The sequence below is a fragment of the Lupinus angustifolius genome, chromosome LG02 (genome assembly GCF_001865875.1).
Source record: "Lupinus angustifolius cultivar Tanjil chromosome LG02, LupAngTanjil_v1.0, whole genome shotgun sequence".
Classification (NCBI taxonomy): domain Eukaryota; kingdom Viridiplantae; phylum Streptophyta; class Magnoliopsida; order Fabales; family Fabaceae; genus Lupinus; species Lupinus angustifolius.
The window spans coordinates 8,885,676-8,957,764 of NC_032010.1; the positions used below are offsets into that span (position 1 = coordinate 8,885,676).

At 32.7% G+C, this 72,089-nt stretch overlaps 5 protein-coding genes and 2 non-coding genes across 8 annotated transcripts; 4 read left to right on the forward strand and 3 right to left on the reverse strand.

Annotated features, from left to right (window-relative positions):
* LOC109335206 (coatomer subunit beta-1-like) lies at positions 1,663–6,862 on the reverse strand. Its single transcript, XM_019571323.1, has 4 exons — positions 4,700–6,862; positions 3,910–4,422; positions 2,680–2,765; positions 1,663–2,216 (listed from the first exon to the last, which is right to left on the reverse strand). The coding sequence occupies exons 1-4, from the start codon at positions 6,749–6,751 to the stop codon at positions 2,012–2,014; spliced, it is 2,856 nt and encodes a 951-aa protein (XP_019426868.1). The 5' UTR covers positions 6,752–6,862; the 3' UTR covers positions 1,663–2,011.
* On the forward strand, positions 16,081–20,220 carry LOC109335234. Its single transcript, XM_019571352.1, has 6 exons — positions 16,081–16,317; positions 17,148–17,286; positions 17,377–17,447; positions 18,232–18,317; positions 18,681–19,263; positions 19,643–20,220. Exons 1-6 carry the CDS (start codon positions 16,213–16,215, stop codon positions 19,922–19,924), a joined length of 1,266 nt encoding a protein of 421 aa, XP_019426897.1. The 5' UTR covers positions 16,081–16,212; the 3' UTR covers positions 19,925–20,220.
* On the forward strand, positions 21,239–21,311 carry TRNAK-UUU. Its single transcript has one exon. It is a non-coding gene; the product is annotated as a tRNA-Lys (tRNA).
* On the reverse strand, positions 22,714–31,135 carry LOC109326650 (calcium-transporting ATPase 9, plasma membrane-type-like). Its single transcript, XM_019559379.1, has 15 exons — positions 31,117–31,135; positions 30,426–30,601; positions 30,081–30,191; positions 29,574–29,741; positions 29,367–29,426; positions 28,842–29,006; positions 28,543–28,659; positions 27,788–27,886; positions 26,949–27,086; positions 26,224–26,324; positions 24,281–24,326; positions 24,046–24,177; positions 23,833–23,940; positions 23,657–23,748; positions 22,714–23,204 (listed from the first exon to the last, which is right to left on the reverse strand). The coding sequence occupies exons 1-15, from the start codon at positions 31,133–31,135 to the stop codon at positions 23,087–23,089; spliced, it is 1,650 nt and encodes a 549-aa protein (XP_019414924.1). The 3' UTR covers positions 22,714–23,086.
* Positions 32,207–32,279, forward strand: TRNAK-UUU. Its single transcript has one exon. It is a non-coding gene; the product is annotated as a tRNA-Lys (tRNA).
* Positions 33,682–51,124, reverse strand: LOC109335217 (calcium-transporting ATPase 9, plasma membrane-type-like). Of its 2 annotated transcripts, XM_019571342.1 has the most exons (35): positions 50,999–51,124; positions 50,743–50,861; positions 48,315–48,602; positions 47,563–47,679; positions 47,430–47,469; positions 46,677–46,795; positions 46,459–46,590; positions 46,280–46,369; positions 45,495–45,564; positions 45,192–45,262; positions 45,024–45,107; positions 44,869–44,946; positions 44,719–44,790; positions 44,047–44,130; positions 43,858–43,940; positions 43,658–43,766; positions 43,517–43,572; positions 43,355–43,397; positions 43,164–43,247; positions 42,712–42,849; positions 41,584–41,649; positions 41,394–41,492; positions 41,049–41,159; positions 40,542–40,709; positions 40,335–40,394; positions 39,810–39,974; positions 39,511–39,627; positions 38,756–38,854; positions 37,917–38,054; positions 37,192–37,292; positions 35,249–35,294; positions 35,014–35,145; positions 34,801–34,908; positions 34,625–34,716; positions 33,682–34,172 (listed from the first exon to the last, which is right to left on the reverse strand). In XM_019571342.1, exons 3-35 carry the CDS (start codon positions 48,534–48,536, stop codon positions 34,055–34,057), a joined length of 3,312 nt encoding a protein of 1,103 aa, XP_019426887.1. In that variant the 5' UTR covers positions 48,537–48,602; positions 50,743–50,861; positions 50,999–51,124; the 3' UTR covers positions 33,682–34,054. The 2 variants fall into 2 exon arrangements, with proteins under 2 accessions (XP_019426887.1, XP_019426879.1); XM_019571334.1 differs by lacking the exons at positions 50,743–50,861; positions 50,999–51,124 and having other exon boundaries at positions 48,315–48,695.
* LOC109335242 (60S ribosomal protein L7-2) lies at positions 68,811–71,588 on the forward strand. The gene is made up of 7 exons (XM_019571363.1): positions 68,811–68,933; positions 69,700–69,880; positions 70,130–70,227; positions 70,336–70,393; positions 70,842–70,921; positions 71,002–71,104; positions 71,198–71,588. Exons 2-7 carry the CDS (start codon positions 69,707–69,709, stop codon positions 71,411–71,413), a joined length of 729 nt encoding a protein of 242 aa, XP_019426908.1. The 5' UTR covers positions 68,811–68,933; positions 69,700–69,706; the 3' UTR covers positions 71,414–71,588.

Genomic DNA, 72,089 nt, shown 5'->3' on the forward strand with positions numbered 1-72,089 from the left:
TCTCTTAAAAAAAGAGTCACAACAGCTACCTAATAAAATTTCTAAACCTAATGTTACTCGCATACCTCATCCATAAAAAAAATTAAATTGTAGGTATTGTCCAATATTACATCGCATGTGTCATTTTCCATGTGATACTCATAATTATAAATTGTTGCTTTGATACAAGGACGATCTATTTTCTTTCCTTTGTGTTGTATTTGTCCCCTGTTTTTTATGTGTACGTTTCATTCTTTAATTCATATGATTATATAAGAATGGTCCTCATTTCATTATACTTATATAGATAACAACAATCAAATACATTATGCAATGACAACTTTATCTTCTTTAATTAAATGTAAAATATAGTAGATATTATTAGAAGCATGATTATTAAAATCGATTTGTATCCATCGATTCAATTGATAAGCGGGTGAATTGGATCCTAATCATCCTATAAAGTATAATACAAAATTATATTAATTATATAATCATAACAGTCAAAATATGTTATATCATTTGATAATTATTTAAATTGTATGGATATATATAAGTTAGAGGATGAAAGATATATATAAAAATAGGGAGACACATTTTGTACAATTTTGTATGTCAATTGTCAAAACTGCACTTTATAATTTTATATGTCACATAAGAGCAACGTATGTAATATCCACTATGGACAACATATGATACGTAAAAAACATTCTTTGGTTTTGGATGAAAAGTTAACAAAATGACTATTTATTAAATTCATCTAAGAAGGTGAAAATTGCACATAAATATAAATTGATTAAAATCATAAATTAAAAATCTTGACAAACTAAATCGCACAATTAAGAATCTTAAGAGAGTACCAGACAATCAAATAATTCTATTAAGTTTAAACTTAAAATAAGGTTATTTTCCCTATTTTTTTCACACATTTATCATATTATATAATAGTTTGCAAAATAAAAAAAATTGTGCTCATTTAGATTGCCCCTTAGCATGTTTTGTTCCTGTAAACAAAAATTATTCATATAGCCAATAAAGATAGCCTCTCTAACATAGTTTATTATATATTTAAATATAATTCATTCAAGTTTCAATTTCAATTCAACATTCGTCAACCATTAACAATGAATAACAATTTAATTTAACTTTTAAAACCTTCGGCTGGCAATGCAGGCAATGCATAACCTATGCGACGAGCACACAAATGAACCAAGTACACACCGAAAGAAGAGGAGCCGAGAGAGTGTATATGAATGAGACCTAGAGTAACCTGTTGAGAGTTTTTCAAGAGAAGCATGTGAGTGAGGGCAAAACATACTAAAAAGATTCATGTTGGTCTACAGGGACAATATTCAACCCATAGACTAGCTAGAGATGTTACAAAATGGTATCACAACAACACCTCTTCAAGTAGGGTGTGATTCAAACCCATGTTTCCCTCATCCCTAGTTTCCATTGGGTTTGGGTTAGACCTTTCATCCCTATCATCCTCAAACCTGCTCCAATTTCAGTGGTGTCAAGGCGGAGATAGACAACCTACACCCACCCTCTTGTAATCCCTAGTTGTCTACATTTCTTCCAACTTTGGAGTCCCAAAAGGAGAATGTTGAGGTAATGGTAAAATATCTAACCATCATATATAAACCAAATTCTTACTAAATAAAATAAAAAGTAAAGCCTGTGGAGATGAAAACCTTGAATATCTAATTTATTATGACCGGTGAGACACTAATCATTCACGTAATTACTACAAAAGACATACAATTAGAACTTTTAATGATTCACATATCATCAATATATGGTGTCCATCCCATGTGTAAAAACATGAAGATGAGCAAAAAAAGATCTTTCCCAAGTAATATTCCAATCCAAGGAAAGAATACAGACAAAAATTGTAACTCGAAAAGGGTAAAACTTAATACTATAGAGCCACAAGAATTTGAAGCAGGAACCAGCAAAGCTTGAAGTTTAGCTGCTACCAGAAGCTACACAAAGTTGACAGACATAGAAGCAGAGAAGAAACATCAGAGAATCAAGCCGCGCCCTTCTGTTTCAATGTTATCTTATCCCCAAGACTGAGTGCAATTCCTTGAGTTTTACTTCTGATTCTGACGTATCCGCTCAACTTACCATCTGTCTGCTTCTCTATACTTACATTTACCAATGCATCTTCTCCAAAGACACTCTTAGCATAGAGGTTTGCAGCTAGGAAACCACACTCCCCTTCCAATGCCGATCTGAATGAACAAGAGACAGTGAACACCAACGAGATACATCAAATGGTAAAATATTAATGAATCCTACAATTAGTTAGCTATTTCTTAGAATGATGGATATTATTTACCGGTAGGGATGATAAAAATATCCAACCCATGGGTATCCATAAAAATATCCGACCCATGGGTATCCATAAAAATACCTACAATAGGTACTCGAAATAATAGCTTATGAGTGGTGATGTGTATCATTATACCCGCCCTACCGGTATCCGTATATTTATAAAAAAAAATTAATCAAATATTTTGTATATATTATACTTTTTTATTATTTTAAAATTATATATTGTCTACCAAGGTAGTAGATGCTCAAGGCTGTGTACATATACATAAAATTACTGCTACAGTGTTTGCATGTTTGGGTGTGTTACAGAGAATCTATCAAGGTGTAAAATTAGCGTAAACAACAGACTAGAGAACTTACGGTGGAGTGAGACACTTCATATTGGTGGACTTTATAATGTGGTTGAGAAAGTCTCTCTCATCTTGTATTACAGTGTTCACAGCAACCTTAAAAACAGATTAATGTTAATAAAGTAAAATCACATACATCATCCAGTTATTGCAGAAGCACATTGCATGAGAATACCTATCCCTATCACATAGATGCTTATATCATAACTTGCAATGCACAGATATGCCAAATTTCATAAAATGCCCGTATCATAAGTATATCTGATAGAGAAACCTGTATGAACTAGAAAAACATGTATGACATGAAGCATCTTCCACAATCATAACATTTTTTCTTAAGTTTTTCCATATTTGCATATCACAACGATACTCATGCCTGTAACTATCCTATTTAACAAAGGTGATAATCCATACAGAAGGCATCATATGTTATATATAATAGTTGCTGTAAAAACTAAAAACCTAATAGAACATTTAGTAATTACTATATGGTACTTCACTCAAATGAAATGCAAAACCAGCAAGATACACTTCCTGATTTGAAAACAAAGAGACAGCACAGTAGGAGCAGCAACACATAAATTACTCCCTTTTTACCACTTCAGGCTAATTCAAATTGTTTGGGGAATTGATGGAAAGGTCAAGCACTCATATGGGACAGTAAGATAACAAGTGAGCACGTTTCATTTTTGGAACAATGACCGGAAGCAGGAACAAACCTAGAAACTCTTGCTGTCTTGCGAACTACCCAAATCACTCCCCACTAATCCACTCGCAGGGGTTTAAATCAATCAGAACTTTTACCTATCAGGTATAACCTTATATTAAGGTGGCAAACCAGCATACAAACATTGATATCAAATTTCAACATGATATTTACAATACTAATGATAACCAGCTAAAGTATTGATATACCAACTTCAATGCCAACATAGCAGTATCTCAACCATCAAGATGCCATTGTCAATGCATATATATCATATAGACAGAATGATGTGTAAAATACGAATTCTCAAATCAATTTTAAGAGCAAATACTAATAATAACAACAACAATGGCTCATTAAAACATGACACGTAAGATGCTAATGAATTCTGAAGTAACTATAAGCCTTTAACCCCCACAATTTTTTAAATGAAAGGGTGGGGATGCTGTTTTTTAGGCAACAAAAGGTGACACCACGAATTTCCATTTTCGTTAAAAAAATACCGAATGAGAGAATGAGGATAGAGATATACACCTTGTTTTCCCACTCAAACTCAGCCCACATAGTTCTGAAGGCCACATCAGCACAAGATGCGGGAGAGATGTAGTCCATTATGTCAATATGGATATCATTTAGTACAATCACTGTTCTCTCAAGGACGTTTGAGGATGTATCATATACAATGTTTCCAAATATAACCCCAGTCTCAGTTGAAGAAACCTTAATGTTGGCTTTAATCTGTTTGCTTGATTCTGGAGCAAGGGTATAGTTTTGTGGACGCTCAACAAGCTTAAGATCACCCATGGTTGCTAACTCCAAACACAAGTTCTGGAGAGTCTCCTTGGTTCGGTTGATGACAGTAACATCAAGGACGATGTCATAATGATGCACTGTTACATATGCTTCAGCATATACAGGATCACTGAATCCAGTGAGCTGGAGAATGCGATTAAGCTTATTTGCATCATCTGCATCCTTTGTAAACTCTCCAGTTGCCCGTTTGAGATCGTCTTGAACCTCGTCTTCCAGCTCAAGCTGACTCATACCCTGAAGAAATGAGAAGATAAGCATATGCAGATGTATGTAACAACGGAAGACATACCATGAGTGCTAGTTTATCAAGCACATAACAAATGATACCTTAGTGACACAAGAGTGAATTGAACATTATTACTTAAAGCAATGCATAAAATATCATGCTTGATATCAGTATAAATGCACCAAAAGCTTGATCCTTAGTAATGATGAAGGCATGCAAAATAAAAACATTAAGGAATAAAATCAAACAACTATACAGTTATATGGTTCTTAGTTGTTAGCATACCTTCCTGCTCTTCAGATGGTAGAAATCAATAAGATCATCAGGCTGTGCATTAGATATTTGGGACTTTGCTTTAATCTCCTCTGTCTCACGGTGCTGTTTATCAGCAAGCATTTTCACAAAACTCTGTCTGCAAGACTCCAGCCATATCTTCCTTATCTCGCCACCAGTATTGCACAGCAATCTAATGCAAAGCACAATCCTATCATGAGAATCACTATCAATTGGATGTGGAAGAACCGAAGATTGCCCCAGCTGCAAAATCGAGACCATGATCAACAATGCCTGTGCACTTGTTTTGTTAACTTCGGCTTTCGAAGTCTGAACCTCTTCCAACCTCAACACAAGTTTTGCCAGAGTACACGAGACAACTGCTGCAAGAAAGAAATCACCAGACAGAATCAATGACCTCAAGTTCCCAACGGAAGACAGCGATCCCTGTACAAGGGTAGGTGGTGACATGGCAGTTTCCAGAGCGGCACTCTGTGTGGCATAGGTCCCATCTGCGAGAATGGCGGGCCTCCTGGATGACACAGTGGCCGAGCTAACCTGCTTTGTGGCACTTTTGGATGCATCATGGCCCTCCCCTTCCTCAGCAGCTGTATAAAATGGGAGGTCACCAAGACACTGCTTAATCGACGCAATTCCACTCTCAACCTCCGAGAGTGACAGACAATACTCTCCAATTATCCACAGAGCGCACGAACACACCCTTGCCGACCTGATCTGGTAAAAAGTATCCAAAAGCCTAGTGATAATTGAAATGCGTAACTTCGGGTTTGTCTGGATGATCTCACGGACGAAAACTACCACATCCAAAGCTGAAGCCACATTACTATCTCCCAAGAAATCCATCAACAAATGCACCACAGTACTCGCCACCTCCGGGAACTTAATTGCACAGGAATGAATCGCCTGCACCAGCATCTGCCTATACTCACCATTCTTCTCATGCTCCCCGCTCTGCGTCTTCACAACCTCCTTCTTGAGCGTCATAACAACCTCATCAATATTCCTTGGAGTAATCAACTCCAATGCAATATCAATAGTCTTCCTCCTAATATCAAGATTGGGGCTCAAGAGCGCCCTAAGCACATCCATAACCATCTCAACCATAATCTCCCTATGCGAACTCTTCAACTCATTAAGCCTATCAAGCACAATCAACTTGACATTGTTATCACTCTGTGACAAGAGTAACTGACAGTAAGTGCTAGATGCAGCCCTAATGGCAGTTGGCGCAGACGAGAGCGACACAAGTGTACTAGCACATTCATAAATAACAGCAGTAGAATTTGCATTCAGCAAAGAAATAATAATCTTAATGTACTTCCCTTTCTCACCCTTATTGCTACGACAAACTTTTCGAATAAGCTCCAACACAACCATCTGAAGTTGTTCACCCCAATCAATGATCTTATCAATGTTGCTAAACAAGTAACTAACAGCGCGATCCTGCGAACACGAAAACAACATAAGGAACGCGTTGCGCTTAGCGGATGGATCCTGCTCAGTTGAGAGAAACTTCTCAACAATCTCCGGAGCAGAATCAAGCAATTGTTCACCCTGAGGTAGTTTATACACAGACATGATTGCAAGCACAGCATTTCGCCTCACGAAAGAGTTACGATGTTCGAGATTCGATAGAATTGAAGGAATAAGTGGCTCAACGATCTCTGATTCGTTTATTCGGCATAGAAATCGGAGAGTAACACCGCGAATGTACTCGTTAGGGTGTTGAAGATTGTTACGAAGGTTCTGACAAATGAGAATCATTTCGGGAAGGACTTTGCCGCGAGAATCGGTTTTGTCAATGATCTCGAGGTAGAGAAGGAGAAGCTTCTGGATTGTGTGGTCTTCTGAAGGGAGAACATAGCGGATAATAGTGATGAAGAGTTGCGGAATTGTTTCGCCATTGATGAGAAGCATTATTGCTTTCTTCAACGCTTCGATCTTCAAAGCAACGTCGTTTCCTTCGAGAGATTCCTTGATCTCGTTGGCGAGTGCTGGTGTGGCTTTATCGAAGTGGACAATGAGAGTGCATGATTTCTCCATTGCTGAATTCTGTAAGCGAGGAATTGTTGTTATTGTAAATTGTTGTTTTAGATCTATATGGAGTAGTAATGAAGAAGAAGAAGAAGGAGAAGAGTAGATTCAGATCTCACATGTGACTGACTATTCAAGAGGAAGAAGCCCGATCAAATTTATTTGGGCTTACTGGACGGGCCTCCATATGCTTTATGTCGAACAAAGAGCATCAACAAACCATTAATGGAGCGGATTGTATCGGATTTGTGATTACTCAACCTCGAATTGAAAATTTCAAACTTATCATAGTTAAAATTAATACAATTATTTCCGACCCCATCGAGAATCTAATCAAAACCTGTATTTTTCATGATACTACATATTACATTAGATAATATTCTTTCTGGTTAGACTTAGTTAGCTAAAATTACACAACCCAAAGAAATTAAATTAAGACTCAATATAGGATGTAGTTAGCAAATAATCACTCAAATTATTGTTCATCATTTCAATTATATTAAGATTTAAGCCAAAATTTAATATAATCATTAAACAAAGATTTTAAAGCAAATGAAATATGAAATATATTCATTATCACTCACCATTTCATTCAAAACAATAGCATATTCTTCTATAACACTAGAATTCATATGATACTTGAATTAATACATTAATATCTTAAAACTTTACCAATATCCTCGGCAAAGCATACCCAACTCCTAGCACACATCAACTCCTAGCTGATTCAGAAGCTAGAGTAGAAATAGGAATAACTAAAAAATTGTAATTGCTTAAGGAGTTGAATACATAACTTCATTTGTCTTGCACCAATTTAAAATGTTAAAATCTAGTGTTCTTTTTATAATATTCTCCTCCAAAATAATGATCCAACTCACCTTGAACACTTGAACTTCTAGCTTTTGTACTCCTATTGATAAACATATCATATTTCTCTAAAGGTTCATCATTAATAACAGTTCTCTTTAACAATGGAGGGATTCCACTATATTTTTTATTTTGTTGATAACCAGATATTAAATCATAACACAACTCTCAGATTTTGCTAACTTGTGTACATGCATCATGGTCATATAACTTATCTGTGAAAAAATCTTGTTCCTAACATTGACACGATTTTGATGAAGACACCAAGATTATAAAAGGAAGAAGATTATGAAGACATGGAAGATTCGAGCTTCAAGGAAATTATAGATTAAGTCTTCAATAGGTATTTCTATCCTTACGCTCAATTTATATTTAGTAGCAATGCTCAAAGAATTCAAAACTATTTTCAAAAGAATTGGATAAGTCTTGAAACAATGTCAAAATTGTTAAGTAACAAGTTACTTGACCTAAGTAATAGGTTACTAGATCCGGATAACAGGTTACCTGAATTGTTTGACAGTTGGTAATAGGTTACTAGAATTATGTAACAAGTTACCTCACTAAGAAAACAGTTACAAAGCATAACTGACACTAAGTAACCGATTAATTACTTGTATTAATCGATTACCACTTTAGACAACAAGTTTTGGTAATCGATTACAGTGTCGTGGTAATCAATTACAACTAGATTTTAAATTTGAATGAACAATTTTCATCCAAAGTGAATGAGTTTCATTCTAATTGTGTCTCATCTTCATGGAAGGTACTATGACTGATTGGAAGCCTATTTAAAGGCATTGAGACATTCAATTCAATAGACAATTGATACACAAAATTTTCAAAACTTAGTAAAACAATTTATGCACTCTTTTACAACTTTGATTCTAAACTTTTACATTTTTCTGAAGTTGGTTCAAGTGTTAACTCTAGAGTTTCTCAAACATATAAGAGCATTGTTTATTGAGTATATTTATAGCAAAAGAATTGCAAGTTATAGCAATTGTCAAATACTTGTAAATGCAATCATATCATTGATTTTATTCATCATCTTGTTGTAATACTTGTCATCACAAGGGTGTGGTGAGAAGGGGAAAGTTAACTAGGAAAAGTTGTTTTCCAAGAGTAGATATTTGTTAGTGTGTAAGGTACAAGGGTCTCGGCGAGATAAATTGTAATTGCAACTCAAAGTATCTAGTTAAGAAATATCTTGTATGGCAAGAGTACACGATGTAACGTTCGGTGGACAAGAAGGTGAATCAGTATAAAAATTCTCTATGTACTCTTCTTCTACTACTTTATTCATGTACTTTCATTTGGTTTTAACTTTGTTGATTTCTGTAATTATTTCCATTACACAAACACTTTGATATCTCAACAGCAAAAATTGGTCATTTCTCTCATCGACTAATTCAATCTCTCCTTAGTTGTCATCTAATACGTACATTATCAAAGTAGAATTCAAGTAATATTATTTATGTATTTAGGATCCAAAACTGTAGCAACTCTCATAATATCGTGAATCACACTTCAATACCTTTCAAATTTAACCATCATATTCTAGGTCATCCTTTTAATAAATTTATTATAGGAGTTCATTAATTCATTTATTACTAACTTAATCTCACAAATCTTAGGAAAATATATGTGGGCAGTTGGATATTTAGTACTAGAAATTATTTCAATTATGAATTTAAACAATTTTAGTCACTTACTATAAATTGTCATTCTGAAATATTTGACAAACAAGTGTATTGAATGTCAGAAGTTATTAAAGACATCCTTATATAATATGACAACCTCAAAAAAATTATAAGTTGAATTCTATCTAGTTGGAAAATCTAAAATTAATTTTCTAGCATAAGGAACTCACTATATTTTCATTCAGCCTTGTCTACTTTATTCACTTTAATCTTTTCAAAATGCTCTCACACCACACTTCTATGTTTCTTTGATGCATGTTGTGTTGTTGATTATGTATTATCATCTTATTTTACATGAGATGACTCAAGTGTAGGATTAGAAGTATCTTCTATATTTAGTTAATGTTAACTCCATTGTGAAGCAAGCATGTTGGGAACTATCCAATCCATATATGTTGTGTTCACTAGATTTAATCTCCCTATTTGGATGGGTAATGAGACAATTAGATAAAAATAGATTTACACATATGAAAATCACGATAAAAATAAGTTGCAGAGGCGGACCTTGGAAGGGACAGGTGGGGGCAGCTGCCCCCCTGCCCCTAGATTTTTCTTTTTATTTTTATTTATTACTTTTTGTTTATTTTTTTTTTTGGTATGGGAACATATCTATTGTCCCACAAAGTATGGTTATTCATGTGTCACTTGTTGTGTTTGGTCAGAAAAATATGTGATTATTAAACTTTTAAATTATAAAATGTGACACATAGAGTTTTACAAACTTTTTGGAGCAGATGTACTCCCTTTACCTACACATGAATAATGTCTTTAAGGATATACTAATTGGAACTCACATATTTTTTTAATTTGTTTGATAAATAAATATAATACAATTTGTGTAGTTCTTTTAAAAATTATACATATTGAATCAGATTCTCTTACACGTTTAAATGTTGATAAAAGAAATTACTTATGTATTGATATTATATATCTTAAATATACTTATAAGTAATTTAATATTGATATATATATTTTTTGTCCAAATTTTACAATGTGTTTCAATGAGCAATGAAGATTAGTTTGAGATCTCAATATTAACATTTTATTCTTGGTCTCGTTAGTCCTTCAAGTTTGAAAATTTCTACCATACGTCATTAGTCATATCTTGCATTACCAAGTAATTTATCTTATTTTAACTATTATGGTTCAACTATTATATAAATATTATTTTCGACAATGAAATCAAGTAAATAAAATTATGTAGTAATATAGAAGATAAATTTCTTGCAGATAACATAACGATTTATATTGAAAAAGAAATAGTTGAAAATTTTATCTCTAGTCTCATCATGTATGTTTCTTAATATTTTCATAATTTAATTAATTTTAATTATAAATTTTAATTAAATATTATCGCCCCTCCTAAAATTTCGATGAAGATTCGCCACTGATAAGTTGGTCTTATACATAAATGATAAAAATAAAATGAAAATCAACATCTTAATCATATATATATATATATGAATGGTATCTTGAATAGTAAATTGTCTAGAATTATAGCATGTAAATGATTGTTAAGAGTTTGACTTGATTCAAGTCCAACACTTTGAGAAAATTATCTAGTTATCCAAAACTGAAATTGACTTGATTCAAGTCCAAGTTCACTTGAAGAAGATAATGAACTTAAGAATTTAAGACAAGGTCAACCGCACAAACAATCTGGCTAGTGAAGATAAAGGCACCAACACTATGGCTAGTGAAGATAAATGCATTTTTTTTCATGAAGATAAATGCATTTTTTTTCATGAAGATGTGTTCAAAAGGTCCATTAAACCTACGATTTGGACCTTCTTATTGATATGATATGTGCTTATATTATATTGCCCAATTTTGTACACCAAGCTTCAGGGTGAGTTCCATGTACCAATAAAATTTGTTTTTAATTACATAAAACTCACCAATTTCGTTGTTTCGTTTGTTGTACATCTATTGTTGTTAAAGCACACAATCACTTGCCACCAACAGTGAGACATGAAGATAAGGCCAATGGTAGCCACATAAATAATCCAATATGTTGGAGAAGCAAGGCAATGAGATTAGAAGAAATGAAGAAAAAGTTTCCCAGAGAAAATGAAGAGGAAGTTAGAAAATTTTACTCATCAGAAAAATAAACTTAGGTAAAACCCAAATCTAGTCACAGATTCAAACTAGGTTTCCCCATTAAATTTGGACTGAGTTTAAATAGGTATCCATATGTTTGATTTTTATTGTCATCCTCATAAATCATACATAAATAAATGGATAATTTGCTACCTAGTTTTCTTATATTATGTTTGCTAATTTAATTTTGAATAGGAATAAAAATAAATAAAAGATCCTGGAGTTTAGAATCATATATCACAAATATATTAAGTCGTGGTGGCTCATGAGGGAAAGCAACAAGTATGCAACACATGACCTAAAATTAATGAGACCCAAGTATTTTTCATATACAACTAATTTTATCTTTATATGACAAATATATTATTGTTAATATTTTCAAAAAAGATTGTTGAGTTGTAAATCATTATTACTCTACCTATAAATTTGTTCAATGATTGATTAGTTGTATCGATAATTATTTTATATTATCATATATTTTATGTGTAATTCAAATCAGAGTCTCACATAGAGCAAGAAAAGTATTAGACTTTTTAACACTTATTAAGAAGATGATCCCATAAAAAAATATTAGACTTAAGTTTGAAATAAATAGCAATAATCGAGTCTAAAAAGAAAGTATATCTTACATTCTCACAATTTATATGAAATATCTTTTATACAAAATTTATTGTAAAAGTATTACTTAATGAAATTATTTGATATACAATGTATACTCATTTTTATTTTATCATCACAATTTATTTTAAGTCATTAATTTTGCTCAAACTTTCATATTCAAACTTCATACAATTAAATTAAGAGCTCGTTTTTTTTATTTCACCGGGTACAAGTGTAAAGAATGACAATGGCTGAAGTTTTCTTTTTCATTTTTTCCTCCTCCAAAACCTAATTCATAAATGAAAGATACACATAATATAATTAATCACCTTTTCAGAAACAAAAGATTATAGTTAATCATATCATTCATAATTTTTTTTACTAACCTTTGAATGTTTAAGAAGCTGAAAATGCAAAATTTATAATGAAAGGTGATATTTCGAGTATATAAAGAATAACATTTAAGTGTTCCAATATTAATTCCTAAAAGAATGTTAACAAAAACTCGTTTGTAAATAAATGAACAGTTAATAGCAATTAATAATAGATTCAGGTCAAAAGTCGTATTCCAAACCTTTCCAAGTCTTAATTTATCATTTTGATATTAAATTATTAATTAACCAATTACAATTCAACCGCAGTCCACGGCATAATCAAATTGTTCTCTGCTTTTTCAACCTTTTGTTTTTTCCTCACCAATAATAAAATAATTTATTGGTACTTGGTATTCTTTTTCACTTTTTTTTTTAAGAAATTAATCTCTTTCAATACTCCTAGAATCAAACTATTAATATTTTGGTCATCCTCAATATTTAATAACACTTTACTAGCAAAATCATACTCTATAATATCAGAAAAAATGATTCGTCCGATTTCCATTAATATTTGTTTGACTATTTTTTAATATGTCCAGTTTTCCCGCAATTAATAAAATAATTGCTATAAAGTAAGATCAGCAATTAATTCTTATATGAGTTGAATATATGTACTAATAGAGTATATATTTTTTATAATTGATTATTCATATATTAATCATAATTAAAATAAAAATAAAAATGATATGAATGAATGGTCAATAATGAAATTCATGTGTATGAAATTTTACATTAAATTATATAAATATTAAAAAAATTAATATATTATTACATTTGATTTTTTATTCCAAAAGAAATATACTAAATTATAGAAATGAATATTTTCAATTGCATTTTGTAAAGTGGTTAAAAGAACGAGAGAAATAGGCATAAAAGATTTTCTTGAGAGAGAAATGAAGTTTTTATCCTTTCGGAAGTATTTTTTCAATAAAAGTTATGAGAAAATAAATTGTGGTGTAAAGTTTTTTAATATTATGAACATATAAACAATCATTCATGTTATATGTACATACTCTTAACTAAAAAGAGAAAAAATGTAACAATGTTGTATGAGTTTCTTAGACATTAATTTCATTATTCATAATATTAGAGTATATAAAAATATATTAGAATAAATTATATTATTGAGAAAATATCAAAATAATATATAAATATAAAGATAATAATTGATATTATGATGATCATATTTTAAATTTGTTTAGAATATTATAAAATATCTCGTAAAATTAAGATTACTTTATTTTATCTTTTATGGTTTATTTTCCTATTTAATTAGAAGTGTATTAGCATAAATAATGGTTAATATACCAAGATAGCATCTAAATATCATTTACAATATTATTAAATAGAGTATTATCTTTTCTCTTTACATACATCAACCTATAATTTTGAGGGACAAAGATGTATACACTAATAGTGAATACATTTTATATATTATTATTCATCATCTATATTTAATTATTATCTTGCATAAAAAAATTATAATTTTTTACGTTCATAGTTTGCGGATATTAAAAGTAATATATAGCCTAAAAAGAAACATACACAAAGAATAATTTATATCGTAATAATAAGTTGATATAGTAAGATAGTGGATTGACATCTTTTATCTTACAAATTGTGTTATTATATGTGTCATTAATTGAGACTGATTAGAAAAATAATTATCTATTTAATTTTTAATTTAAATATATTTTTCAATCAATTATAAGCTAATGATATAATACAATTTGTGGAACAACATATGCACCAATTGCATTATTCAAATAAGTTCCAAGTTGGCAATAATGGTTTGGTATCTCCACCTTACTATATGAGAAACGGCCCCATTTGTTATTTGCATCTACCTCTTTTCTTAACCTCACATCATAGAAATATATCTTTTATTTTTTATCGAATAAAAATATAACTTTTATTTTTTATCGAATAGAAGTATATCTTTTGTTTAATTTTTTATGGAAAATAAATATATACTTGGATATGGAACATGGCCATTTTCTAGTAAATATTAAAATTAAAATAATGCCCATCCTTGTATGATGATCAAGTATTCAAGTTCATCTTGTCTACTACTTTTTGAATTGGAATTTCCCAATACTGATTTACAATACTATTTCTGCGTTTAATACATCACATTTTTCAAAATTTTAAAGAACTTTGTAAAAGTTTTGATTTAGTAACAATATATAAATATTAAATATAAGATAATAAAAAGAGCGCATTACTCTATATTAATAGGCTATAAGGTAGTAAGATTACACTAATGATAAGTTAGATTTATACTAAAACTATATGCTTCCTTCATTATTGGAGGCAATCTTATTGAACTTGGGTAGAATCATAATTAAGCAAAAGAAAAAAAAATCCATAAAAAATATATAACATAACTATATTCTTGAGATACTCAAAGATTTGGTTCACTTATTCATAAAAATGTGATGGTAAGTTTTCCATAAAAAGAACACATGGTAAGTTCACTTAGTTGGCATAACGCTATATATTAAATTGTCATTATTACTATTGGTCGTGACTGACACATCGTGATTGCTATCCCAGTTTCATATTTTTACAATATTAATTTAAAATTTATATATTTTATTTTGGAGAATTAGACTATTTTTTGTATTGAGTATATTTTATATTATATTTTTTATTGGAAATACTTTATATTATAACGGTTTGTTTTATTATAATGTTAGATAGGTGATTAATATGTAGGTAGTGGTTACCTACTTATATATAATTATATGGTTTTCTTTTGTAAAAATTAAAAAGTTTAAGGTCAAAGTAAGAAAGTGAAATTACATCATGGTAATTATTTCATGTTTTTCCTTTATATATACTAACGTGTTGACAGACACTCTCGTGTCTGTAAAACCGCTTTTCTATTGTTTGAAATGAAGTTGTTTACTTAAATAATTGAATTACTTATAGTTAGTTTTGTAGATGAAGGGTATAATTAATTATTTAAATAAACTTATCATGAAATGAAATGTTTGGTAACTTAATTCTTATTTTTTAGTAAATATTATAGAGCGTTGTTATTGAATATTGAAGTCGTGAGAATACGTTTAAGAGATAAATATCATTACAAAACATTTTTTGTTTTGTAAGTAAAGAAAAATATGTTGTGGTTACAAAATTAAGAATGAAGACACAATTAAGAAAATAATATGGGACATGTAATAGGAATATGAGCATTAGATTAAATAGGTTTTTTTTTGTAAAAAATAAAAAATAGACAAGGGCAAAATAGGAAATTATAAATTACTCTATGGTGGATAGTTACACTATGTTTTAACTTTATAATAAGTATATATATAGATATAGATAGATACTAAAATAATAAAAATAGATTTATTAAGATTTTGTTAATGGGAACTCAAATTTTGTTGCTGATATTAATTAAGAATTTGTAAGTATTTTCATTAACGATTTCTTAGTCATCTTCTAAATATTTATTTGGATGTTTAATTGTTAAAAATAATAATTTCTGGGGAAGTTAAAAACATATATTTTAAAATGAAAAATGATATATTTGATCCGTTTATGCAAACTATGATACCAATTTAATAAAAATAATTAATGAAAAATATGATTTGATTTAGAAAAAGGAATATAAAAAAGTCAAAATTCCACATAGATTTTAGGCAGCACATGATTGTGTGTTGAAGTGTCGGTGGTGTTGATAAAAACAGCTTTCAACTTGTGTTGTTGTAGTAAGTTGAGTTTTGTTGTGTGAGTGTGTATCTCCAACTTTCATGTGTGGAACTTGTAATTGTTGAAGTTTGAATCTTTACCTTCAAATCTGTTCTGTGCAGCTTCCAAAATGGGTGTGGATTTGAGGCAAGTGGTGGCTGGTATTCTCACTATAACAATGTTTGTCATGCTTATACATATGATCAAAAGGGACCATTTTGATTCTCTTGTTCAAGTAAGACTCACTATCTCTAAATCTTTCATTTCATTTTGAGAAAAAGATGTATATACTGACTCTTCAAACAAAGAAGTTTTGTACAATTTACTATCATGGTGTTGTGACTATATACTACATAGATATTGCACTTCTTTTTTTATTAAAATCAAAAGATGATAATACTTCACTGCTTGAATCTGGGTTAGTCCATTTCTATTATGATGGCTGGATACTATATGGTTTATACCAAAAAAGTCTTCACTATCTTTTACTTTGTTTACAATCTTGTATCTTTAAACTTGTCACTTTCTCCCTATTTATTTGGTCTTGTTTTGTTTGAATAAAATGCAATAGAAATAAAAATGAAATTCAAGGATGAGATGAAACCTATTTTTGAATATATATGCATCATAAAGGTTTTAGACATATAGATCCTTAGTTAATAAGCATGAAGACAATAATTGGTAATGTATAATGGAGAATCATTTTACATTAAAAGTTACTAGAAAATGCACATGGGCTATACTTGTTGGACACTGCTTATTCTTTTTGTTCTCTTCTAATTTAAGCTCTACAACCATTGTGAAATTATTGATAAGTTAAGCAAAATTTGATGCTTCAATGTCTAAACATGTTGCATAAAGCAGTCACCGAGATTCGATAAAGTTTTATTATTTTCACAAGGGGAGACTTATTTCCAATTCCAAGTGCTTTTCTAGTGCTGATTTACCATTTTGACAATACTCTTGTAATTTTTCAAACTGCCAATGATTTGGTCATAGTTATGAATTATGATTAACAATTTAACATAATTGACTTAATTTTCTTATACTTTCTTGCATTATAAGGATAAATTTCCGGGAGAAACAGATGATGCCGACTTTGAAAATACAAAGTTTGAAGGTACTAATGTGAGAAAGAATATAGGGCTTTGGAAGGGAAATGCTACTGAGAAGATAAAACCGTGTTGGGCCAAGCCATCCGGAGGTAGAATTTGGTTTTAAAGAGTTCCAAATTGTGGAAAGAGTATAACTTTTTTGTCGTTATTAATTCATATATTTTCGCAATGGTTTGCAGACGATGTGCAGCAGACCGAGGGGTTTGTTAGTTTTTCTTTAACCAATGGCCCAGAGTACCACATGTCTCAGGTAATTGATTCCACCATTATGCTTAAGTTAGTGAGAAGTTGCTTGTGCATCAGTTTTGAATAAATACTTGCAGCTATCTATCAAACATCAGCAATACTTTCACTTTGATAGTGTCCTCTCTCCCTCACTGAAATAAATGCTGCTATTTTGCGTATAATCTCAGCAAGAAAGGGAGAAAACATTTCATGACATTCTAGTTACCATATGGTATTGATGACAATTTATGGCGTGTTCGGGTAATGACATAATGAAGTGCATATTCAATAAGCTTTTTGTGATATAAGATAAAAATATCTTATTTTCATAATCTTCTCTAACAAGCTTATAGCACATAAGTTGCAATCATTAGCCCAAATAAGTTCTTACAAACGGGGATAAGATTTATACATTTTGCTACTTATTTATGTCGGATGTGCTCCTTGATCAAAAACATCATTGTGAATTTTGAAGACATTATACATTATTTTATTCTCGATCTTTTTGTCTCTACTTGCTTGAGGAGGTTTCCGTATCCTCCCAATCTGTTTTCCTTTGGCTCAATTTTCTTTCATCACCACTATAATTCTTTTCACTACTCATCTCTTGGCTAACTTTGATATGTTCCAAGTGGTTCTTTACTTCTTTTCATCACCACTATACTTGTTTTCACTAATATTGAGTTGAGCACTTGATTTTGCTTTTTCCTTTTCTTTGTTCCCTTTCCCTCATGCCTGCTGCTGTTTTCACTAATGTTACCTGTTAGTTCTTTATCCCTTGTCTCATAACCTTAGATGCATTGTTTCAGATAGCAGATGCGGTGATTGTTGCTAGAAGTCTTGGGGCAACACTTGTGATCCCTGATATCAGAGGAACCCAACCGGGTGACAAGAGGTTAGTGCTGACTTTCACTCTATAAGATTCAGTGTTTCTTGTTTTGCTTTTTTGTTGTGATCAGCAACCAAGATATATTAGCTACTGATGTAAACATAACTTGTTGCATTGTTAGCTGTAGTTTTCAACTACTAAAGAAAAATAAAATTTCCCTCCCTCTTAGTATTATTGGCAGTTTATTCTAAATCATTTTTCTCTAGATATCTACCATTGCATAAGACGTAGGCCCGTGGTTTCAGTTTCATCCGCGTTGCAAGTTTTCTTCAAAGATAGTTTAGTTTGAAAATGCTTTATTGTAAAGACATTGTTGAGTGGCTGAAAGAGGAGAGCACTTGTGTTTAACTAATATAGTTTATTTCTCAGAAACTTCGAGGATATTTACGATGTTGAAGTGTTCACCAAAAGCATGGAAGGAGTAATCAGAGTGGTAAAGGATCTTCCAGATCACATATCAAAAAAGAATATTGCAGCGGTGAAGGTCCCTAATCGTGTTACCGAAGACTACATAGCTACACATGTTGAGCCGATTTATAAATCAAAGGGAAATGTAAGGCTTGCAACTTACTTTCCTTCAGTAAACATGAGAAAAGCTGGGAAAAATGGTGACACTGATTCTATTGCTTGCTTAGCAATGTATGGAAGTTTAGAGTTGCAGCCGGAAATTAAAGACCTCGTGGACTCGATGGTTGAAAGACTTAGAACTTTAAGCCGAAAGTCAGATGGCCAATTTATTGCAGTGGATTTGAGGGTTGAGATGTTGGATAAAAAGGGTTGCCAAGGAAGTGACGACCGAGAGAAAGATAAGAGCTGCTATAATGCACAAGAGATTGCAAAGTTTTTGAGGAAGATTGGTTTTCAAAAGGATACCACAATTTATGTGACTGAATCAAGGTGGGATGACAGCTTGGATTCTCTCAAGGATTTGTTTCCCAAAACTTATATTAAGGTGAGATATTTGTTCTCGTGTAATCTTCTCTCATTAACACACGCGCATGAACGCCACACTTTTTTTGGAATACTCCTATGAAGCATCGGCACTTCATCCAATACGTATTGTATTGGATACTAATACGTATTGGATACTTTATACCTTTTAGATACTTTTCATTCATATCCCTTTCAATTATTTAGTGATTTTTCCGCATAATACATGTATTGAGTCTTATCAGTATCCTGTATTTGTGCTTCGTAGCTTCTTAGTTTGGACTTTTCCGTATATTTTTTCAATCGCCACATCCGCTCCAATACCTATATAAGAAAATTATGTTATCTTCATATTTTCTTTAAAGTATAAAATCTCTCATTGGCTGTGGAAACTGTTACAGGAATCTATCATACCAGCTGATAAGAAGAAAAAGTTGCAAGATTCGGAAGATTCGGAATTGGAGAAAGTGATAGACTTCTACATAAGTTCTGAAAGTGATGTCTTTGTGCCAGCAATTTCAGGTCTATTGTATGCAAATGTAGCAGGTAAAAGAATTGGTAATGGTAAAACTCAGATATTGGTTCCAGCTGATATTATTCAAGATTCATCTGCTTCTGCCTCCAATTTCCTTTCCTCTTATATCTCCAAAAAAAACCATTTTGCCTATTCTTGTTACTGTTAGTTTTGCAGTGAAGAAATTTTAAGAATTTAATAGCAAATGTTATTTTATGTGCTAAAGAAAAAGCCTTTCAAGAAGGTTTTGCTACCCCTTTTGGGAGTTCAAGACTTTCAGTGTTTAAGGGCCTAAGGCTTTTTTAGTTTTGTATTTATTTTATCTTGGATGAATGGTTCAACAAAAAAGATTTGAGGTTAGTGTTTTGTGGAGTGAATTTAATGTACACAGACATTGCTTTCTGTTCAACATTTTAGTTTGTAAAAGTATGGTTGCAACATAGTTATTCTTCATATTTGGTGAAACAATTGATAATGTACTCATTGGATATTTTAGAGCACGTGCTAAATTTCATTTATGTTGAAGTTTATTCTTTCTTTTTCTTTGGGTGAATTATTGAAGTATACTTTTTATCTGCTCATTTTCAACTTATATCCCGGTGTATACTTTCTTATTTTTTATTATCCCTAATGTGGAGACCTATATATATTATCATTTCTACTTTAGATCTATACTTGACAAAATTCAAGAATAAATGACAATGGGTAAAAAAAATATACATACAGAGAGGGACTGAATTGGAATTTTTTAACATCAGGAGCCGATTTAAAAATAAATGTACCATATAGAAACAAAATATATAAATTAACTCTTTATTTGTTTATTAATTTATCATCTTGATGGTATGTAGTATTAAGGGGGCAAAAATTAAAAAAAATTCAAATGATTTCATCTTATTTTATATCAATATACAATTTTGTAGAATAGTATATTCTAAGCATTGAACATTGTCTAATATTTTGTTTGAAAGGCTTATGTAATATAATTGAAAGCATTAAAGTTTTGTTGTTTTAATCATGTATCTATTTTCTTCATATTCAGGCAGCTGCTTAGTCTCAATTTCTGTATTTGAAGACCAAGTATACGTAAATGTGGATATAAGCAAATAAGCAATCCTGGACCAATTAACTATATTTACAAAACAATACTTTCTGTTGTTTCATATATGCACTAACATTACAAAAGTTTTATACATTGTTAGCACAACATTTGTTATATATATTTAATTTAATGCAAATAAATTATAGATGATACAATGATAATGTATAAATCTTTATACTGACAATACATATATATTATACTATTTTTTTTTATTTTGTCATTATACTTTTTACTTTTGTTAACCCTAACATTATTTTATGCCTAGGGCAGATTAAGTCAATCATTTGCATTTTTCACTCCAGAGAGCATGGAAAGCTGAAGTTGAAGCTCAAATCGTTAACTATAGTTAGTATATATTTATTCTAATAATACCAATGTATTGCCGTCTTAGCTCAGCTGGTAGAGCGCACGGCTTTTAACCGTGTGGTCGTGGGTTCGATTCCCACAGACGGCGTTTTTTGCACATTTGCTATTTTCAAACTCCTGCTATATTAAATTGGAAGCTTTTTCTTCACTTATATTTGTTATTTGCTTCAAATATTTGTTTTCCAACTTCATTAAAATGCTACTACTGGTAAGTAATAAACAAATTTTACTTAGGAATGACAACAAATATTCGTTAACTATAGGTTTATACTTACCCAAACCCAAACTCTGTGGGTTTGAAAATAATAGTACCATTTCCAAACTCGTCTAGTTTCCGGAAAACCTGACCAAAACATTTACTAATTCCAACACTATATCCTTCTAAAAAAAGATGAAAACAAAGATCTTGCAATTCATAAAAATACGTTATCAATTCAAATTCTTAACACAAATGTTATTAGCTAGTCAGAAACAGTGAACAATAACACACCGAACAAAGCTCCTCTAATGCAAAATGCCTATATAGCCTACCAAATTCCAAAGAAGAAGAAGGTGGTATATTGGTTGGAAAATCTAGTAGGGTATGTAGGGTGCTTTTGTAATGCCTATTACATCTCATGCAAGTTGTGACAGTAAGTGATTATATCACAGCTATGTACCTTGGTTGTCTTAAGTCTTAACAAAGCATCCGTTAAAAAGATTATCTCAACTATTATCTCGTGTAAAAAAAATGAAAAATATGTACTTATGTGAAGAATGCTTGATAACTATATATATTTAATGGGTTCGGGGCGGGTTCGGGGTAGGGTAGCAACCATACCAAACCCGAACCCGAAAGTTGAACCCAGATAAAATTCGAACTCAAACTCAGTAGCATCGTGTTTTCCCCATTAAATTTGGGTTGTGTATAGATAAGTACCCATAGGTTCGGTTTTCATTATCATCCCTAATTTTATTTATTTGAGTATAAGAAGCCACTTTAAACCACAACCATAGTTTGTCTAATAAATTTATGATTTCAATTATCTACATTGAACTTTAGGAAATAAGAAGGTAGTGTTTAGATTGTGGAAATTGTCTAATAGTTAAACTTTTTTGTTCCTAATCCACAAATGAAACCATCCTATTTATTGGGCATCACACAAAATTCATTCAAAAGCAAACAAGTGGTAGTAGCATGGCTTGCTATAAATAAACATCTTAAGTTGGTTGATTGAGCTACACTTTGTTGTTGCCATAAGAGTAAAATATATATACACTATCAGTGTAAAAAGATTTATACACAGTCAATGCATTATTCATCATTCATTTATATAACTTTTTTAAGAGTCAATAATAATTAAAAGTAAACGGTGGATAATGCAATGACAATGTATAAAACTCATACATTTTCTGCATACATTTTTTCCCTCTTTTGTAAACAGTTTCAGTGATATATGAAATATGAATGGTCAACCATTGCAATGTTTTCCTTTTCGTTTCGTAATTTAGGAGAAATGGACCTTGTCAAAGCTAGAAAGTCAGTTTGATAGCATTTATAGAGCAGTAACTCTAACAATCTCAAGAAATGCTACAATGTACACTTGACCCAAAAATGTTAACAAAGGAAAACGAGATAGAGGCATATCAAATAATGAATGCTTTTATGTTTAAATCCCATGGGGATATCTCATAATGATAACATTGCTATATATGATGAATATACATTTTATATTCAAATTCTAAAATGAAGGATTCAGCAAGATGGACTAGCAATATGTAATGCTGTTACTTGTGGTCAAAGGCGTTGTTAGCTTAATATGAAGCATCTTTGTACCATTGCTATAAGGTTTTGATCCACTTCTTCTTGCTGGTCTTGTTGACCTATTGTTGTGCTGCGGCAGCCCGAGACCTCCTCAATCGCCGAAGTGGCCTCAAGACAAATCGGGACAATGGTGTTTTCGGAACCGGAATGAATTTTCCAGCTATAGCAAGAGGCCAACTGAAAGGTAATGGCAAAAGCACTTGATCATGACTTGGGATCAAAATGTGTAAGCTCCAATACATTTAGAGCAATGTGCAAGCAGAAATGTGAGGTTACAGTATACTTTTGGTCTAGACCCTAAATTTTAACTTGGTCATTTCAATCTCTACATGTACATTTGTTTTCAATTTGGTCCTTGTCGCCCACTTCTTCATAATATTGGTTGTTGGAATTAAAGTCCAGGGACCAAATTGAAAACAACCGAAGTTAAACTTTTTTGTCTCTATGTGGTAATCATTCTCTGTATATGTGAGACTCATTTTCAACTTCATTATACTTTGAGAACAAAAGACTTGAGGTCTAGAACTCTATGGACACTGGATAATAAATAATCAAAAGCATGAATGCAAAATCCATTGAAGCACCCAGAACTGTCATAATCAAACGCTAATGTAGTTGAGCAAACTAACCTGAAAACGCCCATGATAAGAGAAGCAAGCCAAAGCTTCCAATCAAGCCTCACTGTTGAGGTGAACTTTCCAAGGAACTCAATGATGATTATCTAACATTTAAGAGTAGAGTGAGAAAATGTGCAAATCTTAATAATAATTAAGAAAACATCAAAAGTGGTTGCTAATATATTCACCTGAAGTATAAAGGTCACTCCAACAATTCCCACAAAGAGTTTGTTCTTAGTTACTCCCCGGAAGACATTCATTTCTTCTGGTTTCCGAGCATTGAACTCATTGAATATCTGTAAGTTGAAAACATGTAAAAATGTATAATAAGAATTGGACGAATTAGAAAATTAACAAATTCTTTCAATTGTATTCTATGGGGGAGGTTAACATCTACTTACTTGGCACATGACAAATGCATTGAAAATTAAAGTATTCTTCATTTGAATATCATGAGCTCTAGTATCTTGTTTAGGTAGAATACTTTCACCTCTAAACTTAAGAACTAGAAGAATCGCAACTTGGTAGACAGCCTGCGATGTCAAATAATATCATTAGATGATGGGACCTAAACCTAAGGACCCTCATTCCTAATTTCATGATGACCTTAACAAGTCTATCTAAAAACTAATTTACCTGTACAAGCAAGTTTCTCCACATGATATTCGTAATAAGAGGTTCCCTGAAAGCCAAATATAAGATCATAGTGAAAGTAAGTATTTTAATTCAAAACCCAAATCAACCATAAACAGCACATGGGTTCCTGCAATGCAAAGGTATAGAGAACATATGACCACTTCAAATTCAGTTGAGCAAACTTTTGTTTTAGCAAAAGTAATAAAACAACAACAGGCTTAGCTACATGCATCGAACAACGTCATAATGTTATATCATAAATCATATTGATTAACGAATCATTCATCTGTAAATTTTTCTTAATCATTATTTAACCTATAGTTTTCCTCGCCGCCCACCCCCCTCCTCTATAAAATGGACTAACATCCATTTGACCTACTCTCCTTAGTGAGGCTTATAACATTCTACTCCACTCATGTTCAAATCATCTTAGGCACAACTTTGCTATCTTTTCTACAATAAGAGCTATTCCAAATTTCTCCCTAAAGCACTCATTTCTACTCCTATCTTGTTTAGTGTGTCCACTCATTCATCAAAATATTGTCATCTCTGCTAGGTGAAGTTTATTCTTTTGTTGGATATATTTCCGCCCAACATTACTCTCATAACATTCTGAGTCTTAGAGTTGCATAGTACAACTTCTCATGCTTGGCGGAACCTTTCTATCACATATGACACATTTTCATCAATCGTCGTAGCAAGTATATAGACTCCATGGTCGACCTTCCACTTTAAAACCAAATTTATTTCCACTAGTATGCGTCTCTTGTCTCAACTACCATTCAAATATCCTCCCCCATAACTTCATAGTATGACTCATGAGCTTAATCACCCTATAGTTTGACAATTTTGTATATCACTCTTGTTCTTATATAGAGGGACTAAAATGCTTCTACAACTATGTGTTTGATGCTATAAATAGCCGGTCTTAAGTAGTCGAAAGTCAACATAAAACTTCATCGAACCTCTAAGATATGGATCTATGAAGTAATCATGTATAATGAAAAAACATAATTATGAAGACTTGATGGACTTCTATCCAGAATGTGGTGGACTTGCTTGAATTGCTCATGTTGCTTAAGTTGATTACAAATGCACCAGTACATAGGTATTCATAGGTGCTTTAGATGTCATATGATGTATGTGACACAATGAACCTAATCACATGCATTAAAACTACAACTTCTATAAATTATAAGTTAATGAATGTATAGATGTATGCTTCGGAAAAATATCATGAACTTAGAAAATACATAACATTAATTAATAAAGTGTATGAATGTAATTTATAATTCCAACACTTTGTCTCGGATGTTTACAACACACTGCACAGTGCACAAACAGTCTAGTTTGGGATGCTTTTGAAAGGAAAAGAATGTGAGGCTTCAAGGAATAAAACATTTTAGGGTTTGGTTACTTGGTTGGGTAGAATGCATGATTTCCCTCGTTTCTTCAATGTCACAACCTTTATGGGATAGGATTAATTCATTGCCTTTCCTGTGGGTTAAAACAAATTTCTAATCTGCTATATGAAGGGATAATGCATCTCTTTGAAGGTAGTCTATCCTATCCTCTTCAAATGTTTGTATTTCATTTCTGCCTTTTCTTCCATTGAATTATGGCAAATATAAAGAAGTATGACTTAAATTATGTTGAAAATGGAAGTATGACTTAAATCATGTTGAAAATGGAAGTATGACATAAAAAGCAACCACATATTGCACCTCCTCAATTGAGATACACATAAGAAAATCAAAGACATTTTGTGCCATTTAACGTTGTAAGCTGCAAGTGGAAGACATATCACACATGTAATCAAAATCAAGTATAAGCCACATGCACATGTGTGTATGTATAAATGTGCCAGCACGGTGTAGCTTTAAGAGTACTTTAAATGTTAATAAATATTAAACAGCTAAGTGAGAAAGCTAATCAATCTATACCTTCGGCCAACTGGCGATCTGTTCATTAGCTGGTCTGTTGGTGGTTCAGTGGCGAGTGCAAGGGCCCCAAGTGTGTCCATGATAAGGTTGACCCACAAAAGCTGTACCCAAGAGCATGTACATCAAAAACATTATATACTTTTTAATTGTTTGTGATTTTAATCATCCCTTCCACAGTAATATACCAGACTTAGTTCTTACAGAATAGTAACTATATCTAAACTACAATAATAATAAAAACACTCACATTGAATTCTATTATGGAAATATATTAATGCATACATAAACTCAACAACTTTTATCCATATCCCTATAGAAAATTTATCAGCAAAGAACAAACTGAACTCCAATCCTAACTCTTACCCCATTAGCAGCCTATCTATAACAAAACCTTTGAAACAATCAACCGGCACAAGTAGCACACCTTACATTTGTTATTTCTATATACATCAAGGCACAACAATCAGGAAGTGCGACCAATTTTGGAGTTGGCAATGGATGTTTAGTACATTTTTCTATTCAGACCAACACCACATAAATAAGTTAAAAAGAAAATCATGAAAACTTGATTAGAATTAATGAAAAATAGAAGGGAAAAATGCCCAGAATTCTATGGCCAACAAAATCCGACACGGTCCAATTCTCTGCTTATTTTTTACCCTGTCATCTACTTTATCAGGTTTTAAAGTGTAAAGGAATTTGTCACTCAAAATAAAGAGGGGTACCTGTACTGCATTTAAAGGAACATCACCAGAACTTATTGCTGCGACAACATTTATTACAAGAGCAGCAACGTTAACAGTAAGCTGGAACTGGATAAATTTCTGAATGTTTGCATATACAGATCGGCCCCAGCGGACAACCTACACAAAGTGAAATAAAACGAACACTCAGACAAATTACAGATTGGACCAATCCATTTCATGCCTGTGTCTCAGTGAAATACACCAGTACACCTAGAAAATTGGCTAAGTTTATAGTCAATCGTTGATATACAGGAAGGATGAAAAGGAAGTAACAACAAGAATAACCAAACTTTAGTCCCACTAGGTGTGGTCGACTACATGAATCGAATGACCCCATAATACTATCATAAATCATGTCCTTATTGGGACTAAACTCCATTGTCAAAGCATTAATCTCTAAACTTTCCCTAACCATTTTTCCTGTGGTTTTCCTGGCCTCCTTCTACATCTAGAAATGGGACTAACCTTCATTTGATCTACTCTCCTTACTAGGACTTTTTAATGGTCTCCTATACACATGCACAAGTCACCTAAATCAGATTCTATTATATTTTCTACAATAGGAGCTATCCAATTTTCTTCCTAATGCATTCATTCTTAATCCTTTCTTATTTAGTGTGTCCACTCATCCAACACAACATTCTTATCAATACTACATCTACTTTAGTTTATTGCAAAAGGAAGTGAGTATTACTTAATATTAAAGGTAGAGAAAATAACAACAAAGTAAAAGTTTTATTTTTGGGAACAAGTATATTGCTTTTTATGTAACTATATTAATCGTATTATATTCCTAAGCCAATAAATATAACGCTTACCTTTACTACTGATGCAAAGTTGTCATCCAAGATTATAATATCCGAGCTTTCTTTGGCAACTTCAGTTCCTGCAATGCCCATAGCAAGACCAATATCTGCCTAAAATACAAAATAGTAAAACATGAGATCAACTCTAACGGGAGACAGGAAGATTCAACACTACCAACTACCCAAGGCACCTCTATGTTAATTGCAAGAATCTGTGTGAAATGCATAAACTTTAAGGGCTATAAAGGGCAGCCTAGAATATTAGTCTCCAGTTAGTAAGGTCTGAGGAGGGTAGATGTACAAAGCCTTACCCTCCAAAGTGGAGAGCCGGAGAGGTAGTTCCTAGTAATTGAACTCATGACCTCCACATTACAAGGCAAACAACCTTACCACTACGCCAAGGTTCACCCTCCACTTTAAGGGCCATAAAATAAAAGGAAAATGCATTAAAATTACTACCACGTGTTGTGTGGAAGAAAAGAACTTTGCTGACAAATAATATGCTTTGAAAAGAAAGAGAACACAGACAGATTGCCTTAAGTCCAGTCTCTCTCTCTCTCTCTTCTTCCCTTTCCACCATTTCAAATTGTTGGCCATGTTAATTAATTATGGAAACTTCGAAGTGAAATTATACTGACTAAAGGTGTGCATCAATAAATATACATGCTTGCATGTTCATTCTTGCCGAAGTATTTTAGAATTAAAAAAATCTTCATAGTAATTTTGATTCTCAATAATCAAGGTTTCATCCAAAGAATATAACAGACCTCATGAAGTGCAGGAGCATCATTGGTTCCATCTCCAGTCACAGCAACAACTTCACCTCCTTTACGTAGTGCTTGCACAAGCAAAAGCTTGTCATTAGGAGAAGACCTCCCCATCACCTATATATATTATGCAAACAACAATTAGAAAAAATACACAAAACTCGGATGTATCATGTCTGGGGTTATTGACATGAAGAGCATTCCCTGGAATAATATTATGAATGGATAAATAAAATTCCTTTTTCCAATATTTGTAGTTAATGCATATAACACAACAAAACACAATCGAAGAAGCATACCGTTATTTTCTTAGCAACCTGTTCCCTTTCTTTTTCAGGTAGTTCACGGAAACTCTTTCCTTCAATTATATTTGGCTCAACAGCATCTTCAATTGAAGCCAGTATCCCACACTCCAGAGCTATTGCCTTTGCTGTCTGAAGGTTGTCTCCGGTAACCATGCGTACCTATGAGTTGATAAATGAATAATGAGTTGGGTTCCCTTGATTACATTTTGAATAATAAGTGTGCTACAATAAAGTTAAAACCACGTTTGAACACTGTCATTAACTGGTTTCACGGGAAACTGTGATCTAAATATGAAGATATATTTGTGAAATGGAAACACAGTGCACGAGGCTCCCACCTAATGAGGTCTAGGAAGGATAGATGTACGCAACATTATCCCTCACAAGCGAACAGATTGTTTCTAGGATTTGAACTCATGACCTCCAGATAGGGGTGGAAACAGGTCAGGCCGTCTATCAGGGGCCTATCACAACCAGGTCACAAAACTATTCTCGTCAATCATAAAAAAAATATATTACCTTAACACCAGCATCAGTGCATATTCTCACAGCCTCTTTGACTCCAGGGCGACAAGGATCCTAAAGAAAGAGATTAGTTTTAGCATAGATGAAGGACTCCAGATTAACTTGAAAGCATGACGACCAAATAAGATCCATAGCAGCTCAATTCCATATTCAACAATAAAGGATTTTCATATACCAAGAAAATCTACTCTTGCATTTTACCTTTATTCCAACAATAGTAAGCAAAACAAGCTCTTCTTCTGGTAAGGACCACTGGTCCAATTCCTCCTCATTAGATGGAACTTTATCTAATTCATATGATCTGTATGCAATGGCAACACAACGCAAGCTGCGAGCAGCCATATCATCAATCGCCTCCCTGAAAAATGCCTGCAAAAGAGTTTCAGATAACATTCTATCCAACTAACTTGGAGATGCTAAAAAAATTAAATGCTCTTGTTGCCATATTCTTTGAAGAATGATCAGTTGCTATATTACCGGGTATGCACCAGAGTAACTTGAAACAACACTATAATCACATTGATAAGAATTAAGCAATTTGGTGTAACCTTATGAAGAGTACTTTTATTAATTTTTGAGAGCTATCAATCAGAAGAAAAATATTTTATCTCCAATTTTCAATTCAATGCTTTTTCTTTCACTCGAAACTTTTTTTTGGGTAAACTTCCATCAGGAAATTTTCTAGGTCTTGAAACTGATTTTCCTAACCTTCTCTTTTTCAATCGATTGCAAGTCACCATTTGAATCAAGATACTGAGTACACGCTCCTAGAACAATCTCTGCAGCTCCTTTCCAATGAATATGTACTCCAGAGTCCACCTGCCAGAAAATTGCAATTGGTATATCAGATTAGCACAGAAAAGATGGTGGAAAGTTGATTCCATAAATCAATAAAAGGCTTATATATCCTATGGATGTAAAAATGATACCATAGCAAAAAAAGTAACATTCACTATAACTTAATTTAGTTCTCAAGTGAAAAAATTAATAATTGAAAGAGATGAATACCTATGCCTGATATTAATTTATGAAGTATAAATGAAAGGTAATTACCAGCTTCAGGGCAACACCACCTCGCTTTTTCTCAGAATTGAAGGGGAAGACATGGAGAATTGTTGTATTTGATCTGATAAGATCAAAATTCATACCCAACTGCCATATGTGCTCAATAAATGAGTTCAGGTTCAAAATCAACAGATTAAAAACATGTGTGTGTGTGTGGGAGGGGGCTCATACAGGAATCTATCATACCAGCTGATAAGAAGAAAAAGTTGCAAGATTCGGAAGATTCGGAATTGGAGAAAGTGATAGACTTCTACATAAGTTCTGAAAGTGATGTCTTTGTGCCAGCAATTTCAGGTCTATTGTATGCAAATGTAGCAGGTAAAAGAATTGGTAATGGTAAAACTCAGATATTGGTTCCAGCTGATATTATTCAAGATTCATCTGCTTCTGCCTCCAATTTCCTTTCCTCTTATATCTCCAAAAAAAACCATTTTGCCTATTCTTGTTACTGTTAGTTTTGCAGTGAAGAAATTTTAAGAATTTAATAGCAAATGTTATTTTATGTGCTAAAGAAAAAGCCTTTCAAGAAGGTTTTGCTACCCCTTTTGGGAGTTCAAGACTTTCAGTGTTTAAGGGCCTAAGGCTTTTTTAGTTTTGTATTTATTTTATCTTGGATGAATGGTTCAACAAAAAAGATTTGAGGTTAGTGTTTTGTGGAGTGAATTTAATGTACACAGACATTGCTTTCTGTTCAACATTTTAGTTTGTAAAAGTATGGTTGCAACATAGTTATTCTTCATATTTGGTGAAACAATTGATAATGTACTCATTGGATATTTTAGAGCACGTGCTAAATTTCATTTATGTTGAAGTTTATTCTTTCTTTTTCTTTGGGTGAATTATTGAAGTATACTTTTTATCTGCTCATTTTCAACTTATATCCCGGTGTATACTTTCTTATTTTTTATTATCCCTAATGTGGAGACCTATATATATTATCATTTCTACTTTAGATCTATACTTGACAAAATTCAAGAATAAATGACAATGGGTAAAAAAAATATACATACAGAGAGGGACTGAATTGGAATTTTTTAACATCAGGAGCCGATTTAAAAATAAATGTACCATATAGAAACAAAATATATAAATTAACTCTTTATTTGTTTATTAATTTATCATCTTGATGGTATGTAGTATTAAGGGGGCAAAAATTAAAAAAAATTCAAATGATTTCATCTTATTTTATATCAATATACAATTTTGTAGAATAGTATATTCTAAGCATTGAACATTGTCTAATATTTTGTTTGAAAGGCTTATGTAATATAATTGAAAGCATTAAAGTTTTGTTGTTTTAATCATGTATCTATTTTCTTCATATTCAGGCAGCTGCTTAGTCTCAATTTCTGTATTTGAAGACCAAGTATACGTAAATGTGGATATAAGCAAATAAGCAATCCTGGACCAATTAACTATATTTACAAAACAATACTTTCTGTTGTTTCATATATGCACTAACATTACAAAAGTTTTATACATTGTTAGCACAACATTTGTTATATATATTTAATTTAATGCAAATAAATTATAGATGATACAATGATAATGTATAAATCTTTATACTGACAATACATATATATTATACTATTTTTTTTTATTTTGTCATTATACTTTTTACTTTTGTTAACCCTAACATTATTTTATGCCTAGGGCAGATTAAGTCAATCATTTGCATTTTTCACTCCAGAGAGCATGGAAAGCTGAAGTTGAAGCTCAAATCGTTAACTATAGTTAGTATATATTTATTCTAATAATACCAATGTATTGCCGTCTTAGCTCAGCTGGTAGAGCGCACGGCTTTTAACCGTGTGGTCGTGGGTTCGATTCCCACAGACGGCGTTTTTTGCACATTTGCTATTTTCAAACTCCTGCTATATTAAATTGGAAGCTTTTTCTTCACTTATATTTGTTATTTGCTTCAAATATTTGTTTTCCAACTTCATTAAAATGCTACTACTGGTAAGTAATAAACAAATTTTACTTAGGAATGACAACAAATATTCGTTAACTATAGGTTTATACTTACCCAAACCCAAACTCTGTGGGTTTGAAAATAATAGTACCATTTCCAAACTCGTCTAGTTTCCGGAAAACCTGACCAAAACATTTACTAATTCCAACACTATATCCTTCTAAAAAAAGATGAAAACAAAGATCTTGCAATTCATAAAAATACGTTATCAATTCAAATTCTTAACACAAATGTTATTAGCTAGTCAGAAACAGTGAACAATAACACACCGAACAAAGCTCCTCTAATGCAAAATGCCTATATAGCCTACCAAATTCCAAAGAAGAAGAAGGTGGTATATTGGTTGGAAAATCTAGTAGGGTATGTAGGGTGCTTTTGTAATGCCTATTACATCTCATGCAAGTTGTGACAGTAAGTGATTATATCACAGCTATGTACCTTGGTTGTCTTAAGTCTTAACAAAGCATCCGTTAAAAAGATTATCTCAACTATTATCTCGTGTAAAAAAAATGAAAAATATGTACTTATGTGAAGAATGCTTGATAACTATATATATTTAATGGGTTCGGGGCGGGTTCGGGGTAGGGTAGCAACCATACCAAACCCGAACCCGAAAGTTGAACCCAGATAAAATTCGAACTCAAACTCAGTAGCATCGTGTTTTCCCCATTAAATTTGGGTTGTGTATAGATAAGTACCCATAGGTTCGGTTTTCATTATCATCCCTAATTTTATTTATTTGAGTATAAGAAGCCACTTTAAACCACAACCATAGTTTGTCTAATAAATTTATGATTTCAATTATCTACATTGAACTTTAGGAAATAAGAAGGTAGTGTTTAGATTGTGGAAATTGTCTAATAGTTAAACTTTTTTGTTCCTAATCCACAAATGAAACCATCCTATTTATTGGGCATCACACAAAATTCATTCAAAAGCAAACAAGTGGTAGTAGCATGGCTTGCTATAAATAAACATCTTAAGTTGGTTGATTGAGCTACACTTTGTTGTTGCCATAAGAGTAAAATATATATACACTATCAGTGTAAAAAGATTTATACACAGTCAATGCATTATTCATCATTCATTTATATAACTTTTTTAAGAGTCAATAATAATTAAAAGTAAACGGTGGATAATGCAATGACAATGTATAAAACTCATACATTTTCTGCATACATTTTTTCCCTCTTTTGTAAACAGTTTCAGTGATATATGAAATATGAATGGTCAACCATTGCAATGTTTTCCTTTTCGTTTCGTAATTTAGGAGAAATGGACCTTGTCAAAGCTAGAAAGTCAGTTTGATAGCATTTATAGAGCAGTAACTCTAACAATCTCAAGAAATGCTACAATGTACACTTGACCCAAAAATGTTAACAAAGGAAAACGAGATAGAGGCATATCAAATAATGAATGCTTTTATGTTTAAATCCCATGGGGATATCTCATAATGATAACATTGCTATATATGATGAATATACATTTTATATTCAAATTCTAAAATGAAGGATTCAGCAAGATGGACTAGCAATATGTAATGCTGTTACTTGTGGTCAAAGGCGTTGTTAGCTTAATATGAAGCATCTTTGTACCATTGCTATAAGGTTTTGATCCACTTCTTCTTGCTGGTCTTGTTGACCTATTGTTGTGCTGCGGCAGCCCGAGACCTCCTCAATCGCCGAAGTGGCCTCAAGACAAATCGGGACAATGGTGTTTTCGGAACCGGAATGAATTTTCCAGCTATAGCAAGAGGCCAACTGAAAGGTAATGGCAAAAGCACTTGATCATGACTTGGGATCAAAATGTGTAAGCTCCAATACATTTAGAGCAATGTGCAAGCAGAAATGTGAGGTTACAGTATACTTTTGGTCTAGACCCTAAATTTTAACTTGGTCATTTCAATCTCTACATGTACATTTGTTTTCAATTTGGTCCTTGTCGCCCACTTCTTCATAATATTGGTTGTTGGAATTAAAGTCCAGGGACCAAATTGAAAACAACCGAAGTTAAACTTTTTTGTCTCTATGTGGTAATCATTCTCTGTATATGTGAGACTCATTTTCAACTTCATTATACTTTGAGAACAAAAGACTTGAGGTCTAGAACTCTATGGACACTGGATAATAAATAATCAAAAGCATGAATGCAAAATCCATTGAAGCACCCAGAACTGTCATAATCAAACGCTAATGTAGTTGAGCAAACTAACCTGAAAACGCCCATGATAAGAGAAGCAAGCCAAAGCTTCCAATCAAGCCTCACTGTTGAGGTGAACTTTCCAAGGAACTCAATGATGATTATCTAACATTTAAGAGTAGAGTGAGAAAATGTGCAAATCTTAATAATAATTAAGAAAACATCAAAAGTGGTTGCTAATATATTCACCTGAAGTATAAAGGTCACTCCAACAATTCCCACAAAGAGTTTGTTCTTAGTTACTCCCCGGAAGACATTCATTTCTTCTGGTTTCCGAGCATTGAACTCATTGAATATCTGTAAGTTGAAAACATGTAAAAATGTATAATAAGAATTGGACGAATTAGAAAATTAACAAATTCTTTCAATTGTATTCTATGGGGGAGGTTAACATCTACTTACTTGGCACATGACAAATGCATTGAAAATTAAAGTATTCTTCATTTGAATATCATGAGCTCTAGTATCTTGTTTAGGTAGAATACTTTCACCTCTAAACTTAAGAACTAGAAGAATCGCAACTTGGTAGACAGCCTGCGATGTCAAATAATATCATTAGATGATGGGACCTAAACCTAAGGACCCTCATTCCTAATTTCATGATGACCTTAACAAGTCTATCTAAAAACTAATTTACCTGTACAAGCAAGTTTCTCCACATGATATTCGTAATAAGAGGTTCCCTGAAAGCCAAATATAAGATCATAGTGAAAGTAAGTATTTTAATTCAAAACCCAAATCAACCATAAACAGCACATGGGTTCCTGCAATGCAAAGGTATAGAGAACATATGACCACTTCAAATTCAGTTGAGCAAACTTTTGTTTTAGCAAAAGTAATAAAACAACAACAGGCTTAGCTACATGCATCGAACAACGTCATAATGTTATATCATAAATCATATTGATTAACGAATCATTCATCTGTAAATTTTTCTTAATCATTATTTAACCTATAGTTTTCCTCGCCGCCCACCCCCCTCCTCTATAAAATGGACTAACATCCATTTGACCTACTCTCCTTAGTGAGGCTTATAACATTCTACTCCACTCATGTTCAAATCATCTTAGGCACAACTTTGCTATCTTTTCTACAATAAGAGCTATTCCAAATTTCTCCCTAAAGCACTCATTTCTACTCCTATCTTGTTTAGTGTGTCCACTCATTCATCAAAATATTGTCATCTCTGCTAGGTGAAGTTTATTCTTTTGTTGGATATATTTCCGCCCAACATTACTCTCATAACATTCTGAGTCTTAGAGTTGCATAGTACAACTTCTCATGCTTGGCGGAACCTTTCTATCACATATGACACATTTTCATCAATCGTCGTAGCAAGTATATAGACTCCATGGTCGACCTTCCACTTTAAAACCAAATTTATTTCCACTAGTATGCGTCTCTTGTCTCAACTACCATTCAAATATCCTCCCCCATAACTTCATAGTATGACTCATGAGCTTAATCACCCTATAGTTTGACAATTTTGTATATCACTCTTGTTCTTATATAGAGGGACTAAAATGCTTCTACAACTATGTGTTTGATGCTATAAATAGCCGGTCTTAAGTAGTCGAAAGTCAACATAAAACTTCATCGAACCTCTAAGATATGGATCTATGAAGTAATCATGTATAATGAAAAAACATAATTATGAAGACTTGATGGACTTCTATCCAGAATGTGGTGGACTTGCTTGAATTGCTCATGTTGCTTAAGTTGATTACAAATGCACCAGTACATAGGTATTCATAGGTGCTTTAGATGTCATATGATGTATGTGACACAATGAACCTAATCACATGCATTAAAACTACAACTTCTATAAATTATAAGTTAATGAATGTATAGATGTATGCTTCGGAAAAATATCATGAACTTAGAAAATACATAACATTAATTAATAAAGTGTATGAATGTAATTTATAATTCCAACACTTTGTCTCGGATGTTTACAACACACTGCACAGTGCACAAACAGTCTAGTTTGGGATGCTTTTGAAAGGAAAAGAATGTGAGGCTTCAAGGAATAAAACATTTTAGGGTTTGGTTACTTGGTTGGGTAGAATGCATGATTTCCCTCGTTTCTTCAATGTCACAACCTTTATGGGATAGGATTAATTCATTGCCTTTCCTGTGGGTTAAAACAAATTTCTAATCTGCTATATGAAGGGATAATGCATCTCTTTGAAGGTAGTCTATCCTATCCTCTTCAAATGTTTGTATTTCATTTCTGCCTTTTCTTCCATTGAATTATGGCAAATATAAAGAAGTATGACTTAAATTATGTTGAAAATGGAAGTATGACTTAAATCATGTTGAAAATGGAAGTATGACATAAAAAGCAACCACATATTGCACCTCCTCAATTGAGATACACATAAGAAAATCAAAGACATTTTGTGCCATTTAACGTTGTAAGCTGCAAGTGGAAGACATATCACACATGTAATCAAAATCAAGTATAAGCCACATGCACATGTGTGTATGTATAAATGTGCCAGCACGGTGTAGCTTTAAGAGTACTTTAAATGTTAATAAATATTAAACAGCTAAGTGAGAAAGCTAATCAATCTATACCTTCGGCCAACTGGCGATCTGTTCATTAGCTGGTCTGTTGGTGGTTCAGTGGCGAGTGCAAGGGCCCCAAGTGTGTCCATGATAAGGTTGACCCACAAAAGCTGTACCCAAGAGCATGTACATCAAAAACATTATATACTTTTTAATTGTTTGTGATTTTAATCATCCCTTCCACAGTAATATACCAGACTTAGTTCTTACAGAATAGTAACTATATCTAAACTACAATAATAATAAAAACACTCACATTGAATTCTATTATGGAAATATATTAATGCATACATAAACTCAACAACTTTTATCCATATCCCTATAGAAAATTTATCAGCAAAGAACAAACTGAACTCCAATCCTAACTCTTACCCCATTAGCAGCCTATCTATAACAAAACCTTTGAAACAATCAACCGGCACAAGTAGCACACCTTACATTTGTTATTTCTATATACATCAAGGCACAACAATCAGGAAGTGCGACCAATTTTGGAGTTGGCAATGGATGTTTAGTACATTTTTCTATTCAGACCAACACCACATAAATAAGTTAAAAAGAAAATCATGAAAACTTGATTAGAATTAATGAAAAATAGAAGGGAAAAATGCCCAGAATTCTATGGCCAACAAAATCCGACACGGTCCAATTCTCTGCTTATTTTTTACCCTGTCATCTACTTTATCAGGTTTTAAAGTGTAAAGGAATTTGTCACTCAAAATAAAGAGGGGTACCTGTACTGCATTTAAAGGAACATCACCAGAACTTATTGCTGCGACAACATTTATTACAAGAGCAGCAACGTTAACAGTAAGCTGGAACTGGATAAATTTCTGAATGTTTGCATATACAGATCGGCCCCAGCGGACAACCTACACAAAGTGAAATAAAACGAACACTCAGACAAATTACAGATTGGACCAATCCATTTCATGCCTGTGTCTCAGTGAAATACACCAGTACACCTAGAAAATTGGCTAAGTTTATAGTCAATCGTTGATATACAGGAAGGATGAAAAGGAAGTAACAACAAGAATAACCAAACTTTAGTCCCACTAGGTGTGGTCGACTACATGAATCGAATGACCCCATAATACTATCATAAATCATGTCCTTATTGGGACTAAACTCCATTGTCAAAGCATTAATCTCTAAACTTTCCCTAACCATTTTTCCTGTGGTTTTCCTGGCCTCCTTCTACATCTAGAAATGGGACTAACCTTCATTTGATCTACTCTCCTTACTAGGACTTTTTAATGGTCTCCTATACACATGCACAAGTCACCTAAATCAGATTCTATTATATTTTCTACAATAGGAGCTATCCAATTTTCTTCCTAATGCATTCATTCTTAATCCTTTCTTATTTAGTGTGTCCACTCATCCAACACAACATTCTTATCAATACTACATCTACTTTAGTTTATTGCAAAAGGAAGTGAGTATTACTTAATATTAAAGGTAGAGAAAATAACAACAAAGTAAAAGTTTTATTTTTGGGAACAAGTATATTGCTTTTTATGTAACTATATTAATCGTATTATATTCCTAAGCCAATAAATATAACGCTTACCTTTACTACTGATGCAAAGTTGTCATCCAAGATTATAATATCCGAGCTTTCTTTGGCAACTTCAGTTCCTGCAATGCCCATAGCAAGACCAATATCTGCCTAAAATACAAAATAGTAAAACATGAGATCAACTCTAACGGGAGACAGGAAGATTCAACACTACCAACTACCCAAGGCACCTCTATGTTAATTGCAAGAATCTGTGTGAAATGCATAAACTTTAAGGGCTATAAAGGGCAGCCTAGAATATTAGTCTCCAGTTAGTAAGGTCTGAGGAGGGTAGATGTACAAAGCCTTACCCTCCAAAGTGGAGAGCCGGAGAGGTAGTTCCTAGTAATTGAACTCATGACCTCCACATTACAAGGCAAACAACCTTACCACTACGCCAAGGTTCACCCTCCACTTTAAGGGCCATAAAATAAAAGGAAAATGCATTAAAATTACTACCACGTGTTGTGTGGAAGAAAAGAACTTTGCTGACAAATAATATGCTTTGAAAAGAAAGAGAACACAGACAGATTGCCTTAAGTCCAGTCTCTCTCTCTCTCTCTTCTTCCCTTTCCACCATTTCAAATTGTTGGCCATGTTAATTAATTATGGAAACTTCGAAGTGAAATTATACTGACTAAAGGTGTGCATCAATAAATATACATGCTTGCATGTTCATTCTTGCCGAAGTATTTTAGAATTAAAAAAATCTTCATAGTAATTTTGATTCTCAATAATCAAGGTTTCATCCAAAGAATATAACAGACCTCATGAAGTGCAGGAGCATCATTGGTTCCATCTCCAGTCACAGCAACAACTTCACCTCCTTTACGTAGTGCTTGCACAAGCAAAAGCTTGTCATTAGGAGAAGACCTCCCCATCACCTATATATATTATGCAAACAACAATTAGAAAAAATACACAAAACTCGGATGTATCATGTCTGGGGTTATTGACATGAAGAGCATTCCCTGGAATAATATTATGAATGGATAAATAAAATTCCTTTTTCCAATATTTGTAGTTAATGCATATAACACAACAAAACACAATCGAAGAAGCATACCGTTATTTTCTTAGCAACCTGTTCCCTTTCTTTTTCAGGTAGTTCACGGAAACTCTTTCCTTCAATTATATTTGGCTCAACAGCATCTTCAATTGAAGCCAGTATCCCACACTCCAGAGCTATTGCCTTTGCTGTCTGAAGGTTGTCTCCGGTAACCATGCGTACCTATGAGTTGATAAATGAATAATGAGTTGGGTTCCCTTGATTACATTTTGAATAATAAGTGTGCTACAATAAAGTTAAAACCACGTTTGAACACTGTCATTAACTGGTTTCACGGGAAACTGTGATCTAAATATGAAGATATATTTGTGAAATGGAAACACAGTGCACGAGGCTCCCACCTAATGAGGTCTAGGAAGGATAGATGTACGCAACATTATCCCTCACAAGCGAACAGATTGTTTCTAGGATTTGAACTCATGACCTCCAGATAGGGGTGGAAACAGGTCAGGCCGTCTATCAGGGGCCTATCACAACCAGGTCACAAAACTATTCTCGTCAATCATAAAAAAAATATATTACCTTAACACCAGCATCAGTGCATATTCTCACAGCCTCTTTGACTCCAGGGCGACAAGGATCCTAAAGAAAGAGATTAGTTTTAGCATAGATGAAGGACTCCAGATTAACTTGAAAGCATGACGACCAAATAAGATCCATAGCAGCTCAATTCCATATTCAACAATAAAGGATTTTCATATACCAAGAAAATCTACTCTTGCATTTTACCTTTATTCCAACAATAGTAAGCAAAACAAGCTCTTCTTCTGGTAAGGACCACTGGTCCAATTCCTCCTCATTAGATGGAACTTTATCTAATTCATATGATCTGTATGCAATGGCAACACAACGCAAGCTGCGAGCAGCCATATCATCAATCGCCTCCCTGAAAAATGCCTGCAAAAGAGTTTCAGATAACATTCTATCCAACTAACTTGGAGATGCTAAAAAAATTAAATGCTCTTGTTGCCATATTCTTTGAAGAATGATCAGTTGCTATATTACCGGGTATGCACCAGAGTAACTTGAAACAACACTATAATCACATTGATAAGAATTAAGCAATTTGGTGTAACCTTATGAAGAGTACTTTTATTAATTTTTGAGAGCTATCAATCAGAAGAAAAATATTTTATCTCCAATTTTCAATTCAATGCTTTTTCTTTCACTCGAAACTTTTTTTTGGGTAAACTTCCATCAGGAAATTTTCTAGGTCTTGAAACTGATTTTCCTAACCTTCTCTTTTTCAATCGATTGCAAGTCACCATTTGAATCAAGATACTGAGTACACGCTCCTAGAACAATCTCTGCAGCTCCTTTCCAATGAATATGTACTCCAGAGTCCACCTGCCAGAAAATTGCAATTGGTATATCAGATTAGCACAGAAAAGATGGTGGAAAGTTGATTCCATAAATCAATAAAAGGCTTATATATCCTATGGATGTAAAAATGATACCATAGCAAAAAAAGTAACATTCACTATAACTTAATTTAGTTCTCAAGTGAAAAAATTAATAATTGAAAGAGATGAATACCTATGCCTGATATTAATTTATGAAGTATAAATGAAAGGTAATTACCAGCTTCAGGGCAACACCACCTCGCTTTTTCTCAGAATTGAAGGGGAAGACATGGAGAATTGTTGTATTTGATCTGATAAGATCAAAATTCATACCCAACTGCCATATGTGCTCAATAAATGAGTTCAGGTTCAAAATCAACAGATTAAAAACATGTGTGTGTGTGTGGGAGGGGGCTCAACAAGGGTACCTTGACTGCCCATGAAAGAATTGCCTTCTCTGTAGGAGATCCTGTCACCTCTGTCTCTCCACCATCCTATCAAACCAAATTCAGTCACAGATGTAGTGCTTACTGGAGATTTGCTCTAATTCAAAATATTTGTAAAAAAATCACTGTAGTGACAAACTGACAATTAAAGAGGACAAGAACAAGTAGATAAAGAGATTTATATCATATCTTTACTAACATTCACAACAAGGTATTCTATTCGTTCATATTGGCCAGTACAAAGCAAACTAGCCAAGGCACACAAGATGGCTCAGATGCCAAATATAAGGATAAGAGCTTCCAAACTTCTATATATGTGAGTAACTTAATATCGGATATATGTTGACACCAGGCAATATGCCAAAGGCACAAGAGATATACTTGGAGGTTGCAACTGAGTTCATTTTATTAATGGTTGTTTCTAAATCAATTTCTAGGTATTAAAATCCTGATATAAATATAAACACTATTTGCTTCAAGAGTAGATAGAGAAACTAATTTATTTATCAGCTAAGAAATGTCACAACCAATCATTTGACACTCAGCTGCTTATGCATTTTTATTAATCAATTCTATAGATAATTTGTTACAACCAGTTGTCAGCAGAAATCTCTGAATTATTATGAATACTGTTCCACAAAGTATAAGGAATTAGATGGAGGCGTATGAAAGGTTTTATATCTCTCACAACTCTCCTCCTCAGAGTCTTTTGGGCTTGAAGCATGGACAATGCACTGACCCACTCTACCTTGTGCTGATACCATACGTCCATACCGAATGACAAACTCTCCTAAAAGCTTAAGATGAATGTTCTTTGGGCATATTGCATTTGACAATGCACGGGACCATTTTACTCTGATGAAATTCAACTTACTTATAAAAAATGGGGATAGCAAGGTCAAACTATTGACCCTTTGGTCATAGTCATTGATCAACTCTCCTCAAGGCTTACACTGTTGTTAGGTGGAGTCTCGTGAATGGTTTTATATCTCATACACATACAAACAAAAACTTCAAGTAAACCATGAAGAGATAAGTTAGTTTAGCATCAAATAAGACAACATAAAGGGTAATCCAAGTTACAGATGTTAAAATCACATAGAAGCAAACCTTGGGTACAAAAACATTTCCAGTTGAATTCTGTGAAATGCCCTCATTTAACAGAGATAAAACTTCTGGATGCAACTTTGATGAGTCATCCACTGGGTTTAACTTCTTCCTCCCAGCATATGCCTCGACTACAGTCATCTATAATGCCATTAAATCAGTTAATATTAAATCTTAATAATTTAATGATTTTAATTAAAATGAAGAAAATATGTCCCGGGAGTCGGGCAAAATGGACTAACAGCATATTTAAAAATTGTAAAAACTTATTAGATAGATTATGCCTATTACATATATAGCCATCTAAAGTTGAAAACAAAGAGGTCTATCAAACACAGAAATCATCCATTGAACGACTAATCTGGCTGTAAGTTCCTCCTCTCTATTCCTCCATTTATGTAAATTATAGTCATACGTCCTTTTAATGTACCCAATCCTTTGACTATGGAACTCACCTGATTTAAGGTCAATGTTCCTGTCTTATCACTGCATATTGTTGTAGCAGAGCCCATAGTTTCGCAGGCTGACAGTCGTCGTACCTACACATCTTTGGTTGTTAGAAAAGATGTTTTAAAATGAAAATTACATAAAAATATTTGCAAAACTGAGATGTGGTGGTGATTGTTGGAGATTCTATGATACTTACCAAAGCTTTGTCTGCCATCATTTTCCGCATTGAATATGCCAGGCTATCACAAAATCAACAGAGGAAGAGAATTACACAGGTTACAAGAAAACAACAATAGTGGGGACCTAATTTTGGCACGTGTATATTGTACAATGAGATAATCTAGCAACTTGGACATACGTTAAGGTAACAGCCAAAGGTAGACCTTCAGGCACTGCAACAACCACAATTGTGACCTGCATGACTCTATACTTCGTTAAAAGCTATTAAGAAATAGAAGAAGAAAACAAAGACATAAAACAGTTTATAACTCGCACTTACAGCCATGGTAAAAATTTTGATGACCCCATCTACTGCATCACTAATACTAGTCTTCCCAGCGGTGAATTGTGTCTTTCCCTCCAAATCTTGTGTGTTGCCAGAAAAGAATCTATAATTTCAAAGTCATAATATTGAAAGTCAAAGATAGAATAGAACCTGTTTAATGAGTTATAACTTGCAAAAGAAAAAATTAAGAATACCTGCCCAAGAGGACGGCAAGCACTAAAACTGCAACACTAAGCCCAACTACTCCAATAAAAGTTGCCACTCCATTCAAACGTACCTATTGCATTGCACCAAAAATAAGTTTAGTTTTAGCATGTAAATTTTGTTTAAGGTACTACTAAAACAACGGGCATTCTTAAGGTTTTGTATGGAGCATGGGGAACCTGCAACGGAGTCTCTTCTCCAGTATCCTCTGAGATACTTGCCATCAACAATCCCCACTCAGTATTTATACCAACGCTGGTTACCTACAGATAGCAGTATAAAATGTTACACAAAGTGGTGGCACGCTAGAAATTTGTTTCAAATGCTTAAACATTGGAGCAAGATTCTACACACTCGCAGGCTAGAATACTGAATTGATGAGCATAAAGAATAAAATGATAATAAAAATTCAATAAAATAATAATTGCAACTGAAAGTGTTGAAGTGCTAGTTAGATACAGCAAACTATTCGAATAACTTACAGCTAAAAACTAAAAATTCCGAGCAGACAATGGAAAACACATGAAAGAAAAAATTCATTTGACTTAGGAAAAAAAATAATTTTTAGGTTATACAATTCAAATAATATTAATTGACTGAAATAACTAACAATAGAACACAATCAGGCATCTCATTTGGCACTAAATTAAAGAAAATATGAAAATCAAAATTGAAGAGGAGAGAAAATGTTAGCATGCATGTTACATAAGAGCAGAATGGAACAACAAACTTCATAAGCCAGAAACTTTTTTCCCTAAACTAATTCAAAACTCCACAACCAATTATTTATTATATCAACAGTAGCCATCACTCATCAATTATTTATAATAGGATATAACATCATATTATACCAGCATAACGCCAACTCCATCTGCTACTTTGCAACCGGACATCAAAAAGGGTGATTTGTGATCCTTGTGAACCTGCAGAACACTGTTGGCTTAAAAGTCATAAGAATTAAAAATCAATAATTTGGTCAATCGAAGGAATAAGAAACATACAATCTTGCTTTCACCAGTCATACTGGATTCATCAATAGCAAGTGAATGGCCAGTGATTAACACTCCATCAGCAGGAACCTGTATACCAACAGAGTGATTAATGTAGAAAGAAAGCAATTAAGTTTCAAACAAACTCAAATACCATGAAAACTAACCTGATCTCCTATTTTAAGGGGTATAACATCACCAACAACAATATCAAATATTGAAATTTTAATTGTTCTGCCACCTCTAATGACCTGTAACAAGTTCAATAGCATGTGATCTCAGCTTACTTTCCCATTTCCCAGTAATAAGTTATGTTGTAAAAATATGTTACACACCTCCAATTGTATATTTTGTTTTTCTGCATTCAAATTCTTAAATTGCAGAGATTGCCGATAATCACTGACAGCTGAGGTGATAGTAACAGCATAAAGTCAGACTAAGAAACAAAATGACACTAATTGTATTAGGATCACTAATAAACAAAATTCCAAAACGAAAAAAAATAGTTAAAGGCAAAAAAAAGTGTATCCAAATCTCAGTATGGCCCTCGTTTTTTTCTTAAAACAACAATATGGCCGTCTTATACACATCTATAATGTATTTTGTAGTATTGAACAAATTATTTATTTATGCAATACCTGTAACTACAATGACAAGAATAACTGCAAAAGCAATGCTTCCCCCATCATACCATCCTTCTTCCAAACCCTAGTAATTACAAATGAAGAAAGTGATAAATCTTTGAGAATGACAATTGCTTCAACAGAAAGGAAGAAACAATATATTCCAACTACATGGACAAGAATAATTAGAAAATTCAGAAGCAGTCAACATGCAAAAACAGGCATATAAAAAGGAAAGAACGGTCCTAAAATAAACACATAAAACATGTAAAATAAAACAATTCAAAGAGTTAATATCTAATGTATATGGACTGTGATGAATTATTCAATTTATTTTATCACGTAAGCATTGATAACAAACTTTAACTATGCAGGGCAGCAATATTTCCAAAACGTATATTTCAAGAACCACGAAGGACAAACTAGCATCACATTTTGTTGATAATCCTACTGTTTCATCACAGCCAACAATAAAGATTTGGAAGAAACATTTTCTTTATGTGAAGGGTATTTGGAATGCTTAAAAATACCTTGATCAAAGAACACCTGCTGTTCTTTGACAAAAAGGCTCAGCTTCAATGGATCTGTGCAATTTGTTGCCTCATAATTGTATTATATGAGTAATTTTTAATTCACATACATTAATTTTAGTTTCTTACTGCACACTATTTCTCACTGTTTTTTATTTTATATAATAATTTCCCACATGAAAGAAATCCCACAAAACTAGGGATCCACTTACAATGCTCAATTTACTATAGTGAATGATGAAGATTAGCAAATATGAGATTTAACAATACCTCTGTTTTTATCCCAAGTACTAGTGACACTATAGCTGCTATAATCAATATTATAAGAGTCAGATCTTGCCAGGCTTCCCATAAAAACCTCTGTAAAACAATCACAAATTATTAAGGCCAATGTTGCAAATAATTCGTCAAATCTAATTAGAAAAAAGGATGATCAATAATGAATATACCCAGAAACTTCTTCCTTTTTTCCGAGGATATGTATTAGTTCCAAATGCATTTTTCCTTTTTGATAGATCAGCATCATCTCCACTGATTCCTTTCTCCGGATTTGATTTTAGTAAATTTGATAAGCCTTTAACCTGAACAAGATATGACTAGATTAATTACCGGAGCAAATCACTTCAATGTGTATATAAGCAACCAAATTTGGACTTTTTAGACTTGCCCCTCCATATTGTTGTAAAGTAGAAACATTCTGATCCTTAGACATTGAAGTAAGTTGCTCAAGCCCAACCGCATAGTCACCACCAACTGGAGTTGGAGGCGTCACTGCTGTATTTATCACTGGATGATTTGAAATATAAATTGAAAGATCATAGTAAGTAACTCAAAAATGCTGATAACATTTCAAAATGCATAAGATTTAACCACATGTAGTATATAAATTTAATGTCACAACAGTAGAACGAAAACCTAAATTTGTCCTTGGAAAAAACAGATAAAATAACTGAAGGCTACAACCAAGATTTCTGCAACTAAATACAGATTGATTTACATATAGTAAATGGCAAGTAGGAAAAATTACAGTAGTTCTATATGGGTGCGTGACTTTCACCAGTGAATATTTCTAAATGCATATCCACCTAAGGATATCAAATACGTTAGAGCTTCTATAACAGGTATAGAAAACAAGATAATTTGTTTATTTTCTTAACCATTATTAATAGACTGCTAGTAGACGTAGCTTCAACAGTGGTACCTTAAATAAAAATGAAAACCATCAATGCTGAACTGTTATTTTGGATTTTATGACATAGTTGAGGACATTGGTTCATCCCTGTTAACTTCCAGTATATTTACACTAAAAATTTACCATTTCAACCACTAAGTTCTTGGTAGACAACATCACAACAATGACAAGAAACAACGAAAGATGAGGACAAAATGGAAGCTGTACTTTACAAGAAAGGAAGTCTACCTAGTTCCCGTTCACCAGCCAATCTGAAAAGCAGTGCTGCCTAATATAGCAATTAATTACCGGTTAGAAAATTAACAAATGGACAGAAAAAGAAACAAATCGGGAAACATAGTGTGGCACTCTGAAACATTACTCTGATGACTTGTGCATGGGCTCTAATCAATCTAATCTTTTTCTCTTTCTCCTCTTCCTTTTTCAAGTCCAGTGTGTATCTAAAACGCCTGGACGCATTGAGCACGAGTGCTGCTTGCTGCACATGAATGAAACTTTAGTTTAGATGCGTCGATTGAAAAAGCATCCTACTAGTTCCAGACTAATGTACCTTACCAAAATCAGAAAATTAAATACAATCCAATGATTAATATAATGCTAAAACTGGTACCGGGTTAGTCAATTAAATCAAGGTTATCATCAAGACTAATTCATTTAGAATAGGTTCCATTTAGCTGTTGTTCTACTTGTATTGAATACATTTGTAGGTTGTTAATGGTTGCAACCTAAGAAGCATGGATATGACATGATAACACGCAGATAAGATATATAAATAATAAATTAGAGTCATAATGTTTTAAAAAGAGTTAGCAGGAATCATTAGAAACATGATAAAATGTTAATGTTTATCCAATCGTTGTAGAACACAAAAAGTAGGCATTTTAATCTATAAACGCATTAGAAATTGAAAAAGTAAATGTAAAATAGAATTGAGAAGGTTCAAAAAGTGTGGACGAAATGAATAATGAAACTGTTAGTGGTTGAGATATTGCGAAACAAATTTGTGATAAGGTGAATAAGGTAAAGCATGCATTCAAAACAAGAATTCAACTACAGATAAAGCAATTATAATATAAATTAAAATATAATAATCTTAGAGAGAGGAGAGCTCACTCTCCAACGTCGAAGAGTTTCTATAGGAGCATTCTTAGTTTGAGGAATATGAAAAGGATCATTCTCATCATCATCATCGTCGTCATCATCATGATCTTCTTGATGATTGTTGATGGTGTGAGAGTGCCTTGCGGAGTTGATAGTGACGGTGAAGTGCGGATCATGAACGGCGGCGGTGTTGTTATTATCAACATCATCGGCGGTGGTGGTTGCAGTAGTCATGGCGAAGAATTCGAATTCAAAATGAAAATGAAACACACACAAACACAGTCACACAACAACAACACACTAATGTATGTGGATGTATGTGGATGTGTATGTATGGATGTATTATTTCACAAGAGAGAAGATGAAGATGGAGAATAAACACCACATCCACATAGAAACATAGAAACACAATTCAAAATATAATAAATATCATATTTTTCAAAAACTGATTTGCCTCCATATACGGGGCCCCACTTTCTTCGTTTCTATTTCCAACACTAACCACTCAAATTATTCTTTCAAAAAATGAATTAAATTCATTGGTAATGCTACACTCACGCTTTTATTAACTATTTCTCTCCCTCGTGTTTCTTTCTAACTATAGAAGAAGGGACTAGTTACAACTCACATACACATTACATGTCTTTATTTAATACCATATAAGATATATATTTTTGGTTATTGCCCCTATCCACCTCTATGGGTAAATACATTTATAACTGTACTAGCACATTTTTTGGTCGAATCATACACCTCTCTATTATTGGACATATAATTTGTTGAACTTGTACTTAATTTTAAGAAGAGAAATATCATTATTATATTTTAAGGGATAAAAATATTATATTATATCGTTTTATCATTTACTTTTGATGTACTTTTCTCACCAATCTAACCATTTTTGGTCTAGTAAGGTAAGGGACTCCTAGATATCAGAATGATTAAAAAAACGTAAAGAGTTCAACTCATGTGAGCAATAGATGTTAAGAAAATTATATATATCCCAAAAGAGATTAGTTTTTTAGATCATAGAATGATAGATATTCTTAATACCAAAAAGTAAAATTCAAATTCCTACACCTAGTCCGAAGAAACTCTAGAAAGTGTGACATATTTGTCATGAAATCTTCCACGTGTTTCTCTAAATGTGGACAGATGAAAGTTGTTTCATTTTTTTTTGGATAATTTGAAACCATTAATTGTTTTATAAAACATATATTATTGTGTGTACACACTTTTTCACTATTTAAATAAAATCTCAAAATTTGAATTCACACGTTTCTCCGACCTCCACGTTTTTTAACACCCTGTGCAAATCTTCTTTGGTAGGGTTCTGAGTGTGTTTAGATTAATATTTGGGTACATTCGAGTTTTTCTTCATCAAGATTTTTCGGCACATTCGTTGCATTTAGATGTTTGACTATGCACCGACCTCACCTTTAACCTATAGTCAAATACTATGGCCGAACGGGCCCAATCATTTCAGAGTTCTCTCAAGAAAAATGTACACTATTTGCAATTTGTTAAAAAATAAATAAATTAAAAGTTTAATAATTAATTTTTTTTTTATTAATCATAGGTATAATATATTTTTTAGACAAAAAATAAAGTGTCATTTTTTTATTTTTTTAATATCTGTCAAATTTATCCTTCTATCACAAATGTGTTAGATTTTTATTGCAATATATCAAATCGTTGGTGGAAATCATATAGAAAGCTGAGTTTTACACATTAAAAAATATATTTTCTGCAAATGTACTCTTTTTCTCTAGTCTTTCCTCTATTATCTTCTTCATCATTTCTCCATTTTTATTTTCACATTATTGCTCTAAATTCTAATGAAAAACAAGATATTAGTAACTATGAAAGGATCTCTAAGGATCATTTAGTAAGCTTAGATGAAAATTTAATCTTGTTATAATGTTGGGTAGAATTAATATCAAGTTTCAGCTAGATAATGTGTCTACCCTTTTCACATATCCCCTTTCCACTCTTTCCCTTATTATACTAACACCAAAATAAACAAATAAGTACCTAATGGTGTAAGGTCCACTCCAAGATGACAAAATGTTAAGAATTCGATTAATGAAAACAATACTTATTAGAAAGGATAGTCATGAATGCCAAAATGTATTAATTCTTTAATCATAGGGTAAGGAGATACTTTTGATGCTACTAAAAAAATAAATAAGTGAAATGGTAATATGATAATAACAGCACTTGTCTATTTGTCCAAATACTATAACAATTAATTAACCTCTTCAACCTAATTAATCCGAATTACTTTTTTTACCCTACATTCCTACAACATGTTTGAGTTTCATCATAATCCCTTGCTTCCAAATTACATCATATATTGGACCACATACTATATATATTTATATCATTCAACAAATCATACATAAACTGATATAAATAATAACAACTAATTAACCATTACCTGGAGAGAGAGAGAGAGAGATGAGTAGTTAATATATATTTCTGGAATGAAGTTTCCTAATTCAACATCACCATAGAGAAGGATGAGCTTAATTACTTTGGAGATGGGAATGCACGATTCTGAAGTGATGCAATAAATTACATGAACATGAACATGAACAAAAACTATACATTATATATATAGGGGAAGAATAATAAAGTATTAAGTATAGATAGAAAATGATGATATTGTTTGATAAAAGTATAGATAGATATACCATAAGAAGATGTATGGTTGTGCATAAGGTTGGTGATATAGAAATGGAAGAAGAGATTCAGATTCCATTATTAGTGATATGATATGAGTATGGATCAATAGTATGATGAGAAAGAAGGGAAGGGAATTGACTGAATAAGGAGACTTTGTGATGAGTGGAAAAATAAGGTTAGATTGAAACTTCCTCGAAGCTTCCTCAACCCATCATGTTACCCACCAAATATACTATTATTCTTATTTACTCTTTCTTTTCTGCCAATGTCATGCATGCAACAACAACAAACAATACCTCATCAACTCTTTTTTTTTTATATTAAATATTCATTTTAGTTTGTAATGTTTTTCTATTTTGTTATTGTAAGTTCAATCATTTTTTTTAGGGCTGAAAACGAGTTGAACCAAAGATGAGTTCGGTTCAGCTCGATAAGAATTTGCTCAGCTCAAAACTCGACTTGAGTTCGATACAAATTATTTTTTTATCTCGAGTTCGGCTCGGTTAAAGTTCACGAACTATTCGGTTCAGTTTGAATTCGTTCATTTAGACAACTCAAATAATTAATACATATTTCAAAAAATACAAAAAAAGTTTATTATTTTATTTATAAGTCTAAGAGATAGATATTTTAAAATTGAGCATACAAAATGATTTCAAAATTTTAATATATTCATCACATTTTAGAGAAAAAAACATTCAAACAACAATAAATAAATAAATATATCTTTTATAAATATTCAAAAAATATCCAAATTTCAAATCCATACATTTAAACATAACTATTACAAAAACTAATTATATTTCAGCATCTACTAAAGAAATATTTTTAGTTATTAAATATTATCATTCTCCATGCTATCCAAAACTTGGAATGATCCACCTGAAACAATTAAAAGCAAACAAAGATTGCATTAGCTAACAACAATAATTCAGATTGCATTAGCTAACAACAATAATTCCATAATGAAATTGGACATGGCAAAGTGTAATCCCTCATTTTTAGGAGATATGCATCTCTTCACTGTATCAAATCAATGCCCCGAGGTTATGCATCAAAGGATTCAACAGACACAATCACATGATAACAAAGTCCCCAAACTTCCACATGGAACTTCTAATATGAGAAACATCACCCGATACACTTATTAACCCATTTAACTAAAATACATCAACACTTATTAACTCAATTAACTAAAATACATCTAGAACTGACTTAATAGCAATACGCCTTCATCATCAGAGTAGCATCACTAGAAAACTAATAACAATAATAATAAGAACCCTTGGTAATTTAAAAAAAATAGCATACCTAGTTATCATGAAGATAAAAAATTATAAGAGTAGTGGAATCACTATAGGAACATGCTCCACCTAAAAAACAATAATCTTAATGTCAAATTATCATTAATAATATATTTTAAATATGAAGAATATTAATTCAAAAAATAAAATGTTACCTTAGGCTTATTTCTAATCCCATGCAATATTCGAAGCCAATCACCACCACAAATCAAAGCTTCCACCGTATTTGGATGCAAAGAAGCTCGATATGAGTCAATGACTCTCCCACCAGCACTAAAGGTGGACTCTGAAGCCACAGTAGATATTGGAATGGCAAGAATATGTACTGCCATACGAGATAGAACTCGATATTTTCCACTATTCAACTTCCACCATTCCAAAGCACAAAAGGTCATATGTCCATTATCTTTAGGCTTGTGTGTTGGCTCATTTAAATACTCTTCAACCTCTGATTTTATAGAAGGGACAACCTGTTATTCTTGAACATAATCCATTAACAATGACCAACCTGAAGAGATTGATGACCCCAAAGGAAAGCCAGTTTGACTAGCATTGGTTTTAGTGGAGTGTTCCCTATCATTCTCACTAAATAGAGCACTATACTCAACGTACATGTCATTTAGAGCGTTGTATACTTTTTCAATATTTATTTGAACTTCATCTTTCGGGTAAATTAATTGAAAACACATTTTAACACCCATCATCTTAATTCTAGGGTCCAAAATACTTGCAAGAGACATAACAAGATTACATTCACTCCAATACTTATCAAATTTATCCTTCATTGCACAAGCCATGTCTCGCATAAAATCAAACTCATCATGAACAACATTATGTAAAATTTTCTTAATCCTATATACCTCAGCAAGATATAAATTAGCAGTTGGATATTCACTACCAGAAACAATATTTGAAGCAATATTAAATACCTCTAGTAGCTTAGCCATTTTCTCCACCTTTTCTCATTCATCTGCTTCTGGAAGAGAAGTATAACTTGGTTCTCAGTCTTGGAATCGTGGAAACACTTCCTTGAACTGTATTGCAATTGAAAGCATATCGTAGGTGGAGTTCCAACGTGTAGGACAATCAAGGACTAATTTTTTACCACCAAGTTTTAGTTGTTGAACTACTTGGGAGAATGCGTGCAATCTGCTTCAGAATAGTTGATGAACTTCACACTTTCATGGATTTTTTCAATTATTGTTACTACTCTTGCTTCAGAACAATAATTGCTTCATAACACTGCCATCTTGAACAAGCAAGTTCAATATATGTGCACAACAACACACATGGAACAACTTCTCATCCAAAACTAGTTTCACATGTCTTGAAAGCAAAACTTTTAATTCCTTCAAGCACCTATCATTATAAGCTGCATTGTCCACTGACACACTAAATACTTTACTTTATATGCCCCAATCTTTGAGACATTTGAAAATCGCATCAGCAATATCAACACCACGTCGAGGTGGAGGAACATGCACAAAGCTAAGAATGCGCTTTTGTAAAATCCAATCAGCATCAATAAAATGACCAGTCAGCACTATGTATTCTATCTTTTGATTTTGTGATTTCCACAAATCTGTGGTCAAACAAATTTTGCTTACATCTCTCAAGGTTGACTTCAACTTCTTTTTTTCACTCTTATAAATTGTAACACAATCATTCTTCATTGTTTATCGACTGATTTTCTCATATGAGATGTTGCAACATTTCATCATAAATATGAAACCCTCCTCCTCCACAATGTTAAATGGATGTTCATGCATCATGACCCAGTGAGCAATTGCTTCTCTCTGTCTTGCATGATTATATTTAACATTAGGATTCACCAATGGTGGCCCAGAAAGCTTTGCATCAACCATGGATTTTGCTGGCTGCAAGTTTAGTTTTTTTTGGCTTGCTATAAGCTTCTTGTAAATAAGACAATCACCTAAGTGCCTTATCAAATGGCTGGTGGATCTACTACTAAACATAGCATAATTTTTGTGACAATGTAGGCACTCTCATCTCTTGGTTCCATTCTTCAAATTAACTTCTTTGAAGTGCTCCCAAACTGAAGAAGTCTTCTTCCTCTTTGCCTTTTGAATAACATATTCATCTCTTGGTGCCCCTTCATTTTCACATGGTGCTCCTTCATTTGTAGGAGCATCTAGATTAACTTTTGCATGAGTTGACGAGCTAGTAGACATATTTCTACAATAAAAAAAGTATTAGTAAACAGAGAAAACTAGTGACAATTGGAATAGTTAATAGATAAAAATAGAACGATCAAAATAAAAAATATTATGAAAGGAGACTCATGCCTTTGTTAGAATGATGAGATGTTTGTGACTTCTTACATAATTAATTATACTAAGAAAATTATTTGAAAGAAAAAATATAGCAAGTTAAGAATAAAGAGTGATTCTTAAAAGAAAATTCAAAGATGAAATAAGTTTGTTATAGAAACTATGACTATATAGATATGTAAATTCACATGCAGTATCTAATTATAATGATAACTAAATGGTGGAAGGTTAAAATGTAATATTTCATTCTATGCATAACCACATTAAATCTTGAATGACCAAAGTAGTGCCTCTTGAAACTATCTCTCATTAACAAAAATATATGAATGATTTATTACATTACTTAATTGAATTAAAAATGTATTAATAACAAAAAAGGAAGAAAAAATAATGTATATGGAATCAAACAAAAAACATGAAGGTTTGTAAAAATATGTAAAAAAATCAATGAAATCCTAAATAAGTAGACAAATCAATAACCAAAATTACATAGATAAATAAAAATAGAATAAAGGATATTGGTTCTAGTTCCTTAATTACCTTTGTGCTTAGATTTGTCTATTTTGAACTATGTTATCCACTGTTGTTTCTTTGTGAGATGTGCTTGAGAGTTGAGAGTAATTGTTTTTCTATTCTTTATTAATAAAAAATGAGTAGATTAAAGGTTGATATTTTGCTCTCCTTTCTCATATTATCTCTTCATCTTCTTTCCCTGTCTCTGCATCTTCTTCTTTATTGTTGTCAATTGGGTTTTCTTTTTGCTTACAATGAAAATTTCATACCGCATATTTTCTTTTAGTTTTAGACTTATATGGACATTTTCATTTTTAAACATAAAGCCCATTTGTTACAACTTACAAGGCTAGTAGTATATGAGGCTTGAGAATAAACATAAAGATTAATTAGTTTATATATATATATATTATCGAGTTATCTCATGAACCTAACGAGTCGAACTTTATCCAACTCAAGTTTGGCTCGTTTATTTAACGAGCTCAATTTCTAACTCAAGTTCGACTCAATTGGTTCATGAACCAAATTTGTCAAACTAAATAACGAATCGAATTTCAAACGAATACCGAATTGGTTGGGTTCATTGCCAGCCCTAATTTCTTTCTATATGATTTACTCACCAATATCACTACAAATTTTCATTGCAAATTTTCTCAATTGGTATTACTGAAGGACTAGTGTTGCAATGACACTCCAACTATTTTCCAATTCACTAATAGTCATATAAATAAAAGTTATATAGTCATGAAATATTAAAAATAAAATATGTTAAATAAGATAGGGTATAAGATATAAATATAAATTCCTAATAACACGAGACAAAATTATACCATCTAAATATCAGTTCCCTTTATAATAGTTATTAATAATTTTATAGATAGTGACTTTACTAATAAGGTGTTGGTCTAGTGATATAAGGTCTCCTAGATTCGAGAATGACCAAAATGTTAATAGTTCGATTCATGTGAGCGACATTTGTTGGGAAGAGTAGACGCGCACCTCGAAAGAGATTAGTTTCTTACCTAAAAAGATGAGAGAATACTCTTGGTAGTACCCAAAAAATAGATAATCAACAAGACGTTAATCTAGTGGTGTAAAGTCTCATTGGATCCAAAGTCGAAAGTTTGATTCATATGAGGAACATTTGTTAGGAGGGGCAGTTACAAACCACAAGTTGAGTTATAATTGATTCTAGTAAAATTAGAGTGAAGTTTCAATAGTGAGTGTTACAAAATTCAAGTTAAGTTTTTAATTGGTTCGGGTAAAAGTAGATTTGGCTTGACTCAACTCAGTTTCATCCCTAAAAGCTAAAACTCTCCATAGTTTAACATTTTTGCATTCTTAAATGAATTTATATACAAACCATATTCTAACCAAGAATATGTTTCACCTATCAACCTTATAATCAATCATTTATATATTAGTAGTGGACAGTGACTGATTTAGAACCTCAAGGCAAGATTGCAATATATATTAAAATTAGAATAATAACTATCATCAACTATATAAATATCAAAATATTAATGTAAAAATCACAAAATTTAAATAAATTTAATCAAATAAATTACACATTTCATAATTAACCTATATGTAATTTTACATTTTGAAATATTTGAATGATCAAATTGTTGCTAATGTTGTTGAATACTTCTCTCTAAATATAAGTCACTATATATTCATTCACACATCTCACGTTTGATTACACAAACTATTTTCCATAATTTTCACAGTTGAAAACACTCTTTCTAGAGTTGTAATGCTAACTTCAAAAGAATATAAACCATGGTAAACATTATCTAATTTCAACCAATTTATCTTAAAGAATATAGATTATTTTCAAGGAAGCAATTTCAAAATTGTTATACATATCAATGATGTAAGTCTCAAGTTGATAGCAAATTCAAAATTGTTATACATATCAATGATGTAAGTCTCAAGTTGATTACCAAACATCATCAAATCAGTTGAACAAAGATCATGTGGATAAAACATTAATTACAAATTCAATCAATTTTGTCATATCAATATTAGATAAGAAATTGGCTAGACAAAAGAAGCAACTGAACATTTGTCTCAGAGAAACAATCATAAAGTTCTTTAAGTTACATATTCATAATATAATAAAATAATTCAAAACAATAACGATTATTTTTTTTTCACGAATTATGTCTTATCATTTACAGAAAAAAATTGAACTTATAAAATTATAAGTAGTTTATATTATTCTTTTCAAAAAAATCTAGAGTGTGCAATTTGCACACCCTGAATTATATATAGCATCTTCATAGAATCTTATATTTGAACTAAAATAATTTTGAGTCATTTTTTAACTAGGAAAATTTTAAGAATTTCTTTATAATATTTTATCTTCCATTTATAAAACTCACTATCTAAAAAATGTAAATTAACTTAATTGTAATATGATGGATGAAATAACTTATTTTTAAATTAAAACAAAATTATAAACTATATATTTATACCATGCTAGAATTTGTATTTAATAATGCACATTTAATAGTGTTGGTGTGTAGGATGTTGATAAATGATAGATGAAAGAAAATTAATAATGTACAGTAAAGCAAACATTATTCAATGTGATAGGCAGATAAATATACACTCAACAATGCTTGCTTATTGAGCATTGTTAAATGAATGACTCAAAGATTCAACATCACTCACTGAAGCGAGTAGTGTTGTTTCTTACACATTCAACAAAGCTCGCTTCGATGAACTTGTTAAATATGTGAAGTCACAACGCTCGCCTCATTAAGAGATGTTGAATCTTTGATAAAGATTTAAAAATAAAACCTCACACACTACCTGCTGATTTAGATGCTAAAACTCATAAAACCTTCCTACAACTCAGAAAACCTTCTTAGGTTAAAACTCACGACACTCACTTTGCCACAACACTCATTCATTCAACTCATCTTCCCACAACATTCATTCATTGAAGATACTGAAAGTGAGTTATTATTTTTTACCTATTTGTAACATCCATGTGTTTTTCCTTTTTTGTATATCGTATTGTTGCTCACTAGATGATTTGGATTATGATTAATGGTCACTATAATTTTTTGTCAATTCGTTTTTAGACAGCGTATTCCTAATAAGCTTAGTAAGTTAGCTATTATTGCTCTTGTTCTTATGGATAAAAATGAAGCTTTTTTTTATATCGAAAATGGAAGAATGTTAATCAATTGACAAAGGAATATGAGGATGGAGTGAAATTATTTATTTGGTTCGCCACTAAGCATGTCATGTTGGAAAAATTCCTTCTCCATCCGAAATCCATAGAGTGAATGCGGAAGTCCTTATGACCATGGCTTTGTTCCCACAACCTAATGTGTATGCCCATACATACACCCGAATGGAACATCCATGGTCCAGACCGAAGAAACCCCAAATGAGTTCATGGTGAAGAAGAAGAACATACCTTGTTGAGCCATTTCCGGAATCTCGAAGGTATGAGGGTGAGATGATCTTCCAGATGATAGAGCGCCGAATGGTTTTCCTTTAGTTCTCTCTAGAGGGGAATGAGAGAATACCTTAGTTTCTGAAAAGTGTTGCTTTGAGGTTAGTTGGAGGAGGCTTATCCTTATGCCTTATAAGCCCTTATGGATGAGTGGATAGTGTTATCCTATCCTGGATAACACTATTCTCATCCTACCTTATTCTCCTCCACCTTTACACTTGAAAACCTGTTGCTCTACAAATGGGGACCATAACCCATAAAAGTAACCCCGTAGTGGTTACTACTTTAGTTGCAATAATTCTGATTCAGTCCCTTCATCAAATCAGAAATTGCCTGAAGGTATCTACACTTATTATTATTTCATGACACATATGCCCTTAGCCACCAAATTAATTACTTAAGATCATTTTATATTTTGGCTAATTACATAATGGCCATAACACAATTATAGAATTATATTTGTGACCCATAAATTGTCAGAAATTCCAACAATCTCCCACTGGTCACACATATGATTCTCCGTACGTGTTATCCTTATTGCGCGCTTAATTGCCATTATGACTTAGGCATATCCAAATTATCTCGTCCATTAGTCCTGTCTCTATATCGAATCACAGTGAACTTCGCCATATCAATCATGGCTAATTCAACAATGATCACCAATATTGACACAACTAAATGACATAGATACATCATGAAATGTGTAGCATGAAAATTACATGAATATGATCTGTACATGTCAATTTTCAACTGGTCCTACTTAACTTTAGTGAGATCCTTAACTATAACATAAAACCTTATTGTACAAAGTATAATGACAGAATACCAAACTGAATGATTAATCAACTGAAGTTTGAATACAAAGTATTCATACAAAATACTGAAATCACATAGAGCATAACAAAATGTGTGCACTTTCTAACTCTCACTAAACCAAAATATCCTCACACTGTAGAACACCCATGTGAGCAGCATGCTCATGAAAGACCTTGGGTGTGATAGCTTTTGTGAGAGGATCCGCAATCGTGGAGTTAGTGCCTAAGTGTTCTATGGAAAGTTGTCCACTCTATACCTTCTCCTTAACAACTAGGAACTTAATGTCGATGTGTTTCGACTTTGCCGAACTCCTATTGTTGTTGGAGAACAAAACGATTGATTTATTGTCACAATATAACTTTAGTGGTCTTTCAATCCTTTCCACAATCCCCAGCCCAGTGACAAAATTTCTCAACCATGATGAATGAAGTGATGCCTCATAACATGATATATACTCTGTTGCCATGGTGGATGAAGCTACAAGGTTTTGCTTGGCAGAACGCCAAGAAACCGCACCACCAGCTAAAAGAAAAACATAGCCCAAAGTAGATCATCTACTATCTTGGCATCCCGCAAAATCGGAGTCAGAATACCCAATGATCTCTAATTGGTCTGATCTCCTATATGTGAGCATATAGTCTTTTGTTCTCTTTAAGTACCTCATGACCCCTTTGGCTGCTTTCCAATGGTCCATTCCTGGATTACTCATATATCTGCCTAAAACCCCAACTATGAACGCTATATCCGGACGCGTACATACTTGAGCATACATAAGACTCCCTACAGCTGATGCATAAGGGATCTTTTTCATTTCCTGAATTTCCAGATTTCCTTTAGGGCACTGATTGAGACTAAATTTGTCTCCCTTAGCAACTGGAGTATCCATTACTTTACAGTCCTGCATGCCATACCTTTTGAGCACCTTTTCTATATAGCTCTTTTGTGATAATCCAAGAATACCCCGAGATCTGTCTCGGTGTATCTGGATTCCTAATACAAATGAAGCTTCACCAAGATCCTTCATTTCAAAATTACTGGATAGAAATGTCTTGGTTTCTAACAAGGTACCCACATCATTAGTGGCAAGCAGTATGTCATCCACATACAAGAGCAAGAAAATATACTTGCTCCCACTGAACTTGTGATACACACAATCTTCAACTGAATTCATCTCAAAACCAAAAGAGAGAATCACCTCATGAAATTTGTGGTACCATTGACGAGACGCCTGTTTTAGCCCATAGATGGATTTTGTCAATTTGCAAACCATATTCTTTCGGTCTCCCGTTACAAAGTGTTCTGGTTGCACCATATAAATCTTTTCATTAATGTTTCCATTTAGAAAAGCTGTTTTGACATCCATCTGATGAAGCTCCAAATCATAATGTGCTACAAGAGCCATGATTGTCCTAAGAGAGTCTTTCGATGAAACCGGAGAGAAAGTCTCTTTATAGTCAATCCCTTCCTTCTGAGTAAAACCCTTAGCTACAAGACGTGCCTTATACCTCTCCACATTACCATTAGAATCCCGCTTGGTCTTAAAAATCCATTTGCAACCAATGGGTTTCTTACCTTCTGGTAATGGGACAAGTTCCCAAACTTTATTGTCTTGCATGGATTTATACTCCTCTTTCATTGCTTCAATCCACTTTTCCGAATTGGAACTTTGGATGGCTTCACGAACGTTTAATGGATCATTGTCCATTAAGCCATCACCCTCATGTTCCAAAAGAAAGCAAATGTAATCATCCGAAATTGCATTTCTCCTTTCTCTAGTGGATCTACGCAAAGCTATAGGCTCTTGCACCTCTTGTCCATGTTCCTGAGGGTTTTGAGTTTGTCCTTCATGAATTACTAACTCACCTTGAGCAGGGAAGGTTTCATCAACTATGTCCTGAGGAGGTTCCAAATTTGCTTCTTCAAAAGCAACCATATGAATCGCATCTGGAATAGATACAGATTCTTCCTCTAAGACAAAGTTTCTAACCTTATCTTCCCCCTCAAACTCAACATCCTCAAAGAACGTGGCTGTACCCGTCTCAAATATGGATTTCATACTTGGATCATAAAATTTATAGCCCCTTGATTTTTCAGAGTAACCAATAAAGTAACTACTCACTGTACGGGAGTCCAATTTCTTTTCATGAGGCCTATAAGGCCTTGCCTCAGCTGGACATCCCCACACATGAAAATGCTTCAGACTTGGCTTTCGCCCAGTCCAATGCTCATAAGGTGTTTTAGCAGTTGCCTTAGTTGGTACCCTATTAAGAATATAAGCTGCTGTCTTAAGTGCCTCTCCCCAGAGTGACTCTGGTAAGGTAGAGTGACAAATCATACTCCTTACCATGTCCTTAAGAGTCCGGTTTCGTCTTTCAGACACACCATTCATGCTAGGCGATCCTGGCATGGTGTACTGTGGGACTATACCACATTCCTCTAGGTATTTGGCAAAAGGCCCTGGACGTTGTTCACCTGAACCGTCATATCTACCGTAGTATTCACCACCACGGTCAGATCTGACGCACTTAATCCTTTTGCCGAGTTGATTTTCAACCTCAGCCTTAAAAGTTTTGAACACGTCCACCGATTGGGACTTTTCATGAATTAGAAAAATGTATGCATAACGAGAATAATCGTCTATGAATGATATGAAATATCGTTGACCATTCCAGGAAGCCGTAGGGAATGGCCCACAGATATCCGTATGTATCAATTCTAAGACGTCCGAAGCTCTATATGCACCATATTTCGATTGTTTGGTTTGTTTTCCTTTTATGCATTTAACACAAACATTAAGGTTTGTGAAGTCAATGGAATCCAAAATCCCATCTGACACAAGACGCTCAATTCTCTTTTGAGAAATGTGACCTAGGCGCTTGTGCCATAATGCACCTGAATTATTATTTTCAATCTTACGCTTAGTACCACGTGATTCCACATTCAGGGTTTCGCTATAATCAGTTATGATATTCAGCATATAAAGGTTGTCATTCAACATAAGTGAACCAGTTCCAATAACATTTGAATTTAAAGACAATTGAACCGAATTGTTTCCAAATGAACAACAATAACCAAATTTGTCCAAATATGAAACAGAAATCAAATTCCGTCTAAAAGACGGTACAACAAAAGTGTCTTTCAAATCCAAATAGAAACCAGTACATAATAACAACCTAAAATGCCCTATAGCTTCCACTTCTACCGATTTCCCATCGCCAACATATATGTATCTTTCAACATGATTAGGCTTTCGGTAGCTCAGGCAACCCTGCATTGAAACACTGATGTTAGAAGTTGAACCGGAGTCTAACCACCAGGTGTTTCCAGGTACTGAAGTTAAATTGACCTCAGAACAAACCAAAGCAAGAAATGTACCTTTCTTAGCACGCCAGGCGTGATACTTTACACATTTCTTCTTTTGATGTCCAGTTGCTTTGCAAAAGAAACAGACATCATCCTGCTTCTGTTTCTTTTGCACTGAACCCTTAGCAGCTTCATTCTTGGGCTCTGAAGTGATTTTCCTTTTGCCCTTGTCTTTAGAGGTAGTAACATAATGGGCACTTTCAGTCCTCTCTCGCTTCAATCTTTCCTCTTCTTGCACACAAAATGAAATGAGCTCATTAAGAGTCCATTTCTCCCTTTGACAGTTATAAGAAATCTTAAACTGACTGAATTGTGCAGGAAGAGACAGTAAGACCAAATGAATGAGCAAGTCTTCCGACATGTCAAGCTTAAGGGCCTTAAGTTTTGAAACGATGTTGGACATTCCCATAATGTATTCCCTTATGTTTCCCTTGCCTTGATACCTCATGGAAATCAAGTTCTGTAACAGAGTACTTGTTTCCGCCTTATCGCTCTTTGCAAAGCGCTTTTCAATCTCAGCAAGGAAATCTTTGGCACTATTTATCTCATCCGAGATAGTACCCCTAAAGACTTCTGGAATGCCACGCTTAATGATCATCAGACTCATGCGATTAGAGCGATCCCACTTCTCATAATCCTTCCTCTCTTCAGAGGAACTAGATTCCAAAGGAGAAGGAGGTTGCTCTACCCTTAGTGCATAGTCCAGATCCATGCAGCCAAGAACAATTTCCATGTTCTCTTTCCAATCCTTAAAATTTTCACCATTAAGGACCGGAACCGAATTCAAATTTGCAGATATAGAAGCAATTGATGTAGCTGATTGAAACAAAAGACAAAATATTAAAATATGCTCACAACCCAAAATTATCATTGTGCTCAAAACAATGGTATGTCCAAATCAAGATACCTAGTGCACCATCAATATCAAGTCTTTGGACAGTGATATCAACTGCAAGTGATACTCTTGTTGTAATGATCAAACATTCATAATAAGACATGTCAACTGACGAATCCCTCTTTGGATTGATTCATCAGTCACACGTATAAAACTTTAGAATTATGACATGTTTATCATCACAGGTGTATATGGTATTCGGCCAAATATTGAAATAACAGACAGCCTTAATGGACATACAAATAACAATTAAAATCAATGCACAAAGATACTGAAGTCCCAAAAATAATTTAAAAAAAAAAAAATTTCGCTCGGGCGAGCCGAATCTCGCTCGGACGAATAAAATCTCACTCGGGCGAGCCAAATCTCGCTTGAGCCCTATTTAAGGCGATTTGCCTCTGTTATCCTCTCGCTTGAGCGAGCCACTCTCGCTTGAGCGAGAGCACTGCAGCAGAACATGAAAAATGCGATTTCTGCATCGCGATTCTTCGAAAATCATCCAAAATTTTCAACAACAAACAGCAGAAAACAACATTCAATCATTTCAAATCATTTTGTTTCACATTGAAAAGCATAAGTATTTTCATAATCGATTCATAACAGAAACAAAACACCAAAACCCTAAATCAAACCAGATTTGGGGAAGAACATGAAAACCTAATTTCACCCATGAATCAATTTGGGGTTGCTCTGATACCACTTGTTGGAGAAATTCCTTCTCCATCCAAAATCCGTAGAGTGAATGTGGAAGTCCTTATGACCATGGCTTTGTTCCCACAACCGAATGTGTATGCCCATACATACACCCAAATGGAACATCCATGGTCCAGACCGAAGAAACGCCAAATGAGTTCATGGTGAAGAAGAAGAACATACCTTGTTGAGCCATTTCCGGAATCTCGAAGGTATGAGGGTGAGATGATCTTCCAGATGATAGAGCGCCTTACGGTTTTCCTTTAGTTCTCTCTAGAGGGGAATGAGAGAATACCTTAGTTTCTGAAAAGTGTTGTGTTGAGGTTAGTTGGAGGAGGCTTATCCTTATGCCTTATAAGCCCTTATGGATGAGTGGATAGTGTTATCCTATCCTGGATAACACTATTCTCATCATACCTTATTCTCCTTAACCTTAACACCTGAAAACCTGTTGCTCTACAAATGGGGACCATAACCCATAAAAGTAACCCGTAGTGGTTACTACTTTAGTTGCAATAATTCTGATTCAGTCCCTTCATCAAATCAGAAATTGCCTGAATGTATCTACACTTATTATTATTTCATGACACATATGCCCTTAGCCACCAAATTAATTACTTAAGATCATTTTATATTTTGGCTAATAACATAATAGCCATAACACAATTATAGAATTATATTTGTGACCCATAAATTGTCAGAAATTCCAACATGTCAGATATCCTAATAAATTTGTATACCCTTATTTAAAATGTTATTATACACAACGAGTTAGTCAAATTGAGTTAAAAGTTCATTTAGTGTGATATGAAATCGATCAAAGTTACACATGTTAGACAAGACATGATGAGCCAAGAGACGCGAAGACAAAAGATGTTACACTAATAAGATGCTTACAAATGATGTCAACATAGATGTATTTGAGGGCGACCATTTCAAAAAAAATAACTAATGTGATAAAAGAGATCTTTCAGATTGTCTTGAGAAGTTTGAGTGGTTGATAAGTGATATTGAGAAACTCTTATATGACGGTTGCGCTAAATTCACGAGATCAACAACATTGTCAAGGTTGTATAAATTGAAATCTATTAATAGATACACTAATAAGAAATTTACGAAGTTACTTATACTTTTGAAAGATATGTTGCAGGAGGATAATGTGTTCACTTCTCGAACTTATGATGCTAAATAAATGTTATGCTTTATTGACATGGACTACAAGAGGATACATGCATGCGAAAATATTGCATTTTATTTTTTTAAATGAAAATGCTTTATTAAAGTTGTGTTTTAAATATAATGTCTCGTGATATAAGATGGAAGACTTAACTATAATAAATGTTGTATGATATTTCCCATCAAATCAATATTTAAGCACAATACAGAAGACAAAAACATTTCATGTGACATGATGATGAAATGATTAAAGATGATAAGTTTTGACAATTTGTAGCAAAATGATTGACACTGAGGAATTATCTACATTACAAAGAGAAATTATTGCAACTTTGTATGAACTTAAGATGTATTTCTCACCTTCTTTCTTTGTCATAATGGTTCATCTAAGCATACATCTTGTTCGATAACACAACTACATGAGCCTTCATATATGAGATGGATGTACCCGTTTGATCGTTATATTAAGATATTAAAAGGGTATGTGAAGAATTGATCAAGGCTAAATGATTATATTGTTGAGCGATATATTGTTGACGAAACTGATCTAAGCATACATCTTATTCGATAGACACAATTACATGGGCCTTCATATATGAGATGGATGTACCCGTTTGAGCGTTATATTAAGATATTAAAATTGTATGTGAAAAACCAATCAAGACTAGATGATTATATTGTTGAACGATATATTGTTGATGAAACTCTTGAAATTTGTACTGAATATCTTTTTTATTTTGATTTCATAGGCATTCCAAAGCCTCGTTATATAGAAAGAGTATTTGGTGAAGAGATTAGTGGAAAACAAATATTGTTTATATCAAAGACAAAATTGAAGCAAACACACTTATATGTTTTACACAATGTCGATGAGGTTGAAGTTGAACAATATGTTGAGAGACATAATGAGATATTAAGGAGTTCTAAACCAAGTTAGAACGAAAAATTGTATTTTGAAATAACATAATCGATGTTTTATAAAATGACTAAGAAATTACGTTGTTGAGAATTTGAATAAAAACACACATTCTATTTCTAAAAGATTGAGATGGTTATTGAATTTTATTTTTCCGTTAGAAGGGGCTCACACATGTTCTACAGTACCTCCTGTAAATACTCCACCGGTATGAGAAGTTCTTAATGTTAATTGAGTACTTGGTTCTCCAATAGATTGACCCGCAATAATACCGACAGCTTCTTCCAATTCTGCCAGGTCTCCATGAGTGGGGCTCCGGCCATAACACAACCGGTATATCCAAGATGTATTGCTACAAGTAAATGGAGTTTTTAGCCACTAGTCCAAGTATCCATGTCTTATCTTATATTGATTACCTTATTAATATGTTCACATTCTAAACAAAAAAAGATGATCAAAATGCAATGCAAAATAGTGGTGTGTCTATTGTTGCTCAAACTATACATATGTTAAGTGTCTAAGATAGAAACATCATAAATATGAATATGTCATACTTTGGTTCATCGAACATATATGAGAATTAGATTACACAATATTTTGGGTGCCAATATTTGGTTGTATGTGGGTTGATAACAATAATGACTTTCGAGTTTATGAGTTTGACTTTGTGGAGGTGGATCTTAATAGGTCATGATATAAAGATGAACATTTTATTCTGACATCACAAACTCAACGAGTATTCTATGTCGATGACTCAACTCATATGAAGTGATCCATTATTCTCATCACTAACAAAATAATCGTCAATAATGTTGATGATCAAACAACAATGATATTAATGCTAAAAATGATATTTTCTTTGAGAAATCACAATTGCGTGAGAGTGATCCAACTACACATAACAATTATATAGAAAAGTTGATCATGACGATGAGATTTGGGTGAATCCATATTTTCTTCCGAGAAAGGATAACTCAAGTGTGAGTCATTCAAAGAAAAAGAAAAAAAAAGCTTAAATACGTTATGTTGGATGTTTATATAACTTTATTTTAATTTTGTTTTTGTTTTTAATTGCAGTATCAATACCAAAACATTAGATTGTAAATAAACAATGTACTTAATATTATTACATTGATATATAATTAATATAATAATTTTGGGTATAAATGTGTTGTTGAATGTATTTCATTTAAATACATGTATGTAGATATTATTGGTGATATAACAATTTATGCATTAAAAATACTGTTATATCAAACTGTAACAATTATTAGAGCAATCATTAAAGAAAATGTTAGATTTTACAGCAATCGCTTGAGTTAATATATAATTTCTACAATATTTTTGAAATCCAAAAGCCCTCTTAAATGATAAATTTAAGCACTCATCATCTAAAGAATAACATTTAGTTTTAGCTAAATCTACAAAACTAAATAATTTTTTCCACTCACATGAAAATGCATGTCTTACAACACTGAGAAAAATACGTATGTACTGATAATATAAGAGTTTGATACATTGTGAATATATCAACTATCATTAGGTTTCAATTATTATTGATTCTTCAAAAAAATAATATAAATGAATAATAAATATTTTACTAATTATATATAAATCTTTATACTAATAATACATGAATATCTATTTGTATATGATAGGAAATGGGTGACATTGTTTTCATTGTATATGGAGTGAGATAATGGAGGAGAGAAGTTTTATTATGTTGGACCTTAGTATATTCAGGGTATACATCTGTTGTCCTACAAGTTGTGCCACTGCATGTGACATCAACTGTGATTGGTCTAGAAAATAATTAATTATTAATTTTTTAACTTAAATATATTTTTTCAACCAATGACAGACTAGTGGCACAACTTATGGGACAGCAGATATGCTCCCGTATATTCATACATACGGGGACTTAGTATAACTACCCTTATAGATGCAATGTAATAACGGGGATCGTAAATTTTAAAAGAATGAAGTCTAATATGACGAAGGTAGGGAATACAATAAGAGAAAAAAAAATATAAGAGTTTTATACATTATTATTATATTATATATTATTTATATTTAATTATTATTAACTCTTTAAAGAAAAAATGTAACATGTAGTAGATGATATATAATTCTTTTATCCTAAAAATGCATAAATATTATAAGTAAGAAGGAAGGGAAATGACATTTAGGATCTTTAGAAAAAAGCTTGGTGCCCAAAATTTGAAAAGGCGAGCCACTCTCCATTGAGATTCATTCACATAATTCAGTAATAGGCCTAATTGAAGCCCACAAGTAAATTAACGAGGTTGGGCTTTTTGTGAATCTGAAACACGAAATAGATAGATCAACGGTCAGAATGAATCTAAAAATCAGAAGCGTTGAATAGCTGAAAGCCCATGACTACAAATTATAAAACCCTAACTAATCTGAATCCTCTCTTGTTCAGGAGGCCGCAGAGAAAACCCTAATTGCTTGTGTGTGTGGTCTTCAACTTGCACTTGGTATGTTCCACTTTCATATCCCACCACTTCTATTTTCAATTTCATCTTCCATACATGATGAGTAATATCTGAATCTGTATTCTGGATCTATTATATCTCACTTTGTTCAGTGTGTTAGATACATTGTCATGGTTTTATGTTATTAGAACATGTTTTAGTCCTTTTTCAATTGAATAATCACTTTTTTTCTTTTATACTGTTTCTTTTGGTATTTGTTAAATTTCAGTTTTTTGAAAAATATTCTGAAATTCGGCTTTGAGATCCACTTTTATTAAGCCTAAACACTAGTTACACTGGTTATAATCTCAGTGTTACACAAGCCTGTTTGGTTATAATTTTATTTATTTTAAAAAGTATTTTTTTTACAATAATAATTTCTATCAGTGATATATGGCTTGGTAGGGCTTTTCTTCAAAATTTTCCTTTTTGTAAAAAATAATGTTGAAATTAGGCGAAGCTGATGTTTTCGTTGTTAGAAAAAGTCTGTCGTAAATCAGTTTGAGAATCTAATGGTTTTTATTCACATTTCCATAATGTTGTTTGTTCGTTTAGATTATTGTCCTTCACTCTTATGAGCTTCACTAATTACAAACAAAAGTTTCAGTAATTGCAATGACAAGATTTAATGCACTTTATCTAATGATTTATATTCATATATTCTTTATTCTATTTGATTATTTAGATAGATTATTATCCTTAACTGTTATAAGCTTCACTAGTTATAAACTTGTTATAATCATAATTTTTATTTTTAAATTTTTTGAAGGACGGAAATGGGTGAAGTGAAGGCAGTCGTCCCAGAGTCAGTGCTGAAGAAGCAGAAGAGGGAGGAGGAATGGGCTTTGGCCAAACAGACTGAGTCTGAAGTTGCCAAGAAGAAGAGAGCTGAGAACCGTAAGCTTATCTTCAACCGTGCCAAGCAGTATGCTAAGGAATACAGTGATCAGGTATATCACTTTGGCTACCAGAATGAACAATTTCTTTAACTGGTTTGATTTATATATTATGTATTCTTCTTTATGGAAATACAATGTCGCCACTGTAGTCATGTTTATTATGTATTATTACCCTGTCAGTATACTCAAATAATAATAAAAATAACACATCACTTGCCACCTAACATTTATTTTCTTGTTATCCTATTATGAAACAGCTATTTTTTTGTTTTCCTGCTGCTTATTGTGGTTTTTTTATAGGAGAAGGAATTGATCAGGTTGAAGCGTGAGGCAAAGCTGAAGGGTGGATTTTATGTTGACCCAGAGGCTAAGCTACTGTTCATTATTCGCATCCGTGGGTAAGTTTTTTCTTTCTGTTATGTTCATTTATAATGTACCCTGAGTCTGAACATATTGTTGTTGCCTTTACACTTGAAACAATTAACTACAATCTTATTTTTTTCCAGTATTAATGGCATGGACCCCAAGACAAGGAAGATCCTTCAGCTGCTGCGTTTGAGACAGGTACTGCTTAAAGTCTTGGACTGTTGAGCAAAAGTTTGTTGTTTTGGTTAATGATGTTTTACTTCCCATTGCTTTATATAGTTTTAAGTTGAAACAGGTTGCATAAAAAAAGTCAAATAAAATGGGAGTTATGGAATTTAGTCACATGTTGTGTTGTGTGGTCCTCTCATTTTCTCTCCTTAGGTTTCTGCAATTGTTGCTATTGTTTGATTTGATCACTTCTTGTGAGTGTGGTGTGTGGGGTGTGGATTGTGTATGATATATCGTACTTATTTGTTAATGTTGTGAGGCTTAAAGTCATTGAAATTCTTAAAAAGATGTTTGCCATGAAGTTATGTATTGCAATTAATATCTTGCCATTCAGAGTCTTAGACTCGTTTTGGTGCATTAAACGAACTGTATTATTATATTAAAGCATTATACCTATTCTTATTTTGTTCTGTATCAGGTTTTCAATGGTGTATTCCTTAAAGTGAACAAGGCCACAGTGAACATGTTGCGCAGAGTTGAGCCTTATGTTACTTATGGGTATGTTAACTGTCCTGTTCTAATCCGTGTATTTATTTTTTTTATTTTTTACCCTTCTAAGAACTTCTTAACTTTTCTAGATACCCGAATCTGAAAAGTGTTAGAGAACTCGTTTACAAGAGGGGCTATGGTAAGCTAAACAAGCAGAGAATTGCTCTCACTGACAACTCCATCATTGAGCAGGTGCATTACTTTATACTTTTATTACTGTATAACAATCACAATTTGATTTCATAAATAAAATGTTTCTAACTTGATTGGATGGTGGTATCGTAGGGACTCGGCAAGCATGGAATCATATCAACCGAAGATCTTATCCATGAGGTCCTAACTGTGGGACCCCATTTTAAGGAGGCAAACAACTTCCTGTGGCCATTTAAGCTGAAAGCTCCATTGGGTGGCTTAAAGAAGAAGAGGAACCACTATGTTGAAGGAGGAGATGCTGGAAACAGGGAGAATTACATTAATGAGCTAATCAGGAGAATGAATTAGACCCTCTACTTATATTATTGAGGAATCAATCTTTCCATGTTTGTTTTAAAGTTTGTCTAGACTCAAATTGTGTTTTTTAAATTTTGGTTGTAGCACATTGCAGACTTTGATATCTTTTTGCGACGTTGAATGTTTTTTTGACAGTGATGAATCGCCTTTTAGAATTTTGATTTTATCGATATGCTTGATTTATAATGCTTTGCTTTCCCTGAAATCTGTGATATCAGAATTATTTTTAAATGTTTTATTTTCATAAATGAAAAAGTAAGAAATTGAGGGTAAAAATTTATACCCAGTTATTATATCATCCATAATTTTATTGTAGTATTTTTTTAAAGAGTAATTGGTGATTTAAAATGAATTTTGGATGATGGGTTGACAATATGAAATTTTTAGATTGTATACATCTTTTTTTCTAGGAAATTATCATATATCTAATGAATTTAATTAGTAATACTTTAATGATTCTGTAAAGGTTCCAATTTTCACATCTTGGTCTAGTGGTTATGATGTTGTCAAATTTTTATGATTGACAAAAAATTTAAGAATTTGATTCCTGAGTGATATTTTTTGAGACGAGTATCCTAAAATATTCGTACTACAAAGAAATGTGTACTCAACAATTTAGTGCTAGTTTGTAATGGAGAGGGTTAAGCCAAGTTTGTGGTCATTGGTG

Excerpts from the sequence above, each read along its gene's own strand:
- LOC109335206 (XM_019571323.1), bottom strand. The coding sequence starts at position 6,751 with ATGGAGAAATCATGCACTCTCATTGTCCACTTCGATAAAGCCACACCA. Across the intron at positions 4,423-4,699 it reads ACCATCTGAAGAGCAGGAAG|GGTATGAGTCAGCTTGAGCT; the intron begins GTATGCTAACAA and ends TCATTTCTTCAG. Across the intron at positions 2,217-2,679 it reads ATGAAGTGTCTCACTCCACC|ATCGGCATTGGAAGGGGAGT; the intron begins GTAAGTTCTCTA and ends TTGTTCATTCAG.
- LOC109335234 (XM_019571352.1), top strand. The coding sequence starts at position 16,213 with ATGGGTGTGGATTTGAGGCAAGTGGTGGCTGGTATTCTCACTATAACA. Across the intron at positions 17,287-17,376 it reads TTGGGCCAAGCCATCCGGAG|ACGATGTGCAGCAGACCGAG; the intron begins GTAGAATTTGGT and ends AATGGTTTGCAG. Across the intron at positions 17,448-18,231 it reads CAGAGTACCACATGTCTCAG|ATAGCAGATGCGGTGATTGT; the intron begins GTAATTGATTCC and ends GCATTGTTTCAG.
- LOC109326650 (XM_019559379.1), bottom strand. Across the intron at positions 29,007-29,366 it reads GCACTGATGCTGGTGTTAAG|GTACGCATGGTTACCGGAGA; the intron begins GTAATATATTTT and ends ATCAACTCATAG. Across the intron at positions 27,087-27,787 it reads ACTTTGCATCAGTAGTAAAG|GTTGTCCGCTGGGGCCGATC; the intron begins GTAAGCGTTATA and ends CACTTTGTGTAG.
- LOC109335217 (XM_019571342.1), bottom strand. The coding sequence starts at position 48,536 with ATGACTACTGCAACCACCACCGCCGATGATGTTGATAATAACAACACC. Across the intron at positions 45,108-45,191 it reads AACAAAATATACAATTGGAG|GTCATTAGAGGTGGCAGAAC; the intron begins GTGTGTAACATA and ends AACTTGTTACAG. Across the intron at positions 35,295-37,191 it reads AGATCGCCAGTTGGCCGAAG|GGAACCTCTTATTACGAATA; the intron begins GTATAGATTGAT and ends TTTGGCTTTCAG.
- LOC109335242 (XM_019571363.1), top strand. The coding sequence starts at position 69,707 with ATGGGTGAAGTGAAGGCAGTCGTCCCAGAGTCAGTGCTGAAGAAGCAG. Across the intron at positions 69,881-70,129 it reads CTAAGGAATACAGTGATCAG|GAGAAGGAATTGATCAGGTT; the intron begins GTATATCACTTT and ends GTTTTTTTATAG. Across the intron at positions 70,394-70,841 it reads AGCTGCTGCGTTTGAGACAG|GTTTTCAATGGTGTATTCCT; the intron begins GTACTGCTTAAA and ends GTTCTGTATCAG.